The sequence below is a fragment of the Pseudophryne corroboree genome, chromosome 8 (genome assembly GCF_028390025.1).
Source record: "Pseudophryne corroboree isolate aPseCor3 chromosome 8, aPseCor3.hap2, whole genome shotgun sequence".
Taxonomy (NCBI): Eukaryota; Metazoa; Chordata; class Amphibia; order Anura; family Myobatrachidae; genus Pseudophryne; species Pseudophryne corroboree.
The window spans coordinates 330,887,741-330,959,829 of NC_086451.1; the positions used below are offsets into that span (position 1 = coordinate 330,887,741).

Here is a 72,089-nt window from a genome sequence, read left to right on the forward strand (position 1 = left end):
CGTGCTCGATCCTAGATTTAAAGCCTACCTTGGATCTCTCTTTCCGGCAGACACAGGTCTGCTGGGGTTGAAAGACCTGCTGGTGACAAAATTGTCAAGTCAAGCGGAACGCGACCTGTCAACATCTCCTCCTTCACATTCTCCCGCAACTGGGGGTGCGAGGAAAAGGCTCAGAATTCCGAGCCCACCCGCTGGCGGTGATGCAGGGCAGTCTGGAGCGACTGCTGATGCTGACATCTGGTCCGGACTGAAGGACCTGACAACGATTACGGACATGTCGTCTACTGTCACTGCATATGATTCTCTCAACATTGATAGAATGGTGGAGGATTATATGAGTGACCGCATCCAAGTAGGCACGTCACACAGTCCGTACTTATACTGGCAGGAAAAAGAGGCAATTTGGAGGCCCTTGCACAAACTGGCTTTATTCTACCTAAGTTGCCCTCCCACAAGTGTGTACTCCGAAAGAGTGTTTAGTGCCGCCGCTCACCTTGTCAGCAATCGGCGTACGAGGTTACATCCAGAAAATGTGGAGAAGATGATGTTCATTAAAATGAATTATAATCAATTCCTCCGCGGAGACATTGACCAGCAGCAATTGCCTCCACAAAGTACACAGGGAGCTGAGATGGTGGATTCCAGTGGGGACGAATTGATAATCTGTGAGGAGGGGGATGTACACGGTGATATATCGGAGGGTGAAGATGAGGTGGACATCTTGCCTCTGTAGAGCCAGTTTGTGCAAGGAGAGATTAATTGCTTCTTTTTTGGGGGGGGTCCAAACCAACCCGTCATATCAGTCACAGTCGTGTGGCAGACCCTGTCACTGAAATGATGGGTTGGTTAAAGTGTGCATGTCCTGTTTTGTTTATACAACATAAGGGTGGGTGGGAGGGCCCAAGGACAATTCCATCTTGCACCTCTTTTTTCTTTTCTTTTTCTTTGCATCATGTGCTGATTGGGGAGGGTTTTTTGGAAGGGACATCCTGCGTGACACTGCAGTGCCACTCCTAGATGGGCCCGGTGTTTGTGTCGGCCACTAGGGTCGCTAATCTTACTCACACAGCTACCTCATTGCGCCTCTTTTTTTCTTTGCGTCATGTGCTGTTTGGGGAGGGTTTTTTGGAAGGGACATCCTGCGTGACACTGCAGTGCCACTCCTAGATGGGCCCGGTGTTTGTGTCGGCCACTAGGGTCGCTTATCTTACTCACACAGCGACCTCGGTGCAAATTTTAGGACTAAAAATAATATTGTGAGGTGTGAGGTATTCAGAATAGACTGAAAATGAGTGTAAATTATGGTTTTTGAGGTTAATAATACTTTGGGATCAAAATGACCCCCAAATTCTATGATTTAAGCTGTTTTTTAGTGTTTTTTGAAAAAAACACCCGAATCCAAAACACACCCGAATCCGACAAAAAAAATTCGGTGAGGTTTTGCCAAAACGCGTTCGAACCCAAAACACGGCCGCGGAACCGAACCCAAAACCAAAACACAAAACCCGAAAAATTTCAGGCGCTCATCTCTAGAGTCAGTGTCCGTGTCTGTGTCTGTGTCGACCGACTGAGGTAATGGGCGCTTTAGAGCCCCTGACGGTGTTTGAGACGCCTGGACAGGCACTAACTGACTTGCCGGCTGTCTCATGTCGTCAACAGTTTTTTGTAAAGTGCTGACACTATCACGTAATTCCTTAAATAAGACCATCCAGTCAGGTGTCGACTCCCTAGGGGGTGACATTACTAATACAGGCAATTGCTCCGCCTCCACACCATTTTCCTCCTCATACATGTCGACACACGCGTACCGACACACAGCACACACACAGGGAATGCTCTGATAGAGGACAGGACCCCACTAGCCATTGGGGAGACTGAGGGAGAGTTTGCCAGCACACACCAGAGCGCTATATATGTATAGGGACAACCTTATAAATAAGTGTTTCTCCCTTATAGCTGCTATATATGTTTTTATATGCCAAATTAGTGCCCCCCCCCCCTCTCTTTTTTACCCTGTTTCTGTAGTGCAGGACTGCAGGGGAGAGTCAGGGAGACGTCCTTCCAGCGGAGCTGTGAGGGAAAATGGCGCTTGTGTGCTGAGGAGATAGGCTCCGCCCCCTTCACGGCGGCCTTTCTCCCGCTTTTTATGAGGTAAAATGGCAGGGGTTAAATACATCCATATAGCCCAGGAGCTATATGTGATGTATTTTTTACCATAAATAGTGTTTTCATTGCGTCTCAGGGCGCCCCCCCCCCCCAGCGCCCTGCACCCTCAGTGACCGGAGTGTGAAGTGTGCTGAGAGCAATGGCGCACAGCTGCAGTGCTGTGCGCTACCTTTCTTGAAGACAAGATGCCTTCTGCCGCCGATTTCTGGACCTCTTCACTCTTCTGGCTCTGTAAGGGGGCCGGCGGCGCGGCTCCGGGACCCATCCATGGCTGGGCCTGTGATCGTCCCTCTGGAGCTAATGTCCAGTAGCCAAGAAGCCCAATCCACTCTGCACGCAGGTGAGTTCGCTTCTTCTCCCCTTAGTCCCTCGATGCAGTGAGCCTGTTGCCAGCAGGACTCACTGAAAATAAAAAAACCTAAGTCTATACTTTTATTCTAAGCAGCTCAGGAGAGCTACCTAGATTGCACCCTTCTCGGCCGGGCACAAAAACCTAACTGAGGCTTGGAGGAGGGTCATAGGGGGAGGAGCCAGTGCACACCACCTAGTCCTAAAGCTTTTACTTTTGTGCCCTGTCTCCTGCGGAGCCGCTAATCCCCATGGTCCTGACGGAGTCCCCAGCATCCACTTAGGACGTCAGAGAAACATATGTTAGTAAATGTGTGTTTCAGCCCTAGAAACATAACATTGATTGAGATAAAATTTTATTGATTTCAAATCTATAAAAATGAAAACTGACCTTTAGTAAATAAACCCCTAAGACTGCAATGTACACTACATCTATAGTGTTAATTATTAATACTGTAATGTCATACCTCCCAACTTTTATTTCAGCCGAGGAGGGACACCCGATTTTAGGGGGCGTGACCTAACGGAAGGGGTGTAGCCTCGCGGCAAGTGCCGCGATCCCAAGCCACGCTCCTGTTTTCATCATTATGGGGGCATGAACAGCGCTGTGAGAGCTGCCATAATGATGAAAACAGGTGGGACAGCGGGACAGACCGTAAAAACGGGACTGTCCCGACAAAATCGGGACAGTTGGGAGGTATGTAATGTAGACATATACTGTATGTCCAGGGCAGTTTTTCTAGGTTATTCTTCTGGTTCCTCAGACTTGCTCCAATGCTCTGGATTGGATCCCACATCTGATATAAAGCATTCAGCTCAGACAGGATGCCCCTACTGCAACATCTAATGGCTTATACCGCTTTTACATCAACTTAAGCGGGTCGCACCCAGGAGCCCCTTTCCAACCGCTGAACCCAACTCGGCATATTGCCGGGCTGGTGACGTAAGCAGTGACGCGGCAGGGGCAGAGCTTGGAGATCACATGATCTCCAAGCGCCGCCCTTACATACACAATGTAACCCGGCTTCCCGTTTACACAGCACAGCTTGCCAGGTTGAAACTGTGTTCAACCCTGCAAGCTACCCGAGTTGGAATACCGGGTCACTCGATCCGGATTATTCCAACTGGTATCTTTTTCACCTCGCAGCAACGCAGGTTATGCAAGTTCATGTGTAATAATAACCCATGTCACATATAACCCAGTACATTGCACTTTGTATGATGCATGTTATAGCTGCTGTATGCTAATTCTGCCATCTTCATGGACTGGCTACATGCATTCTAAAATCAAGCAATTGGAACCCCCATCTAGAAATCCTGTGTTTGCCACTGGTAAGGGAGCCATAGGGGTATAGTCAATTAGAGTCCGAAACTGCCGTCATGTCGGAAAGATGGCAGTTTCCGACTGGAATAGGTCGGAAGGGGTTCTGAATGCTGTTGGAATACATGTGGATCAGCGGCTTCAGCCGCCAAGACGCATGTATTGTCGGAAGTGGGGCCAAATCCAACAGGTTTTAGCCCAGTTTCCGACAATGTCAATCCGACTTTAAAAAAAGTCGGATTGACACTGTTGGGAACGGGCCAAATCTGTCGGGTTTGGCCCGGCATTGAATAGAGAGCTGTTGGGTCCTTTCCGTCGGAAAGGACCCAACAGCAATTTAATTTATCCCATAGTAGTGGATTCACAAGGGGGAGCGGGTCACACCCGGGTGTCAACCGCCGAGGGGTGACACTAAAATGGACTCCTGCTCAGTGACAGGAGCCAGGCGATGCACTGACCAATGCATGCAGCACTCAGTTCCTGCCATTGTGCACTGCAGATGTCGACACTGCAACCACAGCAGTCTCCGGAGGCATTCCGCATCTCCCGGTCCCCCGGAGTGACCAAAAAGGGGTCCGGGATGTGAAGCCAAGCCCCTCCCATGAGGTCACAGCCTTTCAGCAAGGGCACATCAGTGTCACCATGGTAAGTGATGCCTCTGATCCATAGTAGACTATATGAAACTCACAGCTGTATTAGTCAAACCAAAAGGTAACTTGATACCATAAAATGTGAACAGAAGAAATTGTTAATATTTTGAACGGGGCAATAATTACTATTGTTTTGAAAGGAAGTAATGATCATTAGTATTTTGAGAGTAGCTGCCAGGAAGAAGAGGCATGAGGTGGGATAATGTGTGCTTAGAAAGTGCAGTTCTGTCTCCACTGGTTCTATTATGTTTGTGTATTTATGATGGTATGTTTAATCGGGTGTGGGATGGGTCACCATACCGACGCCATACCAGCGGGGAGAGGGGGCGAGCTCATCTAAGCACCTTGCGGGCTCGCTGCGCTTGCCATGCAGTGGGCTCGCCACAGCTTTTATTCCCACTCTTTGGGTGTCGTGGACACCTACGAGTGTGAAAAGTCCCTGTCAGTCATCATGCCGAATGTCAGGCTTTACACTGTGCGGGATTCCGGCGTCAGTATAGTAACTGGCGGTCTCCTGACCGCCGGTCACATAACCGCATCCCATTTAACCTTTTACTGACCACTTATTTTATTTAGATTAGTTAAATAAGTTTGATAAAGTCTATCCAATAGACCCTTTATAGTGTTAATTATTAATAATGTATTCCATACACTAGCAAGTGTTTATAAAGACTAATGTGCACATATATGTTCCAGGGTCAGTACTGGTTCTTCTACTGCTCCCTCAGACTCCCACACTTGCTCCAATGTTTTGCAGAGTGGGAGATTGTAGATTGCATTTGAAAAGTCCCCTATAGAAATCCTGCATTTGCCCCTGGATTGGTGCGGGGATGTGCCGCAGTGAGAGGAAGCCCTGTTTAGGCAGGTGTGTTGTGTATAGCAAAATTACTTATACTACAGATGACTAGCTAAATTTGGTATTTAATTCTGTGAAGGAGATGAGGATAGCACACTGGGCTAGATGCATCGTCGCTTGAGGAGTAATAAAATGAAGAGAGAAAAAGTACCAGCCAATCATGTGACAGGCTGTTTGAAAAATGACAGTTAGGAGCTGACTGGCTGGTACTTTTCCTCTCTCCATTTTATCACTCTCCAAGCCATGCTGCATCTCGCGCACTATTCCTGCCTTGGAAAAGATCCCAGAAAAGGATTGAAACATGTTGGCTTTGTGTGGCCTATTCGGTAGATGGTGAAGGATTCTGGAGCCGTTGCCTAACTAGGAAATATGCTGCTGTTGTGATCTGGGCCACCCGCAGGTATTTCTTTAAACATGTATAGAGAGAGATAATTTATATTGGTTTTCATGCACAGTAGGTAATTGCACCTTTATTCACACCATCTTGTGGAATGCTTATCTTTTATGAGTGTTTTTTAAACCTTTATATTTTAAAAATTACCTGCATGTTTAAATTACTATTCATACTATTCAGTATGGATCACATCTGAAATGCAATCGCATACTGACGATTTTCATGCCAGTGCGCACGTGCTGCACTTGTTCTGCGCATGCGTGGCCATGGAGATGCGTTTGCATCTAAGTGATACGAATGCCTCTTCCTAATTGACAGGCAGAGGCGCTCGCAGGGCGGTCAGGAGTGGCGAAGTGGCATTGCGGGAGTGGTGCACCGTAAACTGGGGCGGGTTTGGGCCATTTTCGGGGTGGTCGCGTGATGCCACATGTGGCCACTGCAACGGGAAACATGGCCTATCTGCGCCTGCCTTCGCAGCCAGGGGGCATCCCTAATTCAACGGTGGGATTATAATTGAATTGTGACCGCATCACTGGTGGCCATTTGCATGCTGGGAGGCCTTGCCCTGTACTAATTTAGCAAAACTGCAATTGAAGCTGAATAAGGTCCAAAATACGTTTTTGTCTCTCACCTATTTTATGCATCTGACTATAATGTCTTGTGGGAGATTGTGAAGAAGGAGAGATTAGCAGGCTCCATATACTCTGTCAAATAAACAATTGCACTGTGGTCGGAGAAGAGGAGGCGTCCTTGACTCCTTATACAATAGGGGATGTATCATTCTATCATGTACTGACTGATTTCTATAATAAGTGCCAATAGAAAGGACATTAAAAATGTTGGTTGCATTAGTTGTTTAGTTAAGAAATGAGGTTCTCCTTATGTGTGTCCTCTTTACAGACACCTTTGGCAGTGTGCACATTGGATGGTACCTACCTATTGTTATTTTTTTGCTTATTATACTGTATCATGTAAGGTGGCAGTGTTTGATGGGGAGACTTGGAGCTGCAGCTCCATCCACCCCATTATTAATCCACCCTGGGCACAGGTACTGTAGCTATGTATTTGACTGATCAGCAAAAACTAGATTTAATTTTGCAAGAGAAGACGCATCAATTATAGGAAAGCATCTTGCGGTGCAACCTGTACCTATTCCCATTTCCTACCAGGGGATCTGGTTAGCATACTGGTATTGTTGATGCTGGCAGTCAGAATACTGATGCTGGAATCCTGACACTAGTCACAAAACCGACAACGGGATACCAACATCAATGACAATGATGGTGACGGAATCCTGACTGCCGGCATCCCGATTGTAACATTGACAGGGAGGAGCAAGGTTTAAGGTTTAAGCACTAGAAGGAGGGTTAGGGATAGGAAGTTGAGGGGGGTTAATGTTAGGCACGAAGAAGGAAGGGATAGGGTTAGGCATTAAGGGGAGGAAGGTTAGGCTGTGGAGAGGGAGGATTAGGGATAGGTACTAAGCAGGGAGGTTAGGATTAGGCTGCGGGGAGGGAGGGTTAGGGTTAGGCTGCAGGGAGGGAGGGTTAGGGGGGTTGAGGGGGAGGCTTAGAATACTTACTTACAAAGTGTCGGTATTCTGACCAATCAGTGCCATTTCTTGGGGCGGGCGAGCCCGCCGCCGCACTTCTGCAGGTCCTTGCTTCCTTCTCCTCCCTCTTCCCAAGTACTCTGCTCATGGTGCGGAGTTTCGCGGAATGACGCGGTTGCATCGTGATGTCACGACTCACGACGCAATCGCTTCATTCACGAAACTCCGCCCCCCAAGTGGAGTACTGATGACAAGAGGAGGGAGAGCCAAGCTACTAGAAGGACGAGGCGGCCGGCGTGAGGAGGGAGAGGCGGGCCAAAGAGCGGGAAGAAGCTCTGCAAATGTAAGTAAGTCTCTCTCTCTCTCTCTCTCTCTCTCTCTCTCTCCCTTCCCCCCCACTTGACACTTGCCTGCCTAATGTGTAAAATGGGGACTCTTGCCTGCCTGATGTGTAAAATGGGGACTCTTGCCTGTATAATGTGTAAAATGGGGACACTTGCCTGCCTGATGTGTAAAATGGGGACACTTGCCTGCCTAATGTGTAAAATGGGGACTCTTGCCTGCCATAATGTGTAAAATGGGGACACTTGCCTGCCTAATGTGTAAAATGGGGACTCTTGCCTGCCGTAATATATAACATGGGGACACTTGCCTGCCGTAATGTGTAAAATGGGACACTTGCCTGCCGTAATGTGTAAAACGTGGACTCTCGCCTGCCGTAATGTGTAAAATGGGGACACTTGCCTGTGTAGTGTGTAAAATAGGGACTCTTGCCTGCAGTAATAAGTAAAATGGGGACTCTTGCCTGCCTAATGTGTAAAATGGGAACTCTTGCCTGCCATATTGTGTAAAATGGGGACACTTGCCTGCTTAATGTGTAAAATGGGGACTCTTGTCTGCCATAATATGTAAAATGGGGACACTTGCCTGACGTAATGTGTAAAATGGCGACTCTCGCCTGCCGTAATGTGTAAAATGGGGACACTTGCCTGTGTAATGTGTAAAATGGGGACTCTTGCCTGCCGTAATAAGTAAAATGGGGACTCTTGCCTGCCTAATGTGTAAAGTGAGGACACTTGCCTGCGTAATGTGTAATGTGGGGACACTTGCCTGCGTAATGTGTAAAATGGGGACACTTGCCTGCGTAATGTGTAAAATGGGGACACTTGCCTGCCTAATGTGTAAAATGGGGACACTTGCCTGCCATAATATGTAAAATGGGGACACTTGCCTACGTAATGTGTAAAAATAAGATTTTACTTACCGATAAATCTATTTCTCGTAGTCCGTAGTGGATGCTGGGGACTCCGTCAGGACCATGGGGATTAGCGGCTCCGCAGGAGACAGGGCACAAAACTAAAGCTTTAGGATCAGGTGGTGTGTACTGGCTCCTCCCCCTATGACCCTCCTCCAAGCCTCAGTTAGGATACTGTGCCCGGACGAGCGTACACAATAAGGAAGGATATTGAATCCCGGGTAAGACTCATACCAGCCACACCAATCACACCGTATAACTTGTGATCTAAACCCAGTTAACAGTATGACAAACGTAGGAGCCTCTGAACAGACGGCTCACAACAATAACAACCCGATTTTTTTGTAACAATAACTATGTACAAGTATTGCAGACAATCCGCACTTGGGATGGGCGCCCAGCATCCACTACGGACTACGAGAAATAGATTTATCGGTAAGTAAAATCTTATTTTCTCTGACGTCCTAAGTGGATGCTGGGGACTCCGTCAGGACCATGGGGATTATACCAAAGCTCCCAAACGGGCGGGAGAGTGCGGATGACTCTGCAGCACCGAGTGAGAGAACTCCAGGTCCTCCTCAGCCAGGGTGTGCCCCTGACCAAGTAGCAGCTCGGCAAAGTTGTAAAGCCGAGACCCCTCGGGCAGTCGCCCAAGATGAGCCCCCTTCTTTGTGGAATGGGCATTTATATATTTTGGCTGTGGCAGTCCTGCCACAGAATGTGCAAGCTGAATTGTACTACACATTCAACTAGCAATCTTCTGCTTAGAAGCAAGAGCACCCAGTTTTTTGGGTGCATACAGGATAACAGCAAGTCAGTTTTCCTGACTCCAGCCGTCCTGGAAATCTATATTTTCAGGGCCCTGACAACATCTAGCAACTTGGAGTCCTCCAAGTCTCTAGTAGCCGCAGGTACCACAATAAGCTGGTTCAGATGAAACGCTGACACCAACTTAGGGAGAAACTGGGGACGAGTCCGCAGCTCTGCCCTGTCCGAATGGACAATCAGATATGGGCTTTTGTGAGACAAAGCCGCCAATTCTGACACTCGCCTGGCCGAGGCCAGGGCCAACATCATGGTCACTTTCCATGTGAGATATTTCAAATCCACAGATTTGAGCGGTTTAAACCAACGTGATTTGAGGAATCCCAGGACTACGTTGAGATCCCACAGTGCCACTGGAGGCACAAAAGGGGGTTGTATATGCAGTACTCCCTTGTCAAATTTCTGGACTTCAGGAACTGAAGCCAATTCTTTCTGGAAGAAAATCGACAGGGCCGAAATTTGAACCTTAATGGACCCCAATTTGAGGCCCATAGACACTCCTGTTTGCAGGAAATGCAGGAATCGACCGAGTTGAAATTTCTTCGTGGGGCCTTCCTGGCCTCACACCACGCAACATATTTTCGCCACATGTGGTGATAATGTTGTGCGGTCACCTCCTTCCTGGCTTTGACCAGGGTAGGAATGACCTCTTCCGGAATGCCTTTTTCCCTTAGGATCCGGCGTTCAACCGCCATGTTGTCAAACGCAGCCGCGGTAAGTCTTGGAACAGACATGGTACTTGCTGAAACAAGTCCCTTCTTATCGGCAGAGGCCCTGAGTCCTCTGTGAGCATCTCTTGAAGTTCCGGGTACCAAGTCCTTCTTGGCCCATCCGGAGCCACGAGTATAGTTCTTACTCCTCTACGTCTTATAATTCTCAGTACCTTTGGTATGAGAAGCAGAGGAGGGAACACATACACCGACTGGTACACCCCTGGTGTTACCAGAACGTCCACAGCTATTGCCTGAGGGTCTCTTGACCTGGCGCAATACCTGTCCAGTTTTTTGTTCAGGCGGGACGCCATCATGTCCACCTTTGGTCTTTCCCAACGGTGCACAATCATGTGGAAAAAACTTCTCGATGAAGTCCCCACTCTCCCGGGTGGAGGTCGTGCTGAGGAAGTCTGCTTCCCAGTTGTCCACTCCCGGAATGAAAACTGCTGACAGTGCTATCACATGATTTTCCGCCCAGCGAAGAATCCTTGCAGTTTCTGCCATTGTCCTCCTGCTTCTTGTGCCGCCCTGTCTGTTTACGTGGGCGACTGCCGTGATGTTGTCCCACTGGATCAATACCGGCTGACCTTGAAGCAGAGGTCTTGCTAAGCTTAGAGCATTGTAAATTGCTCTTAGCTCCAGTATATTTATGCGGAGAGAAGTCCCCAGACTTGATCACACTCCCTGGAAATTTTTTTCCCTGTGTGACTGCTCCCCAGCCTTTCAAGCTGGAATCCGTGGTCACCAGGACCCAGTCCTGAATGCATAACTGTGGCCCTTTAGTAGATGAGCACTCTGCAGCCACCACAGAAGAGACACCCTTGTCCTTGGAGACAGGGTTATCCGCTGATGCATCTGAAGATGCGATCCGGACCATTTGTCCAGCAGATCCCACTGAAAAGTTCTTGCGTGAAATCTGCCGAATGGAATCGCTTCGTAAGAAGCCACCATTTTTCCCAGGACCCTTGTGCAATGATGCACTGACACTTTTCCTGGTTTTTTGGAGGATCCTGACTAGCTCGGATAACTCCCTGGCTTTCTCCTCCGGGAGAAACACCTTTTTCTGGACTGTGTCCAGAATCATCCCTAGGGACAGCAGACGTGTCGTCGGAGACAGCTGCGATTTTGGAATATTTAGAATCCACCCGTGCTGTCGTAGAACTACTTGAGATAGTGCTACTCAGACCTCCAACTGTTCTCTGGACCTTGCCCTTATCAGGAGATCGTCCAAGTAAGGGATAATTAAGACGCCTTTTCTTTGAAGAAGAATCATCATTTCGGCCATTACCTTGGTAAAGACCCGGGGTGCCGTAGACAATCCAAACGGCAGCGTCTGAAACTGATAGTGACAGTTTTGTACCACGAACCTGAGGTACCCTTTGTGAGAAGGGCAAATTTGGACATGGAGGTAAGCATCCTTGATGTCCAGGGACACCATATAGTCCCCTTCTTCCTGGTTCGCTATCACTGCTCTGAGTGACTCCATTTAGAATAGGTCTCACCGAGCCGTCTGGCTTCAGTACCACAATATAGTGTGGAATAATACCCCTTTACTTGTTGTAGGAGGGGTACTTTGATTATCACCTGCTGGGAATACAGCTTGTGAATTGTTTCCAATACTGCCTCCCTGTCGGAGGTAGACGTTGGTAAAGCAAACTTCAGGAACCTGCGAGGGGGAGACGTCTCGAATTTCCAATCTGTACCCCTGGGATACTACTTGTAGGATCCAGGGGTCCACTTGCGAGTGAGCCCACTGCGTGCTGAAACTCTTGAGACGACCCCCCACCGCACCTGTTTGTACGGCCCCAGCGTCATGCTGAGGACTTGGCAGAAGCGGTGGAAGGCTTCTGTTCCTGGGAATGGGCTGCCTGCTGCAGTCTTCTTCCCTTACCTCTATCCCTGGGCAGATATTATGGGGATGAAAGGACTGAGGCTGAAAAGACTATGTCTTTTTCTGCTGAGATGTGACTTGGGGTAAAAAAGGTGGATTTTCTAGCTGTTGCCGTGGCCACCAGGTCCGATGGACCGACCCCAAATAACTCCTCCCCTTTATACGGCAATACTTCCATGTGCCGTTTGGAATCTGCATCACCTGACCACTGTCGTGTCCATAAACATCGTCTGTCAGATATGGACATCGCACTTACTCTTGATGCCAGAGTTTCGCATATATAGAAATGCATCTTTTAAATGCTCTATAGTCAATAAAATACTGTCCCTGTCAAGGGTATCAATATTTCCAGTCAGGGAATCCGACCAAGCCACCCCAGCGCTGCCCATCCAGGCTGAGGCGATCGCTGGTCGCAGTATAACACCAGTATGTGTGTATATACTTTTTAGGATATTTTCCAACCTCCTATCAGTTGGCTCCTTGAGGGCGTCCGTATCTGGAGACGGTAACGCCACTTGTTTTTATAAGCGTGTGAGCGCCTTATCCACCCTAAGGTGTGTTTCCCAACGCGCCATAACTTCTGGCGGGAAAGGGTATACCGCCAATAATTTTCTTTCGGGGGAAACCCACGCATCATCACACACTTCATTTAATTTATCTGATTCAGGAAAAACCACATGTAGTTTTTTCACACTCCACATAATACCCTTTTTTGTGGTACTTGTAGTATCAGAAATATGTAACATCTCCTTCATTGCCCTTAACAAGTAACGTGTGGCCCTAAAGGAAAATACGTTTGTTTCTTCACCGTCGACACTGGAGTCAGTGTCCGTGTCTGTGTCTGTGTCGACCGACTGAGGTAAAAAGGACGTTTTAACGCCCCTGACGGTGTTTTAGACGCCTGGACAGGTACTAATTGGTTTGCCGGCCGTCTCATGTCGTCAACCGACCTTGCAGCGTGTTGACATTATCACGTAATTCCTTAATTAAGCCATCCATTCCGGTGTCGACTCCCTAGAGAGTGACATCACCATTACCGGCAATTGCTCTGCCTCCACACCAACATCGTCCTCATACATGTCGACACACACGTACCGACACACAGCAGCCACACAGGGAATGCTCTAATCGAAGACAGGACCCTCTTAGCCCTTTGGGGAGACAGAGGGAGAGTTTGCCAGCACACACCAAAAGCGCTATAAATGTATATAAACAACCCTAGAAGGTGTTGTTTTTGATATAAGCGCTTTTAATATATCAATATCGCCAAATTATGCCCCCCTTCTCTTTGTTACCCTGTTTCTGTAGTGCAGTGCAGGGGAGAGTCCTGGGAGCCTTCCTCACCAGCGGAGCTGAGCAGGAAAATGGCGCTGAGTGCTGAGGAGAATAAGCTCCGCCCCTTTTACGGCAGGCTTTTCTCCCGGGTTTTTAAGAAAACTGGCCTGGGTTAAATACATACATATAGCCTTAATGGCTATATGTGATGTATTTATTTTGCCACTAAAGGTATTTAATATTGCTGCCCAGGGCGCCCCCAGCAGCGCCCTGCACCCTCCGTGACTGAATCAGTGAGACGTGTAGCAACAATGGCGCACAGCTGCAGTGCTGTGCGCTACCTTCATGAAGACTGAGGAGTCTTCTGCCGCCTGCTTTCCGGACCTCCGTCTTCAGCGTCTGTAAGGGGGATCGGCGGCGCGGCTCCGGGACGAACCCCAGGAGGACCTGTGTTCCGACTCCCTCTGGAGCTAAGTGTCCAGTAGCCTAAGACTCCAATCCATCCTGCACGCAGGTGAGTTGGAAATCTCTCCCCTAAGTCCCTCGATGCAGTGATCCTGTTGCCAGCAGGATTCACTGAGATTTAAACCTAAAAAAACTTTTTCTAAGCAGCTCTTTAGGAGAGCCACCTAGATTGCACCCTTCTCGGACGGGCACAAAAACCTAACTGAGGCTTGGAGGAGGGTCATAGGGGGAGGAGCCAGTACGCACCATGTGATCCTAAAAGCTTTATTTAGATGTGCCCTGTCTCCTGCGGAGCCCGCTATTCCCCATGGTCCTGACGGAGTCCCAGCATCCACTAGGACGTTAGAGAAATGGGGACTCTTACCTGCCATAATGTGTAAAATGGGGACACTTGCCTACGTAATGTGTAAAATGGGGACACTTTTTTTTTCTTCTTCCCCCCCCCCCCCTTCCCTGTGGTGGCCGTGATCTGTTGGTGCAAGGTCAAAATCTGGGGTGTAAGGTAGTCTTTTCAGATGAGGCCACGCCCATTTTAATGAGACCACACCCATTTTAATGAGGTCACGCCCCCTTGCCGGAAGCGCGCACCGAGGAGGCTTGTTCTTTTTGTATCTAGGGGGGGGGGGGGGGGGGGGAGGGAGCATTTTCTTCTTTTTATGTCAGGGGGGGGGGGGGCGCATTTTTAAATCTCGCACTGGGAGCCAAAATGGCTAGAAACAACCCTGTGACTAATGACATCCCAAGCGCCGGGATTCTGATACCATCCCCCTACCAGGGACAGAATAGGGCTCTATGCCGTCTTATACCGACCAAGCCCCCTAAACCTGTGATGCCATGACATCCCACCTAGGGAGAGTGGCCTAAGAATGTTCCAGGCAGCTCCACATGTTGCAAGGTGCCTGTCCAGAGTGTTCCTTGGATGCTCCAGGCAGCTTACCAGCAGTGCTAGAAGGCACCCTGCAAGCCACAAGCAGGAGCCATCGGGTATCGATGGTGCCATCCACAGGGCCATGCACCCTGTGCAATGGCACCACTCATACACCTATAGTTATAAGATGTACTAAGACTTGGATAAGGTACCAGCCAATCAGCTAATAACTGCCATGTTACAGGTTGTGTTTGAAAAAAGACAGGAGCTCATTGGCTGGTACTTTATCTCTCTCCACTTTATCTCTCTCCACGGCTTAGTACATTTTACGCTTGGTTTGATACCTGTAATCATCAGTGCAGACTTACAGCAGCCAACAAATGTAATGCCTGAAAACAGGTGTATTTACACTTACGTCCAATGCTGCAGAGACAGCAGTTGTATCGACATGCCCTCGCTTAGCTTTGCCCCAGCATGAATGCCCCCTTACAGCCCAGTTACACCTTCTCAGTTGCAAGTGCAGATGTTGCCAATACTTGTGTGCGCTCAGTTCTAGACTATGCGGAGTGCAATGACACGTAAGATATGCTCTGCACGTAGTAATAGGACTGAAGTTACCATTTTTGCATGATCACCATCCATGTACTGTACTTATCTGTAGCTAATGACACACTAAAACCAACTCATAACACTTCAATATTTACTACTCCAGATCAATTTTGAGTATATATGTTTATTAAATTACATACAATTGTATTAGTAATGTAAACCTTATATTCCAAATATTTAGCAATAAACAGAAAAGCATCTGCAAAATTCACAGAAAAAACAATTAAGCTCTTTATCCTGAGTTCACTGTATTCATTGTCATTTCATACTTCCACGGCCTATAAGGCAGAGCCATAACTGGTGCCAAGTGCAACATGCTGCTTCATATCTAACAGCGAGTCTGACAAGCGGAGGCCAATATTGGTGCCAGTGGTTAACCCGCGGCCACACAACCTAGTGCCCAGTGTGCCGAGACTGGTGCCAGGGGTCAACCCGCAGCCCAACAGCCCAGTGCCCACTATGCTGAGACTGGTGGCAGGGGTCAACCCGTGGCCCCACAGCCTAGAGCCCAGTGTGCTGAGACTGGTGCCAGGGGTAAACCCGCGGCCCCACAAACTAGTGCCCAGTGTGCCGAGACTGGTGCCAGGGGTTACACGCAGCCCCACAACCTAGTGCCCAGTGTGCTGAGACTGGTGCCAGGGGTCAACCCGCGGCCCGATGATCTAGTGCCCAGTGTGCCGAGACTGGTGCCAGGGTTCAACCCACGGCCCCACAACTTAATGACCAGTGTGCTGAGACTGGTGCCAGGGGTCAATCCACGGCCCCACAACCTAGTGCCCAGTGTGCTGAGACTGGTGCCAGGGGTCAATCCACTGCCCCACAACCTTGTGCCCAGTGTGCTGAGACTGGTGCCAGGGGTCAACCCACGGCCCCACGACCTAGTGCCCAGTGTGGCGAGAATGGTGCCAAGGGTCAACCTGCGGACCCACAACCTAGTATCCAGTGTGCCGAGACTGGTGCCAGGGGTCACACACAGCCCCACAACCTCGTGTCCAGTCTGCTGAGACTGGTACCAGGGGTCAACCAGCGGCCCGACGACATAGTGCCCAGTGTGCTGAGACTGGTGCCAGGGGTCAACCCACAGCCCCACAACTTAATGCCCAGTGTGCTGAGACTGGTGCCAGGGGTCAATCCACGGCCCCACAACCTTGTGCGGCAGTGTGCTGAGACTGGTGCCAGGGGTCAACCCACGGCCCCATGACCTAGTGCCCAGTGTGGCGAGAATGGTGCCAAGGGTCAACCTGCGGACCCACAACCTAGTATCCAGTGTGCCGAGACTGGTGCCAGGGGTCACACACAGCCCCACAACCTCGTGTCCAGTCTGCTGAGACTGGTACCAGGGGTCAACCAGCGGCCCGACGACATAGTGCCCAGTGTGCCGAGACTGGTGCCAGGGGTCAACCCACAGTCCCACAACTTAGTGCCCAGTGTGCTGAGACTGGTACCAGGGGTGAACCCACGGCCCGACGACCTAGTGCCCAGTGTGCCGAGACTGGTGCCAGGGGTCAACCCACAGCCCCACAACATAGTGCCCAGTGGGTCAACCTGCAGACCCATAACCTAGTGCCCAGTGTGCCGAGACTGGTGCCAGGGGTAATCCGCTGCCCCACAACTTAGTGCCCAGTGTGCTGAGACTGGTACCAGGGGTCAACCTGCTGCATGCTGACCTAGTGGCCAGTGTGCCAAGATGGGTGCCAGGGGCCAACCCCGGACCCACATCCTAATGCCCAGTGTTCTGGGACTTGTTCCAGGGGTCAACCAGCGGCCCAACAACCTAGAGCCCAGTGTGCCGAGACTGGTGCCAGGGGTCAACCTGCAGCCCCACAAACTAGAGCCCAGTGTGCCGAGACTGGTGCCAGGGGTCAACCTGCAGCCCCACAACCTAGAGCCCAGTGTGCCGAGACTTGTGCCAGGGGTCAATCCATGGCCCTACAACCTTGTGCCCAGTGTGCCGAGATCGGTGCTAGGGGTCAACCCACGGCCCCACAATCTAGTGCCCAGTGTGCCGAGACAGGTGACAGAGGTCACCCTCAGCCCCATAATCTAGTGCCCAGTGTGCCGAAACTGGTGCCAGGGGTCAGCCCGTGGCCCCACAACCTAGTGTCCAGTGTGCCAAGACTGGTGCAAGGGGTCAACCGGAGACCTCACAACCTACTGCCCAGTGTGCCGACACTGAATCCATGTGTTAACCCTCAGCCTCACAACCTAGTGCCCAGTGTGCCAAGACTTGTGCCAGGGGTCAACCCGCGGCCCCACAACTTAGTGCACAGTGTGCCTGGACTGGTGCCAGGAGTGAACTCTCAGCACAACGACCAAGTGCCCAGTGTGCCGAGACTGGTGCCAGGGGTCAAACTGCATCCCCACAACCTAGTACCCAGTGTGCCGAGACTGGTGCCAGGGGTCACCTGCTGCCCCACAACCTAGTGCCCACTGTGCCAAGACTGGTGTCAGGGATCAACTCGTGGCCCCACAACCTAGTTCCCAGTGTGCCGAGATTGGTGCCAGGGGTCAACCCGTGGCCCCACATCCTAGTGCCCAGTGTGTGAAGACTGGTGCGAGGGGTCAACCCGTGGCCCCACAACCTAGTACCCATGTGCCAAGACTGGTGCCAGGGGTCAACCTGCATCCCCACAACATAGTGCCCAATGTGCTGAGAATGGTGCCAGGGGTTAACCCGTGGCCCCACAACCTAGTGCCCAGTGTGCCGACACTGGTTCCAGGGTTCAACCCACAGCCCCACAACCTAGTGCCCAGTGTGCCGATACTGGTGCCAGGTGTCAACCCATGGCCCCACAACCTAGAGCTCAGTGTGCCAAGACTGGTGCCAGGGGTCAGCCTGTGGCCTTACAACCTAGTTCCTGATGTGCCGAAACAAGCAGGCGGAAGCTGAAACTGATGCCAGGGGTAATACACAGCCTCACAATCTAGTGCCCAGTGTGCAGAACCAAGTAGGCGGAGGCCGAAAGTGCCCAGTCTAACAAACAGGCAGCAGGGCATGATTTCCCACAAGGCAACCTAGGTGCCTGCCTAGGGCCCTGCGGTTTGCAAGGGTCCCATGGACAGGCCCAAGGAAATCCGGCCTATGTTCCGTTCCCAGAGGAGCCCTGTGCTGCATGTGTGCCAGATGCCGCACATGTCATGACGTCAAGTGACAGACCCGTCCGATTTGTGTCCTTAGCAGTGAGCATCGGAGTGCGGTGGTTCCATTGGTGCATCTCAGACAGAGAATAAAGAAGTCTGCAGGTCTGGGATGCTGTGGAAGAGGCTGAAGAGGGTCAATTCCCAGTACAACAACATGTCAGGCAAAAGGAGTAGGGCACAGACTGCCTTTTGGGAGGTTGGGTAAGACCCATCTGTTATTGGCATCCTCTCCTTGTGACTGGCTTCCTTTTGTTTTTATATGATTGAGTTACACCGATTTGCTTTGTATTGTGACCTATTAAACCACTTTAATCCCTTTAACAGCCATTGATCTGCCACATGCAATATGAGCTAGATATACACTAAAAGATATAGGATCAAAGTTGCTTTTATCAAAGTGACATCATTCTGCATTGTTTGTACCCCACATAAGTGCGAGGAGCTGTATTTGGGTGTTGCTTACTGTACCAGTAGGGGCCTATGCAGCAGCCAGTGAACCCCTCCCTGTAGTATATAGCATCTAGTCAGCCTGTACAGATTTAGGGGTATATTCAATTGAAGTCGAAAGCTGCCGTCTGTCGAAAAAGGCATCAGTTTTCGACTTTTTAAGGTCGAATCGTGATTCGACCTATTCAATAAAACCCCAAATTTTTCGACAAGTCGAGGAATTCGACTTGTCAAAAAGCACGTGGATAGGTGGTATAGCTGCCGATCCACGTGCTTGTGTGGAAAACGAGGCCAAAACCGACATGTTTTGGCCCCCTTTTCAACCATCTCAGTCCGACATAAAAAAATGTCGGATTGAGATGTGGGACTCAGAGGAGGAGAGGGGGGAGAGCCGCAGGGAGATGGGGGACATCCGCGGGCATACAGGGGAGAGCGGCGCTACAGCACAGCGCTGCAGCAGGATGTCTCACAGCCGCTCACGGCAGCGTCCACCCGGCTCCAGCAAGTGAGGTCACGCTTGCTGGAGCCGGGTGAACACTGCCGTGAGGTCGGGCGGCTGTGAGACGTCCTTCTGCAACGCTACTCTAACGCTGCTCTCCTCCGTCTGCCTGCGGCTGTCCCCGCTGGTCTCCCCGCGGCTCCCCCCCTCTCCTCCTCTGGGACCCTCATCTCAATATCGACTTTTTAAAAGTCGAATTGAGATGAGATTGAATAGGGGTTGTCGGATCCATTCCAACAAATGCATGTCGGAATGGATCCGACCCTAATTGAATATACCCCTTATTGTACGAGCACCTCACACTGCGGGTGGGGGAGGGGTGGGTCTGGGGGGTGCTGTGGGTGGGGGAGGTGCGGTTGCGGGGGTGTCGTGGATGGGGGAGGGGCGGGGGTGCCACGGGTGTGGCATGGGGCAGGTGCAGGTGTGCCGTGGGTGGGGGTCTGGAGGTGCTGTGGTTGGTGGAGTGGCAGGTGTGGGGGAGTTGTGGATGGGGAGGGAACTCAGAGAAGCTGCAGGTGGGGGGGACCATGGATGGGGGAGGGTGTCCAGAGGTGCTAAGGTTGGGGGAGGTGCTTATGGGGGGTGCGGATAGAGGAGGGGGTCGGAAGGTGCTGCGGGTGGAGGAGGGGTGGGTGAGTGGGGGCTGCGAATGGGGGAGGGGTTCGGAAGGACTGTGGGTGGGGGAGGGGCAGGTGTGGGGCTGCCGCAGATGGGGCATGGGTACAGGAGGTGCTGCGGGTGAGGAAGGGGCTGGTGAGGGGGTGCCGCGGGTGGGGTAGGGGGACCGGAGGCACGGGGGGTGGTGGAGGGGTGGAGGTGCCTCGGATGGGGGAGGGGGTCCGGAGGTGCTGCAGGTGGGGGAGGGTTGGGTGTGGGGGTGACGTAGGTGGGGTAAGGGGTACGGAGGCACTGTGGGTGGTGGAGGGGCAGGTGCGGTGGTGGCACGGATGGGGGAGAGGGGATCCGGAGGCACTGTGGGTGGGGAAGGGGCAAATGTTGGAGTGCTGTGGGTGGGTTAGGGGGTCCGGAGGTGCAGGGGGGGTGGGTTTGCCGTGGATGTGGGAAGGGCAGGTGCGGGGCTGCTTTGGATGGCGGAGGGGTCCGGAGGCGCTCCGGGTGGTGGAGGGGTGGGTGTGAGGGTGTTGCCGGTGGGGTAGGGGGTCCGGAGGTGCCCGTACACATTATGCAACACCATAACCCCAATTCACATTACGATATATAGTGCTTCCGTTCATATTGTGCCTCATTACAGTACATTAAAATGCCCTCCAGTTAATTTTATACTACACTTCAATAAGCAGGTCCAGGGGCACACCTAGATATATTGCAGACCCCAAGGAAAAAGTTTGAAAGGACCCCTATGTACCACCAAATGGCGAAAAATGTATATAACACATGTAACTTTGACAGGGAAGGTGGGCCCCTCTCAGCTTTGGGCCCCATAGCAGCTGCACTGCTACACCTATGGTAGCTACGCCCTTCCTGCTACCTCTGAAGTGGAGGGAGAGAGAAATATAATGACCTTCAAAGTATCTATCGTTCCATACTTTGCATGCACATAAAAAAACTGGAAATGGAAAATTAATTTTGTGTAAATTAGAGATGAGCGGGTTCGGTTCTCCAGGATCCGAACCCCCCCGAACTTCACCTATTTTACACGGTTCCGAGGCAGCCTCAGATCTTCCCGCCTTGCTTGGTTAAACCGAACGCGCCTGAACATCATCATCCCGCTTTCGGATTCTCGCGAGATTCGTATTCTATATAAAGAGCCGCACGTCGCCTGCCATTTTCACTCGTGCATTGGAGATTGAACAGAGAGGACGTGGTTGCATTCTCTCCCTGAAAAGCTCCGTAATCTGTGCTCAGTGTGCTGCAAATATCTGTGCTCAGTGTACTGCAAATATCTGTGCTCAGTGTGCTGAAAATATCTACGTTCTCTGCCTGAAAATGCTCCATATCTGTGCTCAGTGTGCTGCAAATATCTGTGCTCAGTGTGCTGCATTGTGTGACTGGGGACCACCAGTATATAATTATAGTAGAACAGTACAGTAGGCCATTGCTGTATCTTGCAGCTCTGTGTCAAGTATACTATCTCTGTGCTGCATTATTGTGAGCAGTATATAGTAGGACAGTGCAGCATTTTGGTGACCAGCAGTATACATATAGTACAGTACAGTAGGCCATTGCTGTATCTTACAGCTCTGTGTCAAGTATACTATCTCTGTGCTGCATTATTGTGAGCAGTATATAGTAGGACAGTGCAGCATTTTGGTGACCAGCAGTATACATATAGTACAGTACAGTAGGCCATTGCTGTATCTTGCAGCTCTGTGTCAAGTATACTATCTCTGTGCTGCATTATTGTGAGCAGTATATAGTAGGACAGTGCAGCATTTTGGTGACCAGCAGTATACATATAGTACAGTACAGTAGGCCATTGCTGTATCTTGCAGCTCTGTGTCAAGTATACTATCTCTGTGCTGCATTATTGTGAGCAGTATATAGTAGGGCAGTGCAGCATTTTAGTGACCAGCAGTATACATATAGTACAGTACAGTAGGCCATTGCTGTATCTTGCAGCTCTGTGTCATTTCTAGTATCCTGATCAGTGCTCAATATCTGCAGCATTGTTGTGACCAGTATGTATACTGCACTGTGCGATGTGTGTTATACACCTGGTGATTTTATACATCCTGTAATCTGTACTGAGCGATGTGTGAGATACACCTGGGGATTGTACACCCTGTATACTGTACTGTGCAACGTTTGTGATTAGAGATGAGTGGGTTCGGTTCCTCGGAAACCGAACCCCCCCGAACTTCACCCATTTTACACGGGTCCGAGGCATACTCGGATTCTCCTGTATGGCTCGGTTAACCCGAGCGCGCCCGAACGTCATCATCCCGCTGTCGGATCCTTGCGAGATTCGGATTCTATATAAGGAGCCGCGCGTTGCCACCATTTTTCACTCGTGCATTGGAAATGATAGTGAGAGGACGTGGCTGGCGTCCTCTTACTTTGTTTCAGGGGGCTGCATATCTTTATTCTGGGGACCAGCAGTATTATAGGAGGAGTACAGTGCAGAGTTTTGCTGACCAGTGACCACCAGTATTATACGTTGTCTGCCTGAAAAACGCTCCATATCTGTGCTCAGTGTGCTGCATATATCTGTGCTCACACTGCTTTATTGTGGGGACTGGGAACCAGCAGTATTATATAGGAGTACAGTGCAGAGTTTTGCTGCCCAGTAACCACCAGTATACGTTGTCTGCCTGAAAAACGCTCCATATCTGTGCTCAGTGTGCTGCATATATCTGTGCTCACACTGCTTTATTGTGGGGACTGGGGACCAGCAGTATTATATAGGAGGAGTACAGTGCAGAGTTTTGCTGACCAGTGACCACCAGTATACGTTGTCTGCCTGAAAAACGCTCTTTATCTGTGCTCAGTGTGCTGCATATATCTGTGCTCACACTGCTTTATTGTGGGGACTGGGGACCAGCAGTATTATATAGGAGGAGTACAGTGCAGAGTTTTGCTGACCAGTGACCACCAGTATTATACGTTCTCTGCCTGAAAAACGCTCCATATCTGTGCTGCATTGTAGTATATAGTAGGAGTACAGTGCATCATTTTGCTGACCACCAGTACATAATATATAGGAGTACGGTACAGAAAGCCACTGCTCTACCTACCTCTGTGTCGTCAAGTATACTATCCATCCATACCTGTGGTGCATTTCAGTTTTGCACAGTTTGCTGACCACCAGTATATAATATATAGCAGTACGGTACAGTAGGCCACTGCTCTGCCTACCTCTGTGTCGTCAAGTATACTATCCATCCATACCTGTGGTGCATTTCAGTTTTGCACAGTTTGCTGACCACCAGTATATAATATATAGCAGTACGGTACAGTAGGCCACTGCTTTACCTACCTATGTGTCGTCAAGTATACTATCCATTCATACCTGTGGTGCATTTCAGTTTTGCACAGTTTGCTGACCACCAGTATATAATATATAGCAGTACGGTACAGTAGGCCACTGCTCTACCTACCTCTGTGTCGTCAAGTATACTATCCATCCATACCTGTGGTGCATTTCAGTTTTGCACAGTTTGCTGACCACCAGTATATAATATATAGCAGTACGGTACAGTAGGCCACTGCTCTATCTACCTCTGTGTCGTAAAGTATACTATCCATCCATACCTGTGGTGCATTTAAGTTTTGCACAGTTTGCTGACCACCAGTATATAATATATAGCAGTACGGTACAGTAGGCCACTGCTCTACCTACCTCTGTGTCGTCAAGTATACTATCCATCCATACCTGTGGTGCATTTCAGTTTTGCACAGTTTGCTGACCACCAGTATATAATATATAGCAGTACGGTACAGTAGGCCACTGCTCTACCTACCTCTGTTTCGTCAAGTATACTATCCATCCATACATGTGGTGCATTTCAGTTGTGCACAGTATATATAGTATTAGGCCATTGCTATTGATACTGGCATATAATTCCACACATTAAAAAATGGAGAACAAAAATGTGGAGGGTAAAATAGGGAATGATCAAGATCCACTTCCACCTCGTGCTGAAGCTGCTGACACTAGTCATGGCCGAGACGATGAAATGCCATCAACGTCGTCTGCCAAGGCCGATGCCCAATGTCATATTAGAGAGCATGTAAAATCCAAAACACAAAAGTTCAGTATAATGACCCAAAAATCAAAATTAAAAGCGTCTGAGGAGAAGCGTAAACTTGCCAATATGCCATTTACGACAAGGAGTGACAAGGAACGGCTGAGGCCCTGGCCTATGTTCATGGCTAGTGGTTCAGCTTCACATGAGGATGGAAGCACTCATCCTCTCGCTAGAAAAATGAAAAGACTTAAGCTGGCAAAAGCACAGCAAAGAACTGTGCGTTCTTCTAAATCACAAATCCCCAAGGAGAGTCCAATTGTGTCGGCTGCGATGCCTGACCTTCCCAACACTGGACGGGAAGAGGTGGCGCCTTCCACCATTTGCACGCCCCCTGCAAGTGCTGGAAGGAGCACCCGCAGTCCAGTTCCTGATAGTCAAATTGAAGATGTCACTGTTGAAGTACACCAGGATGAGGATATGGGTGTTGCTGGCGCTGAGGAGGAAATTGACAAGGAGCATTCTGATGGTGAGGTGGTTTGTTTAAGTCAGGCACCCGGGGAGACACCTGTTGTCCGTGGGACGAATATGGCCATTGACATGCCTGGTCAAATTACAAAAAAAATCACCTCTTCGGTGTGGAATTATTTTAACACAAATGCGGACAACAGGTGTCAAGCCGTGTGTTGCCTTTGTCAAGCTGTAGTAAGTAGGGGTAAGGACGTTAACCACCTCGGAACATCTCCCTTATACGTCACCTGCAGCGCATTCATCATAAGTCAGTGACAAGTTCAAAAACTTTGGATGACAGCGGAAGCAGTCCACTGACCACTAAATCCCTTCCTCTTGTAACCAAGCTCCTGTAAACCACACCACCAACTCCCTCAGTGTCAATTTCCTCCTTACACAGGAAAGCCAATAGTCCTGCAGGCCATGTCACTGGCAAGTCTGACGAATCCTCTCCTGCCTGGGATTCCTCTGATGCATCCTTGAGTGTAACGCCTACTGCTGCTGGCGCTGCTGTTGTTGCTGCTGGGAGTCGATCGTCATCACAGAGGGGAAGTCGGAAGACCACTTGTACTACTTCCAGTAAGCAATTGACTGTCCAACAGTCCTTTGCGAGGAAGATGAAATATCACAGCAGTCATCCTGCTGCAAAGCGGATAACTCAGGCCTTGGCAGCTTGGGCAGTGAGAAACGTGTTTCCGGTATCCACCGTTAATTCACAGGCAACTACAGACTTGATTGAGATACTGTGTCCCCGGTGTCACGAACCGGTCTCTCACCTTTGCGGGTTCTGGGGTTCATCCGTTGCCAGTGCGGTTGCTCGCGGTGCTGTGCGCCCGTGTGGGGACACGGCGTGATCAATGGCACAGGTAATGCAGAGTCTGGGAACTGTGAGTGCGGGGACCAAATGGCCTAAGGCACTGCGGTGTGTCTGCTGTATAGGAGGTGGCCATGTTGGAGACCAAATAGCTAATACTGAGCACTTGTGAAAACACCTGTGGGCAGGTGTAAGCCAATCCCGTGCTTGTGCTGCCTTTAAGTAGGCTGGGATTATGTCACTCTGGGTCAGTGCTTTGTTGTATCAAAGCTGTGCTCTAGCTCTGAACTCTCTCCGTGCATTCCTGTGTGATTCCCGTGGTCCAGATATCGCCTCCGTTCCCAGAGGTCCGTTTTGCAGCCTTCACTGCCAAAGATCTACCGGCTCTCCATTGTGCTATCAGTCAATTGCACACCTATTGGAAATACTTGGATTCCCAGTGTCCTGCATGAGGTTACCCTGTCTGTCTGCCTATCATACAAAGTCTGGAGGATTCCAATTCCCTCAGCTGTTCGTTTGTTCAACTCTGCATTTAACCCATTCATCACCTTGCCATCTACTACAGTTTCACAGTGATCTCCGGAACCCGCAAGTAACCCAATTCAGTACTTTTTCTATGTTGTCATTACAAGGATAATTCTTCACAGTCTCTCAGTTAACTCTTAAAACTCCATTGCAAATTCTTACAGTTAATTCTCCATGTCTGCATTAACCAGTTAAACACAATCTGCAGTTCAGCATCAAAGCCTGTTTATATTTGGACAATTCAACATTTATTCTTCAGCTTGTTTTTGCATATGTTTCCATGAACATTTCTTTTATTTATTTCTGAGTTTTCTCTTGCATATTATTTCTGTCATTCCTGCAATACTTCAGTATAATGATGATTAACAACTAGTCATTTAACTCCTTACCGAATTGTTACTTTAATAAATATATGAAACGGAACTTCCTTCGTCCTCCCTGTTTTCTTCATACCCCAGCACCTACACCTGAGGTTGGTTCCAGGTTAACGGATTCACAAAAACACCCGGACCTGACAGTAAGCACTGACCACATGGATCCGTCAAGTGACCAATTCGCAGGAGGCGGTGCTACGTCAAATATCCTTTCCCGTCTGGAAAACCAGGAGTCTATACAGACACAAATAGTGCAGTTTATGCAAACTATGGCAGACCGTTTAGAGACTCTTCATACAGCAATTAAAACGTCTCAAGTCCAGATTCCAACTCCGGTTGTCCCAGTTACCACTACAGCTTCTCCTGTGATGCTGCCTACGTCCCGCTTGCAGTTACCCTCTCCGAGTAAGTTTGACGGAACTCCAAAACTTTGCAGGGGATTCCTGAATCAATGCGAGATCCAGTTCGAACTGATGTCCGCCAGTTTCCCATCAGCTCGTTCTAAGGTCGCATATATTATTGCCCTCCTCTCCGGTCAGGCTCTGGAGTGGGCATCACCATTATGGGAGAGAGGTGATCCTATCCTCTCTAATTACAAAGAGTTTGTATCTTCTTTCCGGAGAATCTTTGACGAACCCGGCAGGACCACCTCAGCATCTTTGGAGATTCTCCGTCTACGTCAAGGTTTACGTCCTGTCAATCAATATATTGTTCAGTTTCGCACGTTGTCTTCAGAGTTAAACTGGAATGAGGAGGCCCTGATCGCCGCGTTTTGGAATGGACTTTCTGAGAGAATCAAGGACGATTTAACTATCCGGGATGTGCCAACTAAACTGGATGAATTGATTTCTCTCTGTAACAAACTTGACCTACGCTACAGGGAGCGATGTTTAGAGATATCCAGGGCAGAGTGATCCAGTCCACGTTATCATCCTAGGCCTCGACAAGATTCTTCATCACAGTCTCCGGTAACGACAGACGAACCTATGCAGATTGGGCGCTCTCGCCTCACAGAAGAGGAACGACTTCGTCGTCGACAGGGTAACCTCTGCATGTACTGTGGGTCCTCTGAACACTTAGTTAAATTCTGCAAACTCCGACCGGGAAACTCTCGCTCCTAGCTTATTCAAGAGAGGTTAAGCTAGGAGTTACTCTAGAATCACGTTCTGGGGAAGAGCCGACTTTGTCTATTCAATTAGAAGTTCCAAGTTCTACAGTGAAAGTTTCAGCTCTCCTAGATTCTGGGGCAGCCGAGAACTTCATCTCCTCAGCCTTTGTCATGCGGTCTAAAGTTCAAACCATGCCTCTGGAAGCAGCAGTTGCCGTTACAGCAGTGGATGGAAGTCGAATTCCAGATGGTATAATTACTCATCGAACCGTATGTCTCAAGATGAAAGTTGGTGTGCTCCATTCCGAATACCTCTCCTTCTACGTGATTCCCAAAGCCTCTCAAGATGTGATACTTGGTTTACCTTGGCTGCAGAAACATAACCCTCAACTTAATTGGCAAACCATGGAAGTCCTTTCATGGGGTAAATCTTGTACCAAGGACTGTTTAGCCTCAATTGTACCTCTCCGGTCAATCAGCCTTCCCGACCTACCTCCGGTGTATCAATCCTTTGCGGATGTTTTCAGTAAACAAGCAGCAGACTCTCTACCTCCTCATCGCGAATGGGACTGCCCAATTGTCCTGGTTCCGGGTAAAACACCTCCTAGGGGACGAATTTATCCGCTATCCATCCCAGAGACGCAAGCTATGTCTGATTATATACAAGAAAATCTAACCAAAGGATTTATCAGACCATCTTCTTCACCTGCAGGAGCCGGATTCTTTTTCGTTAAGAAGAAGGACGGTGGGTTACGACCATGCATAGATTACCGTGGACTCAATGAGATCACTGTGAAAAACAAGTATCCATTACCCTTAATTCCAGAATTATTTGACCGGGTAAAAGGAGCTACTGTGTTTACAAAACTGGATCTCCGAGGGGCCTACAATTTAATCCGCATCCGAGAAGGGGACGAGTGGAAAACTGCTTTTAATACCCGGGATGGGCATTACGAATACCTTGTAATGCCTTTCGGTCTTTGTAATGCACCTGCAGTTTTTCAAAGCTATGTGAATGAACTTTTTCGTGATCTTCTCTACAAGTGTCTAGTAGTGTACCTGGATGATATCCTAATATTCTCTAGGGATATAAAGTCTCGCCGTCACCAAGTTAAAGAGGTACTGACACGTCTGAGGAAAAATCAACTTTATTGTAAGTTAGAGAAGTGCACTTTTGAAGTATCTTCCATACCGTTCCTTGGTTACATCATTTCTGGATCAGAGCTATGTATGGATCCCGGTAAGGTACAAGCTATCCGAGATTGGTCCACTCCTACAACTCTCAAGGGGATTCAGCGATTTCTCGGCTTTGCTAATTTCTATAGGAGATTCATTAAGAATTATTCTACGTTAGCTGCTCCCATCACAGCCCTAACTCGTAAGGGAGCAAATCCTACGAACTGGTCTTCAGAAGCAATCAAAGCCTTCTCTGATTTAAAGCAAGCCTTTGTGTCAGCCCCCATTCTTCGACAGCCTGATCTGAATCGTCCCTTTCTACTAGAGGTGGATGCATCTACAGAAGCAGTAGGAGCTGTGTTGTCACAAGTCTTTGAAGATAAAAAGGTCCATCCCTGCGGATATTTCTCCCGTAAGTTCCTCCCGGCAGAACGTAATTATGCAATCGGTGAGCAAGAGTTACTTGCCATCAAGTTGGCATTTGAGGAGTGGAGATACCTTCTAGAAGGAGCTCAACATCGCATTACAGTTTATACTGATCATAAGAATCTTCTGTATCTGCAGTCAGCTCAGTGTTTGAATCCACGACAAGCTCGATGGGCGCTTTTCTTCTCACGATTTGATTTCAAACTCACCTATCGTCCAGGGTCTCAGAACAAAAAGGCAGATGCCCTTTCCCGGTCCTTTGCTTCTTCTGAATTAAATGATGCTACCACGAATCAAGCCATTGTGAATCCTAGGTCCTTTTTAATGACTCGAACCTCTCCAGTTCCTCCGCCTGGCAAGACCTTTGTCGCCACAAGTCTTCGAAAACGGCTGCTTACCTGGGCTCACTCCTCTTCCTTCATGGGTCATCCTGGGGTTCTAAAGACTCTCAAGTTTATTCAACAGTCTTATTGGTGGCCACGTCTCAAAGCCGATGTCCAAGAGTTTATAGCAGCATGTCCTAAATGTGCCCAACATAAGAGTCCAAGAAGTTCTCCACCAGGTTTGTTGCATCCACTATCCATACCCAAACAACCATGGACTCATATCTCAATGGATTTCGTGACCGATCTACCTCCATTAAAAGGGCGAAATACCATTTGGGTGATAGTGGATCGATTTTCGAAAATGGCACATTTCATTCCATTAACTGGGTTACCATCAGCCCCTTTACTAGCCAGATTGTTCATCTCTGAAATCTTCAAGTTGCATGGCCTTCCTCGAGAAATTGTTTCTGATCGGGGAACACAGTTTGTGGCCAAGTTTTGGAGGTCGCTTTGTTCATCTTTAAATGTCAAGTTGAACTTTTCTTCTGCATATCATCCTCAGACAGATGGACAAACTGAGAGAGTCAACCAAGACCTTGAAACATTTCTCCGGCTATATATATCGTCCTCACAGGATGACTGGGTTGACTACCTTCCATTGGCAGAATTTGCTCATAATAATCTCTTCCATTCATCTTCAGAATCTACGCCCTTTTATATTAACTTCGGCTTTCATCCTCGTGTGCCAGAGTTTCATCCATTGCCAGCCCTAGAGGTCCTAGCGGCAGATCAAGAGCTTCAACGTCTATCTAGCATCTGGAGTTGTGTACGTAAGTCCTTGGTCAAAACTTCCGCTCGTTATAAATCTTTTGCAGATAGAAAGCGTAAAGCTGTACCGAATTACAAAGTGGGAGACCAAGTTTGGATTTCTACGCGCAATCTCAAGTTCAAAGTTCCTTCTAAGAAATTTGCTCCCAGGTTTATTGGTCCATTTCCCATTGTAAAGGTACTCAACCCTGTGTCATACAAAGTCAAGCTGCCACCGTCTTTGAGAATTCCTAACGCCTTTCATACATCTTTACTGAAGCCTTTGATTCTCAATAAGTTCCGTACTACCCAGTCCAAATCTCCTAAAGTTCACTCTTTGCAGAATGAGGAATTTGAAGTTAAAGAGATTGTGGACTCACGTTCCCGATATGGACGTTTACAGTTTCTGGTCGACTGGAAGGGTTACGGCCCGGAGGAGAGATCCTGGGTTTTCTCTGAAGATGTTCATGCTCCAAGACTGGTACAGAAATACTTCTCCAAAAATCCTGACAAGGTTCAAAGGTGTTCGGAGACCACCCGTAGAAGAGGGGGTACTGTCACGAACCGGTCTCTCACCTTTGCGGGTTCTGGGGTTCATCCGTTGCCAGTGCGGTTGCTCGCGGTGCTGTGCGCCCGTGTGGGGACACGGCGTGATCAATGGCACAGGTAATGCAGAGTCTGGGAACTGTGAGTGCGGGGACCAAATGGCCTAAGGCACTGCGGTGTGTCTGCTGTATAGGAGGTGGCCATGTTGGAGACCAAATAGCTAATACTGAGCACTTGTGAAAACACCTGTGGGCAGGTGTAAGCCAATCCCGTGCTTGTGCTGCCTTTAAGTAGGCTGGGATTATGTCACTCTGGGTCAGTGCTTTGTTGTATCAAAGCTGTGCTCTAGCTCTGAACTCTCTCCGTGCATTCCTGTGTGATTCCCGTGGTCCAGATATCGCCTCCGTTCCCAGAGGTCCGTTTTGCAGCCTTCACTGCCAAAGATCTACCGGCTCTCCATTGTGCTATCAGTCAATTGCACACCTATTGGAAATACTTGGATTCCCAGTGTCCTGCATGAGGTTACCCTGTCTGTCTGCCTATCATACAAAGTCTGGAGGATTCCAATTCCCTCAGCTGTTCGTTTGTTCAACTCTGCATTTAACCCATTCATCACCTTGCCATCTACTACAGTTTCACAGTGATCTCCGGAACCCGCAAGTAACCCAATTCAGTACTTTTTCTATGTTGTCATTACAAGGATAATTCTTCACAGTCTCTCAGTTAACTCTTAAAACTCCATTGCAAATTCTTACAGTTAATTCTCCATGTCTGCATTAACCAGTTAAACACAATCTGCAGTTCAGCATCAAAGCCTGTTTATATTTGGACAATTCAACATTTATTCTTCAGCTTGTTTTTGCATATGTTTCCATGAACATTTCTTTTATTTATTTCTGAGTTTTCTCTTGCATATTATTTCTGTCATTCCTGCAATACTTCAGTATAATGATGATTAACAACTAGTCATTTAACTCCTTACCGAATTGTTACTTTAATAAATATATGAAACGGAACTTCCTTCGTCCTCCCTGTTTTCTTCATACCCCAGCACCTACACCTGAGGTTGGTTCCAGGTTAACGGATTCACAAAAACACCCGGACCTGACACCCGGTACCAAATACCATCTAGGTTCCATTTCTCTAGGCTGGCGATACCGAAAATGTACACAGACCTCAGAAAAAGAGTCGCCAGTGTCCTAAAAAATGCAGTTGTACCCAATGTCCACTTAACCACGGACATGTGGACAAGTGGAGCAGGGCAGACTCAGGACTATATGACTGTGACAGCCCACTGGGTAGATGTATTGCCTCCCGCAGCAAGAACAGCAGCGGCGGCACCAGTAGCAGCATCTTGCAAACGCCAACTCGTTCCTAGGAAGGCTACGCTTTGTATCACCGCTTTCCAGAAGAGGCACACAGCTGACAACCTCTTACGGAAACTGAGGAACATCATCGCAGAATGGCTTACCCCAAATGGACTCTCCTGGGGATTTGTGACATCGGACAACGCCAGCAATATTGTGCGTGCATTACATCTGGGCAAATTCCAGCACGTCCCATGTTTTGCACATGCATTGAATTTGGTGGTGCAGAATTATTTAAAAAACGACAGGGGCGTGCAAGAGATGCTGTCGGTGGCCCGAAGAATTGCGGGCCACTTTCGGTATTCAGCCACCGCGTTCCGAAGACTGGAGCACCAGCAAACAGTCCTGAACCTGCCCTGCCATCATCTGAAGCAAGAGGTGGTAACGAGGTGGAATTCAACCCTCTATATGCTTCAGAGGATGGAGGAGCAGCAAAAGGCCATTCAAGCCTATACATCTGCCTACGATATAGGCAAAGGAGGGGGAATGCACCTGACTCAAGCGCAGTGGAGAATGATTTCAACGTTGTGCAAGGTTCTGCAACCCTTTGAACTTGCCACACGTGAAGTCAGTTCAGACACTGCCAGCCTGAGTCAGGTCATTCCCCTCATCAGGCTTTTGCAGAAGAAGCTGGAGACATTGAAGGAGGAGCTAAAACAGAGCGATTCCGCTAGGCATGTGGGACTTGTGGATGGAGCCCTTAATTCGCTTAACCAGGATTCACGGGTGGTCAATCTGTTGAAATCAGAGCACTACATTTTGGCCACCGTGCTGGATCCTAGATTTAAAACCTACGTTGTATCTCCCTTTCCGGCAGACACAAGTCTGCAGAGGTTCAAAGACCTGCTGGTGAGAAAATTGTCAAGTCAAGTGGAACGTGACCCGTCAACAGCTGCTCCTTCACATTTTCCCGCAACTGGGGGTGCGAGGAAAAGGCTAAGAATTCCGAGCCCACCCGCTGGCGGTGATGCAGGGCAGTCTGGAGCGAGTGCTGACATCTGGTCCGGACTGAAGGACCTGCCAACGATTACTGACATGTCGTCTACTGTCACTGCATATGATTCTCTCACCATTGAAAGAATGGTGGAGGATTATATGAGTGACCGCATCCAAGTAGGCACGTCAGACAGTCCGTACGTATACTGGCAGGAAAAAGAGGCAATTTGGAGGCCCTTGCAGAAACTGGCTTTATTTTACCTAAGTTGCCCACCCTCCAGTGTGTACTCCGAAAGAGTGTTTAGTGCAGCCGCTCACCTTGTCAGCAATCGGCGTACGAGGTTACTTCCAGAAAATGTGGAGAAGATGATGTTCATCAAAATGAATTAAAATCAATTCCTCCGTGGAGACATTCACCAGCAATTGCCTCCAGAAAGTACACAGGGACCTGAGATGGTGGATTCCAGTGGGGACGAATTAATAATCTGTGAGAAGGGGGATGTACACAGTGAAAGGGGTGAGGAATCGGACGATGAGGAGGAGGTGGACATCTTGCCTCTGTAGAGCCAGTTTGTGCAAGGAGAGATTGATTGCTTCTTTTTTGGTGGGGGCACAAACCAACCAGTCATTACAGTCACAGTTGTGTGGCAGACCCTGTCGCTGAAATGATGGGTTTGTTAAAGTGTGCATGTCCTGTTTATACAACATAAGGGTGGGTGGGAGGGCCCAAGGACAATTCCATCTTGCACCTCTTTTTTCTTTCATTTTTCTTTGCATCATGTGCTGTTTGGGGACTATTTTTTTTGAAGTGCCATCCTGCCTGACACTGCAGTGCCACTCCTAGATGGGCCAGGTGTTTGTGTCGGCCACTTGTGTCGCTTAGCTTAGCCATCCAGCAACCACAGTGCACCTCTTTTTTTCTTTGCATCATGTGCTGTTTGGGGACTATTTTTTAAATCGACCATGCTGTCTGACACTGCAGTGCCACTCCTAGATGGGCCAGGTGTTTGTGTCAGCCACTTGGGTTGCTTAGCTTAGTCATCCAACGACCTCGGTGCAAATTTTAGGACTAAAAATAATATTGTGAGGTGTGAGGTGTTCAGAATAGACTGGAAATGAGTGAAAATTATGGTTATTGAGGTTAATAATACTATGGGATCAAAATGACCCCCAAATTCTATGATTTAAGCTGTTTTTGAGGGTTTTTTGTAAAAAACACCCGAATCCAAAACACACCCGAATCCGACAAAAAAATTTCTGGGAGGTTTTGCCAAAACGCATACGAATCCAAAACACGGCCGCGGAACCGAATCCAAAACCAAAACACAAAACCCGAAAAATGTCCGGTGCACATCACTATTTGTGATACACCTGGTGATTATACACCCTGTATACTGTACTGAGCGATGTGTGAGATACACCTGGGGATTATATACCCTATATACTGTACTGTGCGATGTGTGTTATACACCTGGTGATTATACATCCTGTAATCTGTACTGAGCGATGTGTGAGATACACCTGGGGATTATACACCCTATATACTTTACTGTGTGATGTGTGAGATACACCTGGGGATTATACACCCTATATTATTATTATTATTATTATTATTATTATCCTTTATATGGCGCCACAAGGGTTCCGCAGCGCCCAATTACAGAGTACATAAATAATCAAACAGGAAAACAGCAACTTACAGTTGATGACAGTATAGGACAAGTACAGGGTAAATAAACATAGCTACATCAGCAGATGACACTGTAAATGCAGTTTCTTGCTGCACAGTAAAAACTCTGGGGGTAAATTCAGAGTTGATCACAGCAGCAGATTTGTTAGCAGTTGGGCAAAACCATGTGCACTGCGGGGGTGGCAGCGGTATAACATTTGCAGAGAGAGTTAGATTTGGGTGGGTTATATTGTTTCTGTGCAGGGTAAATACTGGCTACTTTACAGTATTTTTACACTGCAATTTAGATTTCAGATTGAACACACCCCAAATCTAACTCTCTCTGCACATTTTATATCTGCCCCCCCCCCCCCCCCTGCAGTGCACATGGTGTTGCCCGACTGCTAACACATTTCCTGCTGCGATGAACTCGGAATTACCCCCTCTGTTAGTATGAATAATATTATCTATACGTAATGATTATTATTATTATTATTATTATTATTATTAATAATAATAATAATAATAATAATAATTTTATTTATATAGCGCTTATTCTCCAAGGTGCTAGAGTCCATGCTGCACAATATATTAGCAATATATAAAGTAAAGGCTAATAATAATATTCAGGAAAAAAACTTTAATCAGACTTGAGCATTTGTCTACTTTTGGTAATTTGAAGCAGCTGCCTGTTTTTATCTTTCGCACTTTTATTTGAGCAAGTTTGGATTGTGCTTAAGACAGTGGAACCCTTACAGGTTTCCTCAGGTTGGTGGTCCAGGACCAATTCAAACTATTTATGGTCAATGTAATAGGCAATACCAGTGTTTGTGGCTTTGAAACGAATCATAAAATATGTGGACAAATTCAAGCAAATCTTGTCCCTCACCACACAGTTGGACCTAAGTATGACATATAAATACAATTTACTTACTTTAATAATTCTTCTAAATTCTCAATAAGAAACTTTTGTCCTAGGGGTGCCGTGAAAAAAAATCTGATTCTCTATCGCTCTGTGATTCAAAAAAGTTTGAGAAACACTGGCTTAAGATATAATTGTGTTGATCCAGAAGAAGGCAATGCAAAAACTCATGCTACTAATATAGCAAGAACACAAAAATTTTCTTCCGATTCCCAAAAAATCATGGATAAAACACAGGATTATAGAGGGGAGTTATTATTAATAGGGATGCATTAAAGCAGGGTATGATAGGTGTAGAAATGAAGACACACCTGGGTTGGGGCCATAGTAGGAACATGATAGATGGGTGGTGGCAGTAGTAGAATCACATGACCAGCGTTCGGCCCAAGCTTAATTTTCTTGGTAAACAAATATAGAGTTTGGCGCCCCTTGATGGGACAAACTGTGTAAATGGATAGCGCGTGCCTATGCTTGCTGCAGCCTGCCCTGTCCTGCACTGCAGAAGTCATTGCAAATGACTGTGTCTGTGCTGCTGCTGTTGTTCTTCTGAGATGACGGTCAACAAGTGTAACAATGTCACACCTCAGGTCAAACACAGGTTCTTCTCAGTGTAGGCCGGGGGTGGAGGCTAGGCTGGCAGGTTCTATGAAAGCTTTTTTTTCCTGTAGAGCGGGGGGACTATTTTCATTGATCAACTCAATCCCGAGTACCCCGGGAATTCTAGTATTGAGAATTTTTCAATCCCGTAATTTAAATAATTAAGTGGTATTGGCTTCCTAAGTCTAACTTGCTGCCACTAGTGATCAACAATGTACTAGAAGGTTAAATCGAAACATAGAATTTGATGACAGATAAGAACCATTTGGCCCATGTCATCTGCCATTTTTGTTAAACCTTTAGGAAATTTAAACTCTATTTGATCCTTAGCTTTTTGTAAGGATATTCATATGCCTATCCCAAGCATGTTTAAATTGCTCTATTGTCTTATCCTGTACCACCTCTGATGAGAGGCTATTCCACTTTCCCACTACCCATTCTGTGAAGCAATTTTTCCTTAAATTATCCTGAGCCTACCACCCATCATTTTCAGTGCATGTCCTTGTGTTCTGATACTTCTCTCCCTTTCAAGAATGTTTCTTTCCTGTACCTTGTTAAAACCCTTGATATATTTGAAAGTTCCTATCATGTCCCCCCTTTCCGTACTCTGCTCCAAATAAATATATATATAAATATATATATATATATTTATATATATATATATATATATATATATAGTACATGGACCGGCACTCTCTCCGCTGCGTTGCAATTGGCTCCGGTGTCCTCAGGTGTAGTTAGCTAGAGATTTTCCCAGGAAATCAGTCTGCGGCACTCAGATCTTTTTAAACAACGAAGTGTATTAAACAATGCTCATATTAACCATACAACGTTTTGGGGGCACTCTCGCCCCTTTGTCAAGGTGAAACTCACCTTGAAAAAGATCCGAGTGATGCAGCCTGATTTCATGGGAATCATTCTATCTATCTATCTATCTATCTATCTATCTATCTATCTATCTATCTATCTATCTATCTACTGCCTCTGTTGCTGTAATGTAATACAATCTGCCATGTGATACTTTGTACCGTGTTATACTGCTATCTGACATCATACAAGACCTGGTGACTTACTGTCAATTCTGCTAACGTTTCCTGCTAGTTGTGTATGAGCTCTAATTGACCCTTTCTTCTTATTTTTGCAGTTGCATAACACACAGAGAAAGGCAAGAGGCAATAAACATTGAATGGGCTGCTGAGTTTGAACAAGGTAACAATAATTAAATACAGGACCTACATTATACTATTCAGTCAAATTACTAAAGGGAGAAAAACCCAAACATCAATGAAAATGTTTTAGATTATGCTTTTGCCTATTTATCAATGTATACCACTGTGATATATTCGCTTTTATACAGTAAAGGTTAAATTGTTAGTTTAAAGATGGGGACTGCACTCACTCATACATGGGTATATGGGGGTATGTAGGGAGAGGGGTGGGGAAAGGATTCGGTGCAGCAAGACTGGGAGGTGTCCTGCCTCCTTGATAGATACACAATGTGGAGGTTGTCAGCGCACACAGGAATGGGGGTATGCGGATTGGAACAAAGGGAGAGTGAGAAGGGGAAAAAAATACAGTAAAGGTTAGACATGGAAAAAATTACTAAAAATGTTTTCTGATTTTCTTGTTCCCACAGATAAGCTTGTAACACCGCCAAAAATATCACAAACACTACCACCCCCTCAATATCCCTCCCACCTTCCCCTTCATCCCTTCCTTCCTCATCACCACCATCTTATAGGTCCTTCCCATAGATGTTCATCAATAGCTACCAGCAGGGATGGTGTCTCCAAACCACACCCCACACACCTGCATCAATTGGGATGACTTCAACGTGAGGTGGTCTAGTTGGACCCTGGCCTGGTTTTTCCACATACTTGCATCAATTGGGATGAAATCAACATGAGGTGGTCTAGTTGGAAGCTGGCTAGGTTTTTGGGATGTTAGTGTCCTGGTCTGACCTCTCGTTGATAGAAATAACCATAAATAAACTAAGATAAGTGTCAGAAAGGAAATCTGGGGATTAGGGCTGCTGGCGACACCCCAAAAACAAAAACGACACTGAGCAGCCACCTCATTGGTGTGTTGGAAGAGCTGCTAAGCTGCTAATTATTTTTAAAATGTTGACAGTTACATCCAACTCATTGATAACTTAATAACTTGAAAATTGAAACCCAGGCAATGCCTGGCACTTCAGCTAGTATACAATAATTGGTAGAGATTAAAATGGATATGCAATCATTACAGTCACAGCAAAGCACAGTATCTGTATATGAGGTAAACACAGCAGAATGTCCAAAAGCACAAATTTAAATAAAAATATAAAAAAGGTCCACTGTATTAACCAATTACAAAAAGGGAAGACAAAAAAAAAGGTCCAGCCATCATTAAGTCTTTTTTTTCATCTTTTTTCACTTAACGCAGTGGTCAGAACCAAAGATCTGAAAGAGAACCTCGAACATACAAAAACAAAAAAGAAGAAGAAAAAGGAAGGAAGGAAGGAAGGAAGGAAGGAAGGAAGGAAGGAAGGAAGGAAGGAAGGAAGGAAGGAAGGAAGGAAAGAAGCAGTGAGCCCAGGAAAAAGTCATCCTTAGCCAAGATGGAGTACCATTTAAATGGCAGCTACTACAGTAAAGGGCCATACACACTAGACGAGTATTATGACCGATATGGCAGATACCGACGATTGTGAACAATAAATCGTTCACATCATTTAGTGTGTATGGTCCTAGCAATCAATGATGCGCGCACTCACGATCATTGATTGCAGGTTGGAGGTGCAGCATGCTCAATGTGAGCAATGTCACTTGTGACACCGCTCATCACAGTATGTGTGTACGGAGCCGCAATGAGCGATGTTCACAATGTAAACATTGCTCCTCCTCCGCGGCAGCACCCCTCTCCACGGCAGCGGCTCCCTCCCCGACAGCAGCTCAATTCTAGCTGAGCCACTGATAGGAGCTGCACACCCAGCATCTCCCACTGCCCTACCAATTAATTTTCTCCCACTGCCCCACCAATGTAGTTCTTTTCACCCACTGCCCCACCAATCTCCACTGTGCCACCAACTTAATAAAAAATTTATTATAATGGGTTCATAGTAGTGATGAGCGGTAGATTTTATATATATATATATATATATATAGCAGCTGGTGTCGGATCGGCACTCTCCACAATGAGGAACAAACTGCTCAGGTGCCTTCTGGAAATATTGATGCAGGTAAAGAGCTGTATAGCAAACAGCGGCACTCAGAGACTGACAAAGCCAAATGAAGATAAAGTGCTGGTGCTTTTTATTCCATAATGCAGGCTGGGTGTTCCAACGTTTCGGGGCGCGCAAGCCCCTTTGTCTAGGTGAGCCAAAATACAGAGTGATAAGAAAACATAAAACAGTTACCTTTATAGTGAAGGAGACCCACGAGTGGGAAGAACAGCAACGGCCGGAGGAGCGTGGTGCTTCCGTCCCGGGTGTGATGACGTATGTGCGCCGTGTTCACGTGATGTTCCTGTGCGTCACGGACCCTCGCGTCACCATGGCAACCTGACGCGCCGTGCTTGTCCTGGATGCTTATGGTTGACGCGAATGTCGGGGTCGCAGAGGATGGGTGAATCGGGCTGGAAAAGTGCAAAAGTGTGACTTCAAACAGCGACAGCGACTTTGCCCTGGCTGATTCTGAAGCCCCTACTACTCCTCAGGAGCCCCCTTTAGGGGAAAAGCCTGCCGCAGCGGCAGGCACAAAAACCAGAGGGCGCCCACCCGCAGGGGACAACAAAACAAAAGGCTCCAAAAACACCAAGAAGTAAATATGGTATACAATCTCTCAGACCGGGTCCTCACCAAATTGGAAACACAAGTCCTTAACCACGGTTTATCATTCGTCCCCACGAATAAATTCGATGAACTTACCTGGCAAACTGAGCTTCATAAGTTCACCCGCAAACTGCGCCTACATGAGTTTTTCCACGAACACTCACCTACCAACACCCCGGAACCCCATCAGAATTTCATCAGTTCGGTCCGGAATTCCAAGTTCGATCCTCCCTCGTCCAACTCGTCAATAAAAACCTTCACGCGGCTGTTAGATGATTCCATCACAAAATATACCAAAGCTGACCAGAATCACCATTACAATTTGTCAAAATCTGAATTCAAGGCGCTCAAAAACATGGGTACCTATAAGGACATTGTAATCCGCCCCGCCGATAAGGGGGGCGGGATAGTTATAATGAACTTGACCGATTACAAACGCGAGACATATCGACAACTGGATGACACGACGGTATATAAAGCGTTGGCCGGTGATCCGACCAAACAATTTAAAGCTGAAGTAGACACCATACTGGATACAGCGTATACCACAGGTCTCATATCCAACAAATTATGTAACGCTCTCAAACAAGAGTTCCCGGTAGTGCCATTATTATTTTTAGTTCCCAAAATACACAAGAGTCTTGTCCATCCACCTGGCAGACCTATAATTTCTGCACATAATGCACTTTATCAACCCATTTCTATCTTCCTGGACTCCATCTTGCAGCCACTCATTTTGAAACAACCCAATTACATCAAGGACACTACCAGCTTTCTTAACCAACTCAAAATAGTCGGAGAAGTACCAACTGGAACCATTATCTGTACGGTAGACATTTGTAGTCTCTTTACGAGTATCCCACATGACCAAGGGTTAGCTGCCATGAAGTCATTTCTGACCCAATCCAATATGGATAATTTAGAGCATGGGTTATTTCTACAACTACTCGAATTAACACTGACCCGCAATTATTTTTTATTTGACGGGAAGTTCTACCGCCAGCTAAGTGGCTGCTCTATGGGCAGCAACGTGTCCCCCTCTTTTGCCAACGTATTCATGCTAAAGGAAGAACAGGCAATGTTCTTTAATAGTGATGAATATACACAGTATATACTGTATTATTCCAGATACATAGATGACGTCTTTTTATTATGGACTGGCGGCAAAGAAAAATTTGAAATGTTCATCGCCAGTATCAACAACAGACGGTCTCCCATCAAAGTCACATCCCAAAGTGACTCCAGCAAATTAAACTACCTGGATGTGAATGTACTCATCTCTGACAACAAGATATATACTGAAGTATATCAAAAACCCACTGACAAGAATACCCTTCTGCGCTACAACAGCCACCATCCAACAGCCCTGAAACGGGGGTTACCCAAATCCCAGTACATCAGGGCAGCCAGAATTACAAGCGATTCTGCCAAACTAGAAGCAACCCTCAAGAATGTAACCGAGAGGTTCAAAAGCAGAGGGTACAACAGTGGATCTCTACGTGAATGCGAGCAAAAAACAGCAGTTATGAACAGAGAAGACCTCCTGAAACCCAAACATAAGATCAAACAGGCCATTATACCATTTGTGTCACAATACAACACTTCCAGCGCTGTGGTTCCACGAGCCCTTAAAGCCCTTTGGCCTATTGTCACAACTGACAAAAATCTAACTGAATTACGAAACAAAAGGCCCACGATGTGTCACACTAAAGGAAGAAGCATAAAAAATTACGTTGTACATTCAGACATCACAGGATTTGATATCACACCAGCCCCCAACTTTTTAACCAAATCAGCAGGCTGCTATAAATGCCTAGGCTGTGAAACCTGTAAATTCATGATTACAGGTTCTAAATTCACATCCACCTCAACGGGAGCAACGTACAACATCAAACATGTGCTTTCCTGTACAACGACACATGTCGTCTACGTAATCACATGCCCATGTAAGTACCAATACGTGGGTAAAACCATACGCAACGCCAGGGAACGCTTTGCATTACATAGATCTGCCCTCAAAGCGGCATTAGCAACCAAGAAGTCGGAGCAACCGGTCGCCAGACACTATTTGGAAAAGCAACATACTCTAAAGGACCTACAGTTCCAAATTATAGACCACATACCTCCCAATTTAAGAGGCGGTGACAGAGCTGGCGCTTTACTCAAACGAGAAGCCACCTGGATGTTCAGATTGGACACTGTCAGACCGAAGGGTCTTAATGACAGAATACAATGGAGCGTTTTCTAAAAAATACCGCACATCCACAGTCATCCATCTAAATGACTGCTACATATGCCTATAATCTGCCAGTCGGGACTTCCGTCCATACATTTCTGAGTCGAAGCCCATATAACATGCCTCAACTATACATCTATAAGATACAGGTCTTCCCTTTAACCGGCAGAATGTTAAGCGCCCCTTATCCTAGACATTCCAATGCACAGTTATTGCTTAAACTTGTTTATATATGTTCATACATGCTTATACGTGTTTATATATGTTTACATATGTCAGTAACCTTTATATACCAGGCAATAACACATGCTGCTTTCGATCACCTCAGACAGTTATGTTCTCCAATTTGATACAACACTTTAAAATTGTTTCTTCCCACTTTATAACACTAATTTCACACTTTTGCACTTTTCCAGCCCGATTCACCCATCCTCTGCGACCCCGACATTCGCGTCAACCATAAGCATCCAGGACAAGCACGGCGCGTCAGGTTGCCATGGTGACGCGAGGGTCCGTGACGCACAGGAACATCACGTGAACACGGCGCACATACGTCATCACACCCGGGACGGAAGCACCACGCTCCTCCGGCCGTTGCTGTTCTTCCCACTCGTGGGTCTCCTTCACTATAAAGGTAACTGTTTTATGTTTTCTTATCACTCTGTATTTTGGCTCACCTAGACAAAGGGGCTTGCGCGCCCCGAAACGTTGGAACACCCAGCCTGCATTATGGAATAAAAAGCACCAGCACTTTATCTTCATTTGGCTTTGTCAGTCTCTGAGTGCCGCTGTTTGCTATACAGCTCTTTACCTATATATATATATATATATATAAATAAAGTCTGTGCATACACCAATAAAATCCAGATTTGTGATACAGTACGTAGTGCAGGCTCATCCACTCCAGCCAGGAGACCAGAAAGGTTCTAAAAATTACAAATGAGGAGAGCGCGCTTGTGAATGATATACCAAGTACTGTAACTTTTACTATTTGTAAATATCCACATACATGTAAGCTTAAAAAAGGCACACTTAGCCGGCTCCCCAGTGACAATCACTACAGTACAGCAATGTCCAACAGCGATGTCTTTAACAGGAGCTCACCGCCAGCTCTGATACTCAGCGGATGACGTCCAGCCGTCTACGTCAGTAAGCCACGACCAATGCGTTTCGTCATCAATGGACTTCGTCAGGAGGTGTAACTGTGGTCTGCAGATCCTCATTTTTAAGAACCAGACTTAATCCTCATTGGATGTCCATTAATTAGTTATTTTTAACCACCGTGTTGCGGGAATAATTCAATACTTTTACCACCAAAGCCAGCCTCTAAGTTTTAACAATTAAAAAAGCAACTCAGTATAACAGACACTTAATATAAGTAATCACATAATCACATAACAATATACATTTATAAATATACATATAAATAGCATCAAAAATTCATCTAAAGCTTGCGGCCACATAAAAACAGTTAGTCCCATCATAAAGACATTATTCTAATTCAATCAGTATACTACACAACCATAATGAGTTGTATAATTACAACAATGTCATATTTTACTATCGTGCAAGCTAACAGGTAATACTATATTTCTTAAAAACAATGTTGCACGGTCACTACAAAGTCCACCGGAACACTGTCTGACGGCGGCCGTAGCTCACGTTACATATACTTAGAAATGGAAAAAATAAATAAAGACAACAAGAAGAAAGACACATACTGTTTTTGAAAAATTATCTCAAAAATGTAAAACGTAAAATATGTTTGTAAGCAAGTACAGATTTATGTATTTGTTTTTTATGAAATTATTAGTGATATGTGTCTTTCTTCTTGTTTTCTTTTTTTTTTTTTTTCCATTTCTAAGTATATGTAACATTGTGAGCTACGGCAAGGCCGTAACTACGTGCGTGCCAGGTGTGCCTGGCACACAGCGCAGTTGCCCTGAAGGCGCAGCGGCCAGCGGCATGTAATGAGTCAAATTGACTCATTACATGCCGCCTCTGCTGTGTGCGCCGCGCTGGGGAGGAGAGAGCAGCGCCTGAGGCAGCGGAGAAGGAGGAGGAGAGAGGGGGACTGGAGCCGCAGCAGCACTATGTCATTGGTCTGTCTGCCATAATGTGTTAAAAGGGGACTCTTGTCTGCCGTAATGTGTAAAAAGGGGGATGCTGTCTGCCGTAATGTGTAAAAAGGGGGACGCTGTCTGCCGTAATGTGTAAAAATGGGACGCTGTCTGCCATAATGTGTAAAAAGGGGACACTGTCTGCCGTAATGTGTAAAAAGGGGATGCTGTCTGACGTAATGTGTAAAAAGGGGACGCTGTCTGCCATAATGTGTAAAAAGGGGGACGCTGTCTGCCGTAATGTGTAAAAAGGGGACGCTGTCTACCGTAATGTGTAAAAAGGGGGACTGTCTGCTGTAATGTGTAAAATGGGTTCTACCTGGTGTAGTGGCGCTACTGTGCAGCGTAATTTGAATAATGGAGACTATTGTACACCGTAGTATGAATTGGTATTATTTTGTGGCCACGCCTCTTCCCCATGAAGCCACACCCCTATATATTTTTTGCACGCCTACGGTGCACACTGCCCCTATCTTGCATTGGGGGGGCGCCAATGCCGTTTCTTGCACACAGCGCTAAAATTCCTAGCTACGGCCGCCATCAGACAGTGTTTCGGTGGACTTTGCAGTGACTGTGCAACATTGTTTTTAAGAAATATAGTATTACCTGACCTGTTAGCTTGCACGATAGTAAAATATGACATTGTTGTAATTACACAACTCATTATGGTTGTGTAGTATATTGATTGAATTAGAATAATGTCTTTATGATGGGACTAATTGTTTTTATGTGGCCGCTAGCTTTAGATGAATTTTTGTTGCTATTTCTATGTATATTTATAGATGTATATTGTTATGTGATTATGTGATTACTTATATTAATTGTCTGTTATACTAAGTTGCTTTTTTAATTGTTAAAACTTAGCGGCTGGCTTTGGTGGTAAAAGTATTGAATCATTCAGGCAACACAGTAGTTAAAAAACAAGTTTTATGGTAAGAACTTACCTTTGTTAAAACTCTTTCTGCGAGGTACACTGGGCTCCACAAGGATGGACAATGGGGTGTAGAGAAGGATCTTGATCCGAGGCACCAACAGGCTCAAAACTTTGACTGTTCCCAGAATGCACAGCGCCGCCTCCTCTATAACCCCGCCTCCCTGCACAGGAGCTCAGTTTTCAGTTAACCAGCCCAATGCAGTAGCAGGAAAAGAGACGACAACGGTTAGTAGCCACATACACCACACTCTCACGACTGGAGAAGTGTCAGCGGCTAATGCCATACCAATCCAAAGAAGCTAAGTGCGTCAGGGTGGGCACCTTGTGGAGCCCAGTGTACCTCACAGAAAGATTTTTAACAACGGTAAGTTCTTACCATAAAACTTGTTTTCTGCTGCGGGGTACACTGGGCTCCACAAGGATGGACAATGGGGATGTCCTAAAGCAGTTCCTTATGGGAGGGGATGCACTGTAGCGGGCACAAGAACCCGGCGTCCAAAGGAAGCATCCTGGGAAGCAGCAGTATCCAAGGCATAAAACCTTATGAACGTGTTCACGGAGGACCACGTAGCCGCCTTGCACAATTGGTCAAAGGTCGCACCACGTTGAGCCGCCCAAGAAGGTCCAACCGACCGAGTAGAATGGGCCGTAATGTGAGCAGGAGCTGACAGACCAGCCTTCACATAAGCATGTGCAATCACCATTCTAATCCACCTGGCCAGGGTCTGCTTGTGAGCAGGCCAGCCACGTTTGTGAAATCCAAACAAAACAAAGAGAGAATCAGATTTTCGAATAGAAGCAGTTCTCTTCACATAGATACGGAGAGCCCGTACCACATCCAAAGACCACTCTTTGGGAGACAAGTCAGGAGAGACAAAGGCCGGAACCACAATCTCCTGATTAAGGCGGAACGAGGAAACCACCTTTGGTAAATAACCGGGACGAGTCCGAAGTACCGCCCGGTCACTGTGAAAAATCAGATATGGGGAACTACAGGAAAGGGCACCCAAATCCGACACTCTTCTAGCAGAGGCAATAGCCAGCAAGAACACCACCTTAAGGGAAAGCCACTTAAGATCAGCTGAACCAAGGGGTTCAAACGGAGGCTCCTGCAACGCCTCCAAAACCACCGACAAGCCCCAAGGAGCCACAGGCGGGACATAGGAAGGTTGGATACGCAACACGCCCTGAGTGAAAGTATGAACATCAGGTAAAGTCGCAATTTTTCTCTGAAACCACACCGACAAGGCAGAAATATGAACCTTGAGGGAGGCCAGACGCAGGCCTAATTCCAGGCCCTGCTGCAGAAAAGCCAAAAGTAGGAATGCCAGACCGGGATCAGTACTAAATGCCGCCGGCCGGAATCCCAGTGGTCGAAATACCGACGCCGGAATCCCGACCACACAATCCCGACAGGGGTGGCGAGCGGAACGCAGCCCCTTGCGGGCTCGCTTCGCTCGCCACGCTGCGGGCACGCTGCCTCGCTATGCTCGGCACACTATTATATTCTCCCTCTATGGGTGTCGTGGACACCCACAGAGGGAGAATATGTCGGAATTGTGGCGGTCGGGATTCCGGCGTCGGTATTTCGACCGCCGGGATTCCGGCCGGCGGCATCTTGACCGCATCCCGCCAGACCCTATGGTAAATCCGGGCAGAAGTCGGTTTCCGGGCCCGCAACATAGTTTTAATGACCTCCTCAGAAAAACTCTTAGCCCTCAAGACGGAAGCTTCAATAGCCACGCCGTCAAAGACAGCCGGCTAGATCCTGGTAGACACAGGGGCCCTGAATGAGGAGGTCTGGGCGTTGTGGAAGTAGAATTGGATGCTCTGACGATAGGCCCTGCAGGTCTGAGAACCAGTGCCGTCTGGGCCACACTGGAGCTATGAGAAGCAGAATTCCTTTTTCTTGCTTGAACTTCCGAATTACCCTGGGCAGGAGTGACACCGGAGGGAACACGTACGGCAGCCGAAACCTCCACGGCACCGCCAGCGCATCCACGAATGCTGCTTGAGGATCCCTTGTCCTTGCTCCGAAGACCGGAACCTTGTGATTGTGTCGAGACGCCATCAGATCTACGTCTGGAAGACCCCACTTTTCCACTAGGAGTTGAAACACTTCTGGATGGATTCCCCACTCACCGGCATGCACGTCCTGACGACTGAGAAAGTCCGCTTCCCAATTCAGGACTCCCGGAATGAAGATTGCCGATATGGCCGGTAGATGGCGTTCCGCCCAATGTAGAATCCGTGAGACTTCCTTCATTGCCAGGCGGCTTCGAGTGCCGCCTTGATGATTTATGTAAGCCACTGTTGTGGCATTGTCCAACTGCACTTGAACAGGACGGTTGTGATTTAAATGCTGGGCTAGGTTCAATGCATTGAAGACCGCCCGCAATTCCAGAATGTTGATTGAGAGGAGGGACTCCTTCTTGGTCCACTGACCCTGAAGGGAGTGTTGCTCCAGCACCGCGCCCCAACCTCTTAGACTGGCATCTGTCGTCAACAGGACCCAGTTGGATATCCAGAAGGGACGGCCTCTGCACAATTGTTGGTCCTGGAGTCACCAGAGCAGCGACAGACGGACCTCCGGAGTCAAAGAGATCATTTGAGACCTGATCCGGTGAGGCAGGCCGTCCCACTTGGCTAGAATCAGCCTCTGCAGGGGGCGAGAATGGAATTGAGCATACTCCACCATGTCGAATGCTGATACCATGAGGCCCAGCACCTGCATCGCCGAATGTATCGACACTTGCGGACGAGAAAGGAAGCAATGAATCCTGTCCTGAAGCTTCAGAACTTTCTCCTGACACAAGAACAACCTCTGGTTGTGAGTGTCCAATAGTGCTCCCAGATGCACCATGCTCTGAGCAGGGATCAGGGAGGATTTCTTCAAGTTGATGAGCCACCCGTGGGCTTGTAGAAACCGGACCGTCATATCCAGATGACGTGGGAAAAGTTCTGGGGAATTTGCCAGGATTAACAAGTCGTCCAGATACGGCAGTATCCTGACCCCTTGACGGTGGAGTACCACCGTCATTACCACCATTACTTTGGTGAAGACTCGCGGAGCCGTTGTTAAACCAAAAGGTAACGCCCGAAACTGGTAATGGAGGTTGCCAATAGCAAACCTCAGGTATTGCTGATGTGACGCTGCTATAGGAATATGCAGGTAAGCATCCTGTATGTCCAGGGAGACCATGTAGTTCCCAGGTTCCAAAGCCAGAACTATAGAGCGAAGGGTTTCCATATGGAACTTGGAAACTTTCACAAACTTGTTCAATGCCTTGAGGTTGAGAATGGGCCAGGAGGACCCATTCGGTTTCGGGACTAGAAACAGCGGAGAATAGTACCCCCGGCCCCTCTGCGCAAGAGGCACCTGTACTACGACTCCTGTATCCAGGAGGGTCTGTACCACTGAATGCAGAGTGTTTGCCTTTGTCTGGTCCGACGGGACGTCTGTCTGGCAAAATCGATGAGGGGGTCTGTTTTTGAAGGCAATGGCGTAACCTCGAGTGATGACTTCCCGTACCCAGGCAAGTGGTGTTCAACCATTTTTGGGTATACCCTAGAAGCCAGTCCCCCACCCTGAGATCCCCCAGGGGGAGGCCCGCCCCATCATGCGGCAGGCTTATCGGCCTTGGAAGCTGGCTGACGGGCCGCCCAGGCTCTTTTTGGCTTCTGCTTGCCAGGTTTGGAAGTGCGGGCTTGCTTGTTGTACGCCTGACCTTTTGCTTTACCTGAAGGACGAAAGGGGTGAAAGGAAGTACCTTTAGTCTTCGACACAGAAGGAGCGGTACTTGGCAGACAGGCAGTTTTGTCAGTAGCCAAGTCAGCCACTATCTTATTCAAGTCCTCTCCAAACAGAATATCTCCCTTGAAAGGGAGTACCTCCAGGGTTTTTCTAGAGTCCAGATCTCAGCCACAATATTCAGCGAGCCAGGACTGACGTAGTAGAGGCCTTGGCTGCTAGGATACCGGCATCAGAAGCCGCCTCTTTAATATAGCAAGAAGATGTGACAATATATGACAAGGATTGTCTAGCATGGTCAGAGGAGATTTCAGCTTCTAACTCCAAGGCCCATGCTTCAATAGCCTCTGCAGCCCATGTTGCTGCAATAGTGGGCCTTTGTGCAGCACCCGTGAGGGTGTAAATTGCTTTAAGACAACCCTCCACACGTTTATCCGTAGGCTCTTTTGGAGACGTGACGGTAGTGACAGGCAGAGCTGAGGAAACCACCATCCTAGCCACATGTGAGTCTACTGGAGGAGGCGTTTCCCAATTCTTAGACAGCTCTGGCGCGAGGGGATAGCGAGCCAGCATCTTCTTTTGAGGCACAAACTTCGTACCCGGGTTTTCCCAGGGTTCCTGACGTATATCCACTAGGTGATCAGAGTGAGGTAAAATATGTTTAACCACCTTCTGACGCTTGAACCTATCAGGTTTCTTAGGAGGGACGGATAGCTCGGGATCATCCGTAATCTGTAGAATTAACTTAATAGCCTCCAAAAGATCAGGAACATCCACATGTGAACTACCCTCCCCATCAGCCGTATCTGAGTCAGAACCTGTGGGGTCAGTGTATGTGCCGTCTTCATCAGATGAAGTGTCAGTGACAGCAGTGGATTGTGAGGAGACAAGCGCTCGCTTAGAGGACCCCTTGGACTTAGGCGAGCGATGGTCAGACTTTTTAGTAGTCAGGGACTGGTTCAACTTCTTCAATTGAGCAGATAAATCGTCCACCAACGGCGGGTTAGCTGCAGGGACCACATACGGTTGTACCGGCATTGGGGTCCCATAGGGGGTGTTAGTTTATGAACTAGCGTATGCAGAAGCGTGGAAAAAGCGGCCCACGGAGGGTCATTATGTGCCTCCGTTGCCACAGTCCCACTGGGGGGCAAGGAGCCCACAGAACCAGAGCCCACAGCTGCTATATTCCCGTCATAGGGATCTGTGGCTTCAGCAACACCAGCAGTGTGTTCAGCCCCAGAACCGTTACCCTCAGAAGCAGACATGATATAACTTGCAGTATCAGGTAACACAGTACAATTGGCAGCAGCACAATACCTCTTACCCAAACCCCTGCGCAGTGTAGTCAGCACTAGCAGAGATAAAGGAGAGATATGGTGACTAAATCACAGAGAAATACGTATTAAAGTATATCTTTGTGAAAATCCTATATCAATATAATACCTGACGCACCAAGCCCCCTCAGGTTATAGAATATAGGGATAGCAGGTTGAGTGACAGACACGAAATGAACACCACTCAGCTATCTAATGCACACACAGATAGTCACAGTTTGTACAGTGCAGAGGTTATTACTAACAATAATACTGCACTGGACTAGCTTATATATATATAGCTATATACTATAGTCAATAGATATAACACTACACAGTAAGAACTGGATGTATATCACAGGGTAATTGTACTAGAAAACCCTGACTAAATGCACTCTTTCTTAACTAGCACTGTCTAAAAAGGCAGGTAGAATAAAGTGTCATGTAAAGTCACAGCACTGACAACCAGTCGGCTTTACACTAGTGATGAGCGGGTTCGGTTCCTTGGAATCTGAACCCCCCCGAACTGCACCCATTTTACACGGTTTCGAGGCGGACTCGAATCTTCCCGCCTTGCTCGGTTAACCCGAGCGCGCCCGAACGTCATCATCCCGCTGTCGGATTCTCGCGAGATTCGTATTCTATATAAGGAGCCGCGCGTCGCGGCCATTTTCACTCGTGCATTGGAGATGATAGGGAGAGGACGTGTGCAGCGTTCTCTCTGTTGTGTTCAGTGTGCTGCAAATATCTGTGATCAGTGTGCTGAAAATATCTACGTTCTCTGCCTGAAAAACGCTCCATATCTGTGCTCAGTGTGCTGCAAATATCTGTGCTCAGTGTGCTTTATTGTGGGGACAGGGGACCACCAGTATTATATAGTAGAGATGAGCGGGTTCGGTTTCTCTGAATCCGAACCCGCCAGAACTTCATGTTTTTTTTCACGGGTCCGAGCGACTCGGATCTTCCCGCCTTGCTCGGTTAACCCGAGCGCGCCCGAACGTCATCATGACGCTGTCGGATTCTCGCGAGGCTCGGATTCTATCGCGAGACTCGGATTCTATATAAGGAGCCGCGCGTCGCCGCCATTTTCACACGTGCATTGAGATTGATAGGGAGAGGACGTGGCTGGCGTCCTCTCCGTTTAGAATTAGAATAGATTAGAGAGACACTTGATTTACTAATTTTGGGGAGCATTAGGAGTACTCAGTAGTGTACAGTGCAGAGTTTTGCTGATAGTGACCAGTGACCACCACTTTTATTTATAATCCGTTCTCTGCCTGAAAAAAGCGATACACAGCACACAGTGACTCAGTCACATACCATATCTGTGTGCACTGCTCAGGCTCAGGCCAGTGTGCTGCATCATCTATTATCTATATATAATATTATATATATCTGTCTGACTGCTCAGCTCACACAGCTTATAATTGTGGGGGAGACTGGGGAGCACTACTGCAGTGCCAGTTATAGGTTATAGCAGGAGCCAGGAGTACATAATATAATCCGTTCTCTGCCTGAAAAAAGCGATACACAGCACACAGTGACTCAGTCACATACCATATCTGTGTGCACTGCTCAGGCTCAGGCCAGTGTGCTGCATCATCTATTATCTATATATAATATTATATATATCTGTCTGACTGCTCAGCTCACACAGCTTATAATTGTGGGGGAGACTGGGGAGCACTACTGCAGTGCCAGTTATAGGTTATAGCAGGAGCCAGGAGTACATAATATATTATATAGTGAGTGACCACCAGACACACAGTGCAGTTTATTTAATATATCCGTTCTCTGCCTGAAAAAAGCGATACACACAGTGACTCAGTCAGTCACATACCATATCTGTGTGCACTGCTCAGGCTCAGGCCAGTGTGCTGCATCATCTATATATATTATATATCTGTCTGACTGCTCAGCTCACACAGCTTATAATTGTGGGGGAGACTGGGGAGCACTACTGCAGTGCCAGTTATAGGTTATAGCAGGAGCCAGGAGTACATAATATTATATTAAAATTAAACAGTGCACACTTTTGCTGCAGGAGTGCCACTGCCAGTGTGACTAGTGACCAGTGACCTGACCACCAGTATATAATATTAGTAGTATACTATCTCTTTATCAACCAGTCTATATTAGCAGCAGACACAGTACAGTGCGGTAGTTCACGGCTGTGGCTACCTCTGTGTCGGCACTCGGCAGCCCGTCCATAATTGTATATACCAGTGACCTAACCGTGGTTTTTTTTTCTTTCTTTATACATACATACTAGTTACGAGTATACTATCTCTTTATCAACCAGTCTATATATTAGCAGCAGACACAGTACAGTGCGGTAGTTCACGGCTGTGGCTACCTCTGTGTCGGCACTCGGCAGCCCGTCCATAATTGTATATACCACCTAACCGTGGTTTTTTTTTCTTTCTTTATACATACATACTAGTTACGAGTATACTATCTCTTTATCAACCAGTCTATATATTAGCAGCAGACACAGTACAGTAGTTCACGGCTGTGGCTACCTCTGTGTCGGCACTCGGCAGCCCGTCCATAATTGTATTTCTCTAACGTCCTAAGTGGATGCTGGGGACTCCGTCAGGACCATGGGGTTTAGCGGCTCCGCAGGAGACAGGGCACAATAATAAAAGCTTTAGGATCAGGTGGTGTGCACTGGCTCCTCCCCCTATGACCCTCCTCCAAGCCTCAGTTAGATTTTTGTGCCCGGCCGAGAAGGGTGCAATCTAGGTGGCTCTCCTGAGCTGCTTAGAATAAAAGTTTAAGTTAGGTTTTTTTCTTTCAGTGAGACCTGCTGGCAACAGGCTCACTGCTACGAGGGACTTAGGGGAGAGAAGTAAACTCACCTGCGTGCAGGATGGATTTGCTTCTTAGGCTACTGGACACCATTAGCTCCAGAGGGAGTCGGAACACAGGTCTCACCCTGGGGTTCGTCCCGGAGCCGTGCCGCCGACCCCCCTTGCAGATGCCGAAGTTGAAGAGGTCCAGAGGTCCAGAAACAGGCGGCAGAAGACTTTCAGTCTTCATAAGGTAGCGCACAGCACTGCAGCTGTGCGCCATTGTTGTCAGCACACTTCACCAACAGTCACCAACTGTCACTGAGGGTGCAGGGCGCTGGGGGGGGCGCCCTGGGCAGCAATGTATAATACCTTTTTATGGCTAAAATACATCACATATAGCCCTTGAGGCTATATGGATGTATTTAACCCCTGCCAGATCTCACAAACTCCGGGAGAAGAGCCCGCCGAAAAGGGGGCGGGGCCTATTCTCCTCAGCACACGGCGCCATTTTCCTGCTCAGCTCTGCTGTGAGGAAGGCTCCCAGGCTCTCCCCTGCACTGCACTACAGAAACAGGGTTAAAACAGAGAGGGGGGGCACTTATTTGGCGATATGATTACATATATTAAAATGCTATAAGGGAAAACACTTGTATAAGGGGTTGTCCCTGTATAATTATAGCGTTTTTGGTGTGTGCTGGCAAACTCTCCCTCTGTCTCCCCAAAGGGCTAGTGGGGTCCTGTCCTCTATCAGAGCATTCCCTGTGTGTGTGCTGTGTGTCGGTACGTGTGTGTCGACATGTAGGAGGACGATGTTGGTGAGGAGGCGGAGCAAATTGCCTGTATTGGTGATGTCACTCTCTAGGGAGTCGACACCGGAATGGATGGCTTATTTAGGAATTACGTGATAATGTCAACACGATGCAAGGTCGGTTGACGACATGAGACGGCCGGCAAACAAATTAGTACCTGTCCAGGCGTCTCAGACACCGTCAGGGGCTTGTAAAAACGCCCATTTACCTCAGTTGGTCGACACAGACACAGACACGGACACTGACTTCAGTGTCGACGGTGAAGAAACAAACGTATTTTCCTTTAGGGCCACACGTTACATGTTAAGGGCAATGAAGGAGGTGTTATATATTTCTGATACTACAAGTACCACAAATAAGGGTATTATGTAGGGTGGGAATAATCTACTTGTAGTTTTTCCTGAATCAGATAAATTAAAGTGTGTGATGATACGTGGGTTTCCTCCGATAGAAAATTATTGGAGGTATACCCTTTCCCGCCAGAAGTGAGGGCGAGTTGGGAAACACACCTTAGGGTGGATAAGGCGCTCACACGCTTATAAAAACAAGTGGCGTTACCGTCTCCAGATACGGCCGCCCTCAAGGAGCCAGCTGATAGGAAGCTGAAAAATATCCTAAAAAGTATATACACACATACTGGTGTTATACTACGACCAGCAATCGCCTCAGCCTGGATGTGCAGCGCTGGGGGGGCTTGGTCGGATTTCCTGACTGAAAATATTGATACCCTTGACAGGAACAATATTTTATTGACTATAGAGCATTTTAAGGATGCATTTCTATATATGCGAGATGCGCAGAGGGATATTTGCATTCTGGCATCAAGAGTAGATGTGATGTCCATATCTGCCAGACGATGTTTATAGACACGACAGTGGTCAGGTGATGCAGATTCCAGACGGCACATGGAAGTATTGCCGTATAAAGGGGCGGTCCATCGGACCTGGTGGCCATGGCAACAGCTGGAAAATCCACTTTTGTTACCCCAAGTCACATCTCAGCAGAAAAGGACACAGTCTTTTCAGTCTCAGTCCTTTCGTACCCATAAAGGCAGGCGGGCAAAAGGCCAGTCATATCTGCCCAGGGTTAGAGGAAAGGGAAGAAGACTGCAGCAGGCAGCCCATTCCCAGGAACAGAAGTCCTCCACAGCTTCTGCCAAGTCCGCAGCATGACGCTGGGGCCATACAAGCGGACTCAGGTGCGGTGGGGGGTCATCTCAAGAGTTTCAGCACGCAGTGGGCTCACTCGCAAGTGGACTCCTGGATCCTACACGTAGTATCCCAGGTGTACATTGGAAATTCGAGACGTCTTCCCCTCACAAGTTCCTGAAGTCTGCTTTACCAACGTCTCCCTCCGACAGGGAGGCAGTATTGGGAAAAAATTCACAGGCTGTATTCCCAGCAGGTGATAATCAAAGTACCCCTCCTACAACAAGGGAAGGGGTATTATTCCACACTATATTGTGGTACTGAAGCCAAACGGCTCGGTGAGATCTAAAAGATTTGAACAATTACATACAAGGGTTCAAATCAAGATGGAGTCACTCAGAGCAGTGATAGCGAACCAGGACAATATGGTGTCACTGGATATCAGGGACGCTTACCTACATGTCCAAATTTTGCCCTTCTCACCAAGGGTATCTCAGGTTCGTGGTACAGAACTGTCACTATCAGTTCAGACGCTGCCGTTTGGATTGTCCACGGCACCCCGGGTCTTTACCATGGTAATGGCCGAAATGATGATTCTTCCTAAAAGAAATATGGACGCTTTCCTGATAAGGGCAAGGTCCAGAGAACAGTTGGCGGTCGGAGTAGCACTATCTCAAGTAGTTCTACGACAGCACGAGTGGATTCTAAATATTCCAAAATCGCAGCTTTTTCCGACGACACGTCTAATGTTCCTAGGAATGATTCTGGACACAGTCCAGAAAAGGATGTTTTCTCCCGGAGAAGAAGGCCAGGGAGTTATCCGAGCTAGTCAGGAACCTCCTAAAACCAGGAAAAGTATCAGTGCATCATTGCACAAGGGTCCTGTGAAAAATTGTGGTTTCTTACAAAGCGATCCCATTCGGTAGATTTCACGCAAGAACCTTTCAGTGGAATCTGCTGGGAAAATGGTCCGGATCGCATCTTCAGATGCATCAGCGGATAACCCTGTCTCCAAGGACAAGGGTGTTTTCTTCTGCGGTGGCTGCAGAGTGCTCATCTATGAAAGGGCCGCAGATTCGACATTCAGGACTGGGTCCTGGTGACCACGGATGCCAGCCTGAGTGGCTGGGGAGCAGTCACACAAAGAAAAAAAAAAAAAATTCCAGGGAGTGTGATCAAGTCTGGAGACTTCTCTCCACATAAATATACTGGAGCTAAGGGCAATTTACAAGGCTCTAAGCTTAGCAAGACCTCTGCTTCAAGGTCAGCCGGTATTGATCCAGTGGGACAACATCACAGCAGTCGCCCACGTAAACAGACAGGGCGGCACATGAAGCAGGAGGGAAATGGCAGAAACTGCAAGGATTCTTCGCTGGGCGAAAAATCATGTGATAACACTCTCAGCAGTGTTAATTCCGGGAGTGGAAAACTGGGAAGCAGACTTCCTCAGCAGGCATAACCTCCACCCGGGAGAGTGGGGACTTCAGCAGGAAGTCTTCCACATGATTGTAAACCGTTGGGAAAAACCAAAGGTGGACATGATGGCGTCCCGCCTGAACAAAAAACTAGACAGATATTGCGCCAGGTCAAGGGACCCTCAGGCAATAGCGGTGGACGCTCTGGTAACACTGTGGGTGTACCAGTCAGGGTATGTGTTCCCTCCTATGCATCTCATACCAAAAGTACTGAGAATCATAGGAAGGAGATGAGTAAGAACGATACTCGTGATTCCGGATGGGTCAAGAAGGACTTGGTACCCGGAACTTCAAGAGATGCTCACGGAAGAACCGTGGCCTCTACCTTTAAGAGAGGACCTGCTCCAGCAGGGGCCTTGTCTGTTCCAAGACTTACCGCGGCTGCGTTTGACGGCATGGCAGTTGAACGCCGGATCCTGAAAGGGCATTCCAGATGAAGTCATCCCTACCCTGGTCGAAGCCAGGAAGGATGTAACCGCAAAACATTTTCACCGCATTTGGCGAAAATATGTTGCGTGGTGTGAGGCCAAGAAGGTCCCTACAGAGGAATTCCAACTGGGTCGTTTCCTACATTTCCTGAAAACAGGACTGTCTATGGGCCTAAAATTAGGGTCCATTAAGGTTCAAATTTCGACCCTGTCGAATTTCTTCCAGAAAGAACTGGCTTCAGTGCCTGAAGTTCAGACGTTTGTAAAAGGGGTACTGCATATACAGCCTCTTTTTGTGCCCCCAGTGGCACCTTGGGATCTCAATGTTGTTTTGAGTTTCCTAAAGTCACATTGGTTTGATCCACTCACCACTGTGGAATTAAAATATTTCACATGGAAGGTGAAGATTCTATTAGCCCTGGCTTCAGCCAGGCGTGTGTCAGAATGGGCGGCTTTATCATATAAAAGCCCTTACTTAATTTTTCATTCTGACAGGGCAGAATTGAGGACTCGTCCTCAATTTCTCCTTAAGGTGTTTTCTGTTTTTCACGTGAACCAACCTATTGTGGTACCTGCGGCTACTAGGGACTTGGAGGACTCCAAGTTACTTGACGTTGTCAGGGCCCTGAAAATATATGTTTCCAGGACGACTGGAGTCAGAAAATCTGACTCGCTGTTTAGCCTGTATGCACCCAACAAGATGGGTGTTCCTGCTTCTAAGCAGACGATTGCTCGCTGGATTTGTAGTACAATTCAGCTTGCACATTCTGTGGCAGGCTTGCCACAGCCAAAATCAGTAAAAGCCCATTCCACAAGGAAGTGGGCTCATCTTGGGCGGCTGCCCGAGGGGTCTCGGCTTTACAACTTTGCCGAGCTGCTACTTGGTCAGGGGCACACCCTGACTGAGGAGGACCTGGAGTTCTCTCATTCGGTGCTGCAGAGTCATCCGCACTCTCCCGCCCGTTTGGGAGCTTTGGTATAATCCCCATGGTCCTGACGGAGTCCCCAGCATCCACTTAGGACGTTAGAGAAAATAAGAATTTACTTACCGATAATTCTATTTCTCGTAGTCCGTAGTGGATGCTGGGCGCCCATCCCAAGTGCGGATTGTCTGCAATACTTGTACATAGTTATTGTTACAAAAATCGGGTTATTCTTGTTGTGAGCCATCTTTTCAGAGGCTCCTTCGTTGTTATCATACTGTTAACTGGGTTCAGATCACAGGTTGTACGGTGTGATTGGTGTGGCTGGTATGAGTCTTACCCGGGATTCAATATCCTTCCTTATTATGCACGCTCGTCCGGGCACAGTATCCTAACTGAGGCTTGGAGGAGGGTCATAGGGGGAGGAGCCAGTGCACACCACCTGATCCTAAAGCTTTTATTATTGTGCCCTGTCTCCTGCGGAGCCGCTAAACCCCATGGTCCTGACGGAGTCCCCAGCATCCACTACGGACTACGAGAAATAGAATTATCGGTAAGTAAATTCTTATTATACCACCTAACCGTGGTTTTTTTTTCTTTCTTTATACATACATACTAGTTACGAGTATACTATCTCTTTATCAACCAGTCTATATATTAGCAGCAGACACAGTACAGTAGTTCACGGCTGTGGCTACCTCTGTGTCGGCACTCGGCAGCCCGTCCATAATTGTATATACCACCTAACCGTGGTTTTTTTTTTCTTTCTTTATACATACATACTAGTTACGAGTATACTATCTCTTTATCAACCAGTCTATATATTAGCAGCAGACACAGTACAGTGCGGTAGTTCACGGCTGTGGCTACCTCTGTGTCGGCACTCGGCAGCCCGTCCATAATTGTATATACCACCTAACCGTGGTTTTTTTTCTTTCTTTATACATACATACTAGTTACGAGTATACTATCTCTTTATCAACCAGTCTATATATTAGCAGCAGACACAGTACAGTAGTTCACGGCTGTGGCTACCTCTGTGTCGGCACTCGGCAGCCCGTCCATAATTGTATATACCACCTAACCGTGGTTTTTTTTTCTTTCTTTATACATACATACTAGTTACGAGTATACTATCTCTTTATCAACCAGTCTATATATTAGCAGCAGACACAGTACAGTAGTTCACGGCTGTGGCTACCTCTGTGTCGGCACTCGGCAGCCCGTCCATAATTGTATATACCACCTAACCGTGGTTTTTTTTTCTTTCTTTATACATACATACTAGTTACGAGTATACTATCTCTTTATCAACCAGTCTATATATTAGCAGCAGACACAGTACAGTGCGGTAGTTCACGGCTGTGGCTACCTCTGTGTCGGCACTCGGCAGCCCGTCCATAATTGTATATACCACCTAACCGTGGTTTTTTTTCTTTCTTTATACATACATACTAGTTACGAGTATACTATCTCTTTATCAACCAGTCTATATATTAGCAGCAGACACAGTACAGTGCGGTAGTTCACGGCTGTGGCTACCTCTGTGTCGGCTCTCGGCAGCCCGTCCATAATTGTATACTAGTATCCAATCCATCCATCTCCATTGTTTACCTGAGGTGCCTTTTAGTTGTGCCTATTAAAATATGGAGAACAAAAATGTTGAGGTTCCAAAATTAGGGAAAGATCAAGATCCACTTCCACCTCGTGCTGAAGCTGCTGCCACTAGTCATGGCCGAGACGATGAAATGCCAGCAACGTCGTCTGCCAAGGCCGATGCCCAATGGCATAGTACAGAGCATGTCAAAACCAAAACACCAAATATCAGTAAAAAAAGGACTCCAAAACCTAAAATAAAATTGTCGGAGGAGAAGCGTAAACTTGCCAATATGCCATTTACCACACGGAGTGGCAAGGAACGGCTGAGGCCCTGGCCTATGTTCATGGCTAGTGGTTCAGCTTCACATGAGGATGGAAGCACTCAGCCTCTCGCTAGAAAACTGAAAAGACTCAAGCTGGCAAAAGCACCGCAAAGAACTGTGCGTTCTTTGAAATCCCAAATCCACAAGGAGAGTCCAATTGTGTCGGTTGCGATGCCTGACCTTCCCAACACTGGACGTGAAGAGCATGCGCCTTCCACCATTTGCACGCCCCCTGCAAGTGCTGGAAGGAGCACCAGCAGTCCAGTTCCTGATAGTCAGATTGAAGATGTCAGTGTTGAAGTACACCAGGATGAGGAGGATATGGGTGTTGCTGGCGCTGGGGAGGAAATTGACCAGGAGGATTCTGATGGTGAGGTGGTTTGTTTAAGTCAGGCACCCGGGGAGACACCTGTTGTCCGTGGGAGGAATATGGCCGTTGACATGCCAGGTGAAAATACCAAAAAAATCAGCTCTTCGGTGTGGAGGTATTTCACCAGAAATGCGGACAACAGGTGTCAAGCCGTGTGTTCCCTTTGTCAAGCTGTAATAAGTAGGGGTAAGGACGTTAACCACCTCGGAACATCCTCCCTTATACGTCACCTGCAGCGCATTCATAATAAGTCAGTGACAAGTTCAAAAACTTTGGGTGACAGCGGAAGCAGTCCACTGACCAGTAAATCCCTTCCTCTTGTAACCAAGCTCACGCAAACCACCCCACCAACTCCCTCAGTGTCAATTTCCTCCTTCCCCAGGAATGCCAATAGTCCTGCAGGCCATGTCACTGGCAATTCTGACGAGTCCTCTCCTGCCTGGGATTCCTCCGATGCATCCTTGCGTGTAACGCCTACTGCTGCTGGCGCTGCTGTTGTTGCCGCTGGGAGTCGATGGTCATCCCAGAGGGGAAGTCGTAAGCCCACTTGTACTACTTCCAGTAAGCAATTGACTGTTCAACAGTCCTTTGCGAGGAAGATGAAATATCACAGCAGTCATCCTACTGCAAAGCGGATAACTGAGGCCTTGGCATCCTGGGTGGTGAGAAACGTGGTTCCGGTATCCATCATTACTGCAGAGCCAACTAGAGACTTGTTGGAGGTACTGTGTCCCCGGTACCAAATACCATCTAGGTTCCATTTCTCTAGGCAGGCGATACCGAAAATGTACACAGACCTCAGAAAAAGAGTCACCAGTGTCCTAAAAAATGCAGCTGTACCCAATGTCCACTTAACCACGGACATGTGGACAAGTGGAGCAGGGCAGGGTCAGGACTATATGACTGTGACAGCCCACTGGGTAGATGTATGGACTCCCGCCGCAAGAACAGCAGCGGCGGCACCAGTAGCAGCATCTCGCAAACGCCAACTCTTTCCTAGGCAGGCTACGCTTTGTATCACCGCTTTCCAGAATACGCACACAGCTGAAAACCTCTTACGGCAACTGAGGAAGATCATCGCGGAATGGCTTACCCCAATTGGACTCTCCTGTGGATTTGTGGCATCGGACAACGCCAGCAATATTGTGTGTGCATTAAATCTGGGCCAATTCCAGCACGTCCCATGTTTTGCACATACCTTGAATTTGGTGGTGCAGAATTTTTTAAAAAACGACAGGGGCGTGCAAGAGATGCTGTCGGTGGCCAGAAGAATTGCGGGACACTTTCGGCGTACAGGCACCACGTACAGAAAACTGGAGCACCACCAAAAACTACTGAACCTGCCCTGCCATCATCTGAAGCAAGAAGTGGTAACGAGGTGGAATTCAACCCTCTATATGCTTCAGAGGTTGGAGGAGCAGCAAAAGGCCATTCAAGCCTATACAATTGAGCACGATATAGTAGGTGGAATGCACCTGTCTCAAGTGCAGTGGAGAATGATTTCAACGTTGTGCAAGGTTCTGATGCCCTTTGAACTTGCCACACGTGAAGTCAGTTCAGACACTGCCAGCCTGAGTCAGGTCATTCCCCTCATCAGGCTTTTGCAGAAGAAGCTGGAGGCATTGAAGGAGGAGCTAACACGGAGCGATTCCGCTAGGCATGTGGGACTTGTGGATGCAGCCCTTAATTCGCTTAACAAGGATTCACGGGTGGTCAATCTGTTGAAATCAGAGCACTACATTTTGGCCACCGTGCTGGATCCTAGATTTAAAGCCTACCTTGGATCTCTCTTTCCGGCAGACACAGGTCTGCTGGGGTTGAAAGACCTGCTGGTGACAAAATTGTCAAGTCAAGCGGAACGCGACCTGTCAACATCTCCTCCTTCACATTCTCCCGCAACTGGGGGTGCGAGGAAAAGGCTCAGAATTCCGAGCCCACCCGCTGGCGGTGATGCAGGGCAGTCTGGAGCGACTGCTGATGCTGACATCTGGTCCGGACTGAAGGACCTGACAACGATTACGGACATGTCGTCTACTGTCACTGCATATGATTCTCTCAACATTGATAGAATGGTGGAGGATTATATGAGTGACCGCATCCAAGTAGGCACGTCACACAGTCCGTACTTATACTGGCAGGAAAAAGAGGCAATTTGGAGGCCCTTGCACAAACTGGCTTTATTCTACCTAAGTTGCCCTCCCACAAGTGTGTACTCCGAAAGAGTGTTTAGTGCCGCAGCTCACCTTGTCAGCAATCGGCGTACGAGGTTACATCCAGAAAATGTGGAGAAGATGATGTTCATTAAAATGAATTATAATCAATTCCTCCGCGGAGACATTGACCAGCAGCAATTGCCTCCACAAAGTACACAGGGAGCTGAGATGGTGGATTCCAGTGGGGACGAATTGATAATCTGTGAGGAGGGGGATGTACACGGTGATATATCGGAGGGTGAAGATGAGGTGGACATCTTGCCTCTGTAGAGCCAGTTTGTGCAAGGAGAGATTAATTGCTTCTTTTTTGGGGGGGGTCCAAACCAACCCGTCATATCAGTCACAGTCGTGTGGCAGACCCTGTCACTGAAATGATGGGTTGGTTAAAGTGTGCATGTCCTGTTTTGTTTATACAACATAAGGGTGGGTGGGAAGGCCCAAGGACAATTCCATCTTGCACCTCTTTTTTCTTTTTTTTTTCTTTGCATCATGTGCAGATTGGGGAGGGTTTTTTGGAAGGGACATCCTGCGTGACACTGCAGTGCCACTCCTAGATGGGCCCGGTGTTTGTGTCGGCCACTAGGGTCGCTAATCTTACTCACACAGTCAGCTACCTCATTGCGCCTCTTTTTTTCTTTGCGTCATGTGCTGTTTGGGGAGGGTTTTTTGGAAGGGACATCCTGCGTGACACTGCAGTGCCACTCCTAGATGGGCCCGGTGTTTGTGTCGGCCACTATGGTCGCTAATCTTACTCACACAGCTACCTCATTGCGCCTCTTTTTTTCTTTGCGTCATGTGCTGTTTGGGGAGGGTTTTTTGGAAGGGCCATCCTGCGTGACACTGCAGTGACACTCCTAGATGGGCCCGGTGTTTGTGTCGGCCACTAGGGTCGCTAATCTTACTCACACAGCTACCTCATTGCGCCTCTTTTTTTCTTTGCGTCATGTGCTGTTTGGGGAGGGTTTTTTGGAAGGGACATCCTGCGTGACACTGCAGTGCCACTCCTAGATGGGCCCGGTGTTTGTGTTGGCCACTAGGGTCGCTTATCTTACTCACACAGCGACCTCGGTGCAAATTTTAGGACTAAAAATAATATTGTGAGGTGTGAGGTATTCAGAATAGACTGAAAATGAGTGTAAATTATGGTTTTTGAGGTTAATAATACTTTGGGATCAAAATGACCCCCAAATTCTATGATTTAAGCTGTTTTTTAGTGTTTTTGGAAAAAAACACCCGAATCCAAAACACACCCGAATCCGACAAAAAAAATTCGGTGAGGTTTTGCCAAAACGCGTTCGAACCCAAAACACGGCCGCGGAACCGAACCCAAAACCAAAACACAAAACCCGAAAAATTTCAGGCGCTCATCTCTATTATATAGTAGGAGGACAGTGCAGAGTTTTGCTGACCAGTGACCACCAGTATTATACGTTCTCTGCGTGAAAAACGCTCCATGTCTGCGCTGCATTGTAGTATATAGTAGGAGGACAGTGCAGAATTTTGCTGACCAGTGACCACCAGTATTATATCAGTACGGTACAGTAGTCCACTGCTCTACCTACCTCTGTGTCATCAAGTATACTATCCATCCATACCTGTGGTGCATTTAAGTTTTGCGCAGTATATATAGTAGGAGGACAGTGCATAATTTTGCTGACCACCAGTATATAATATATAGCAGTATGGTACAGTAGTCTACTGCTCTACCTCTGTGTCGTCAAGTATACTACAAAAGTTCAGTAAAATGACCCAAAAATCAAAATTAAAAGCGTCTGAGGAGAAGCGTAAACTTACCAATATGCCATTTACGACACTGAGTGGCAAGGAACGGCTGAGGCCCTGGCCTATGTTCATGGCTAGTGGTTCAGATTCACATGAGGATGGAAGCACTCATCCTCTTGCTAGAAAACTGCAGTGCCACTCCTAGATGGGCCAGGTGTTTGTGTCGGCCACTTGGGTCGCTTAGCTTAGTCACACATCTGCCTCATTGCACCTCTTTTTTTCTTTGCATCATGTGCTGTTTGGGGACAATTTTTTTAAGTGCCATCCTGTCTGACACTGCAGTTCCACTCCTAGATGGGCCAGGTGTTTGTGCCGGCCACTTGGGTCGCTTAGCTTAGCCATCCAGCGACTTTGGTGCACCTCTTTTTTTCTTTGCATCATGTGCTGTTTGGGGACTATTTTTTAAATCTGCCATCCTGTCTGACACTGCAGTGCCACTCCTAGATGGGCCAGGTGTTTGTGTCGGCCACTTGGGTCGCTTAGCTTAGTCACACAGCGACCTTGGTGCACCTCTTCTTTTCTTTGCATCATGTGCTGTTTGGGGACTATTATTTGAAGTGCCATCCTGTCTGACACTGCAGTGCCACTCCTAGATGGGCCAGGTGTTTGTGTCGGCCACTTGGGTCGCTTAGCTTAGTCACACAGCGACCTTGGTGCACCTCTTCTTTTCTTTGCATCATGTGCTGTTTGGGGACTATTTTTTGAAGTGCCATCCTGTCTGACACTGCAGTGCCACTCCTAGATGGGCCAGGTGTTTGTGTCGGCCACTTGGGTCGCTTAGCTTAGCCATCCAGCGACCTTGGTGCACCTCTTTTTTTCTTTGCATCATGTGCTGTATGGGGACTATTTTTTAAATCTGCCATCCTGTCTGACACTGCAGTGCCACTCCTAGATGGGCCAGGTGTTTGTGTCGGCCACTTGGGTCGCTTAGCTTAGTCACACAGCGATCTTGGTGCACCTCATTTTTTCTTTGCATCATGTGCTGTTTGGGGACTATTTTTTAAATCTGCCATCCTGTCTGACACTGCAGTGCCACTCCTAGATGGGCCAGGTGTTTGTGTCGGCCACTTGGGTCGCTTAGCTTAGTCACACAGCGATCTTGGTGCACCTCTTCTTTTCTTTGCATCATGTGCTGATTGGGGACTATTTTTTGAAGTGCCATTCTGTCTGACACTGCAGTGCCACTCCTAGATGGGCCAGGTGTTTGTGTCGGCCACTTGGGTCGCTTAGCTTAGCCATCCAGCGACTTTGGTGCACCTCTTTTTTTCTTTGCATCATGTGCTGTTTGGGGACTATTTTTTAAATCTGCCATCCTGTCTGACACTGCAGTGCCACTCCTAGATGGGCCAGGTGTTTGTGTCGGCCACTTGGGTCGCTTAGCTTAGTCACACAGCGATCTTGGTGCACCTCTTTTTTTCTTTGCATCATGTGCTGTTTGGGGACTATTTTTTGAAGTGCCATTCTGTCTGACACTGCAGTGCTACTCCTAGATGGGCCAGGTGTTTGTGTCGGCCACTTGGGTCGCTTAGCTTAGCCATCCAGCGACCTTGGTGCACCTCTTTTTTTCTTTGCATCATGTGCTGTTTGGGGACTATTTTTTAAATCTGCCATCCTGTCTGACACTGCAGTGCCACTCCTAGATGGGCCAGGTGTTTGTGTTGGCCACTTGGGTCGCTTAGCTTAGTCACACAGCGACCTTGGTGCACCTCTTCTTTTCTTTGCATCATGTGCTGTTTGGGGACTATTTTTTGAAGTGCCATCCTGTCTGACACTGCAGTGCCACTCCTAGATGGGCCAGGTGTTTGTGTCGGCCACTTGGTCGCTTAGCTTAGCCATCCAGCGACCTTGGTGCACCTCTTTTTTTCTTTGCATCATGTGCTGTTTGGGGACTATTTTTTAAATCTGCCATCCTGTCTGACACTGCAGTGCCACTCCTAGATGGGATAGGTGTTTGTGTCGGCCACTTGGGTCGCTTAGCTTAGTCACACAGCGACCTTGGTGCACCTCTTTTTTTATTTGCATCATGTGCTGTTTGGGGACTATTTTTTGAAGTGCCATCCTGTCTGACACTGCAGTGCCACTCCTAGATGGGCCAGGTGTTTGTGTCGGCCACTTGGGTCGCTTAGCTTAGCCATCCAGCGACCTTGGTGCACCTCTTTTTTTCTTTGCATCGTGTGCTGTTTGGGGACTATTTTTTAAATTTGCCATCCTGTCTGACACTGCAGTGCCACTCCTAGATGGGCCAGGTGTTTGTGTCGGCCACTTGGGTCGCTTAGCTTAGTCACACAGCGATCTTGGTGCACCTCTTTTTTTCTTTGCATCATGTGCTGTTTGGGGACTATTTTTTGAAGTGCCATTCTGTCTGACACTGCAGTGCTACTCCTAGATGGGCCAGGTGTTTGTGTCGGCCACTTGGGTCGCTTAGCTTAGCCATCCAGCGACCTTGGTGCACCTCTTTTTTTCTTTGCATCATGTGCTGTTTGGGGACTATTTTTTAAATCTGCCATCCTGTCTGACACTGCAGTGCCACTCCTAGATGGGCCAGGTGTTTGTGTCGGCCACTTGGGTCGCTTAGCTTAGTCACACAGCGACCTTGGTGCACCTCTTCTTTTCTTTGCATCATGTGCTGTTTGGGGACTATTTTTTGAAGTGCCATCCTGTCTGACACTGCAGTGCCACTCCTAGATGGGCCAGGTGTTTGTGTCGGCCACTTGGTCGCTTAGCTTAGCCATCCAGCGACCTTGGTGCACCTCTTTTTTTCTTTGCATCATGTGCTGTTTGGGGACTATTTTTTAAATCTGCCATCCTGTCTGACACTGCAGTGCCACTCCTAGATGGGATAGGTGTTTGTGTCGGCCACTTGGGTCGCTTAGCTTAGTCACACAGCGACCTTGGTGCACCTCTTTTTTTCTTTGCATCATGTGCTGTTTGGGGACTATTTTTTGAAGTGCCATCCTGTCTGACACTGCAGTGCCACTCCTAGATGGGCCAGGTGTTTGTGTCGGCCACTTGGGTCGCTTAGCTTAGCCATCCAGCGACCTTGGTGCACCTCTTTTTTTCTTTGCATCGTGTGCTGTTTGGGGACTATTTTTTAAATTTCCCATCCTGTCTGACACTGCAGTGCCACTCCTAGATGGGCCAGGTGTTTGTGTCGGCCACTTGGGTCGCTTAGCTTAGTCACACAGCGATCTTGGTGCACCTCTTTTTTTCTTTGCATCATGTGCTGTTTGGGGACTATTTTTTGAAGTGCCATTCTGTCTGACACTGCAGTGCTACTCCTAGATGGGCCAGGTGTTTGTGTCGGCCACTTGGGTCGCTTAGCTTAGCCATCCAGCGACCTTGGTGCACCTCTTTTTTTCTTTGCATCATGTGCTGTTTGGGGACTATTTTTTAAATCTGCCATCCTGTCTGACACTGCAGTGCCACTCCTAGATGGGCCAGGTGTTTGTGTCGGCCACTTGGGTCGCTTAGCTTAGTCACACAGCGACCTTGGTGCACCTCTTCTTTTCTTTGCATCATGTGCTGTTTGGGGACTATTTTTTGAAGTGCCATCCTGTCTGACACTGCAGTGCCACTCCTAGATGGGCCAGGTGTTTGTGTCGGCCACTTGGTCGCTTAGCTTAGCCATCCAGCGACCTTGGTGCACCTCTTTTTTTCTTTGCATCATGTGCTGTTTGGGGACTATTTTTTAAATCTGCCATCCTGTCTGACACTGCAGTGCCACTCCTAGATGGGATAGGTGTTTGTGTCGGCCACTTGGGTCGCTTAGCTTAGTCACACAGCGACCTTGGTGCACCTCTTTTTTTCTTTGCATCATGTGCTGTTTGGGGACTATTTTTTGAAGTGCCATCCTGTCTGACACTGCAGTGCCACTCCTAGATGGGCCAGGTGTTTGTGTCGGCCACTTGGGTCGCTTAGCTTAGCCATCCAGCGACCTTGGTGCACCTCTTTTTTTCTTTGCATCGTGTGCTGTTTGGGGACTATTTTTTAAATTTGCCATCCTGTCTGACACTGCAGTGCCACTCCTAGATGGGCCAGGTGTTTGTGTCGGCCACTTGGGTCGCTTAGCTTAGTCACACAGCGATCTTGGTGCACCTCTTTTTTTCTTTGCATCATGTGCTGTCTGTGGACTATTTTTTGAAGTGCCATCCTGTCTGACACTGCAGTGCCACTCCTAGATGGGCCAGGTGTTTGTGTCGGCCACTTGGGTCGCTTAGCTTAGTCACACAGCGACCGAATCCAAAACACGGCCGCGGATCGAATCCAAAACCGAAACACAAAACCCGAAAAATGTCCGGTGCACATCACTACTTTACACAGGAGGATTTGCCCAAGCAGTCCCAGGATCAGTGAAGCTGAGGGATAATGGCACCCAGACACTGACAGGGAGTGAGGGAGAGACAGATATCCAGCTCCAGGGCGGGAACATTTGCGGGAAATGGCCTGGGGCTGGGAGAGGGGCTTCAGGTCTAAGCCTTATCCCCCTGCTGGCAAAACCACCGGGTACTGTGGGCTACTGAAAATGGTTTAGAGAGAAAACCTGACCTGCACCCATGCCCTGGTGATCTAGTGGGATCGCCTGTACTGCCACAGTGTCCACCGCCAGCGTGCGCGGCCTGCCTCCCACTGACCGCGCCGGATCGCGAAAAAGACCGGGTCCCGCAAGCGGGACCCACTCACCACCTCCCGAAGCGCAGCCACGCGATCCCGGAGAGCCCCCGTCGTGTGTGCCTGACGTGAAGAAAACCGGAGCCTCCTGCTGCAGTTACCTGGCAACCAGGGCGCGGGAGTGTACAGCGCCGCTGGGGAGAGCTGGAGCTGCAGCAGTGAATGTCTTCTGACATTTACCACCGTTGCTGCCCTTGAAGTCTTCACTTTTTTTTCATAAAAAAGCTCTTCTTAGGGCTGCCTGGAGCAGCCCCTCTGTTAAGTGCCTGCTTACTGCAGCACCAACTACAAAACTGAGCTCCTGTGCAGGGAGGCGGGGTTATAGAGGATGCGGCGCTGTGCATTCTGGGAACAGTCAAAGCTTTGAGCCTGTTGGTGCCTCGGATCAAGATCCTACTCTACACCCCATTGTCCATCCTTGTGGAGCCCAGTGTACCCCGCAGCAGAAATAACTAATTAACGGACATCCAATGAGGATTAAGTCTGGTTCTTAAAAACGAGGATCTGCAGACCACAGTTACACCTCCTGACAAAGTCCATTGATGACGAAATGCGTTGGGCGTGGCTTACTGATGTAGACGTCATCCGCTGAGTATCAGAGCTGGCGGTGAGCTCATGTTAAAGACATCGCTGTTGGACATTGCTGTGCTGTAGTGATTGTCACTGGGGAGCCAGCTAAGTGTGCCTTTTTAAGCTTACATGTTTGTAGACATTTGCAAATAGTAAAAGTTACTTGATATATCATTCACAAGTGCACTCTCCTCATTTGTAACATATATATATATGTATATGTATATATATATATATATGTATATATATATATGTATATATATATATATATAATTATATATATATATATATATATATTTATATATATATATGTATATATATATATATATAATTTATGAACCCATTGTAATAAAAAAAAAAATTATGGGCCCTACACATTACCCGACTGGCTACCGAGCTGCCCGACGGCCGACCTGGCAGCGGGGGGGTGACAGTGGGAGAGAAGTTTCTTAACTACCCCCGTCACCAGGCCCCATAGCCCTGCATGCTGATATGGACAATAATGTCTATATTGGCTTGCAGGTATGAACGAGCCGGCACCAAAGATGAACAAGTGCAGAGCCACGCATCGTTCATCGTTGGTGCCTACACACTGAAAGATATAAACGATATCTTGTTCATTAATGAACGCGATCGTTCATATCTTTCAGTGTTATCAGTAAATGTGTAGGGCCTATAAGTTGGTGGCACAGTGGAAGTTGGTGGGGCAGTGGGTGAAAAAAACTTAATTGGTTCCCCCTTGTACAGCCCTGCCCACACATCAGAAATGCCTCCCCAATATTAAAATATGTAAAAAAAGGTTCCAATTTCAAAGATATCTTTTGTCATTCAAATTGTTTGCAAAATTGTTTAGTGTGTACACTCAATTTCGTTTATCAGGGCTCTGGGAAGTTCAAGGGAAATTGCTCATCTTCCACATAGTTCATCTTTCACATTGGTCATGTCTTCTAGTGTGTAGGGCCCTTAAGGGGGAAAATTGACATCTACTGGTTCACTGCATGCAGAAAACAGGAAAGAAAATGTGGAGTAGAGACAGGGCCGGACTGGGACTAAAAATAGGCCCTGGCATTTTTGAAGCACACAGGCCCACCTCTGTGACTCCTCCCCTTACTATTCCTGACTCCTCCCACTTATTAGTCTATGCTCTTACAAATATAATTAATATTCTAACAACATACAAGTGTACATCATTCTCTATTAAAATACACACAACCAGTGGTTGAAGTGGAAATTTTTAAGTGGGGGTATGGAAATGTGAAGTTTGTAATTAAGCGCGCGTGCTCCAGAAAAGGGGCGTGGTCACTCAAAAGGGGGCGTGGCCTTCAGTGTAGTTTACCACACCATACACCCCTTATACGCATTATGCACCACAATAGTAGGACCCCTTATACTATCTAGTACTGGTGCCTCTTTCACATTATACCACACAGTATGAGCCAAAATTCACATTACAGCACCCGGTATGAGCCGAAATTTACATTATATGCCCCCAATAGTGCAGTGCCAGATCCACAATTGCCCCCACAGTGCCAGGTATACAAATGCCCCCACAGTGCCAGGTATACAAATGCCCCCACAGTGCCAGGCATACAAATGCCCTCACAGTGCCAGGTATACAAATGCCCCCACAGTGCCAGGTATACAAATGCCCCCACAGTGCCAGATCCACAAATGCCCCCACAGTGCCAGATCCACAAATGCCCCCACAGTGCCAGATCCACAAATGCCCCCACAGTGCTAGGTATACAAATGCCCCCACAGTGCCAGATCCACAATTGCCCCCACAGTGTCAGATCCACAATTGCCCCCACAGTGTCAGGTAATACCTGACACTGTGGGGGCAATTGTGGATCTGACACTGTGGGGGCAATTGTATACCTGACAGGTATACAAATGCCCCCACAGTGCCAGGTAAACAATTGCCCCCACAGTGCCAGGTATACAAATGCCCCACAGTGCCAGCCAATTGCCCTCACAGTGCCAGGTATACAATTGCCCCCACAGCAGCCAGTTCTGCAGCTGCTTACCGCTGCTGCACTGCTGCTGCTGCTTCTCCTCCAGGCTCCGGCTGTGAGGGACGGGTGAGTCAGGAGAGGAGAGCGCCCGCCAGCGCGGCTGTGTCTGGCGCGGCGGCATATAGCGGACTTCGTTCAAACCAGCCGCCGGTTCGTGAGCCAATCAGAGCTCGCGGACCGGCGGTTTCTGATTGGCTGCCGGTCCGCGAGCTCTGATTGGCTCACGAACCGGCGGCTGGTTTGAAGTCCGCTATACGCCGCCGCGCGCTCTCCTCTCCTGACAGCTGAGACACGCTGCCGCCGGACTGAGCGGCAGCGTGTATCAGTGAGCGCTGGACCGGCCCACGTGGCCATCGGCCCTTCTGGCATTTGCCAGAAGTGCCAGATGGCCAGTCCGGCCCTGAGTAGAGATGAGACACACCACCTACAGAAATACAGCAGGACCAAATTAAGTGAAATGTATCTTCACGTTCTTGACTGGGCGACTAAGCCTGCATGTTACTTTTAGGTCCCTAAATATGTATTTTGTAGGTACCAGGGTGGTCATTCCGAGTTGTTCGCTCATTGCCGATTTTCGCTATGCTGCGATTTGTTGCTAAATGCGCATGCGCATGATACGCAGAGCGCATGCGCTAAGTAATTTTACACAAAACTTATTAGATTTGCTGGTGTTCGTGCGGTGCTTTTCAGTCGCACTGCTGATCGGTAAATGATTGACATGAAAGGGGCGTTTCTGGGTGGTAACTGAGCGTTTTCCGGGAGTGTGCTAAAAAACGCAGGCG

General features: G+C 47.9%; 1 long non-coding RNA gene across 2 annotated transcripts; it reads left to right on the forward strand.

Moving 5' to 3' along the window:
* Positions 1–5,551: 5,551 nt before the first annotated feature.
* LOC134947763 (uncharacterized) lies at positions 5,552–39,082 on the forward strand. Of its 2 annotated transcripts, none has more exons than XR_010182757.1 (3): positions 5,552–5,741; positions 37,169–37,233; positions 38,449–39,082. It is a non-coding gene; the product is annotated as an uncharacterized LOC134947763 (long non-coding RNA). The 2 variants fall into 2 exon arrangements; XR_010182756.1 differs by lacking the exon at positions 38,449–39,082 and adding an exon at positions 37,661–37,880.
* Positions 39,083–72,089: the final 33,007 nt, after the last annotated feature.